We start from the raw sequence: 72,089 nt of genomic DNA, 5'->3' as shown, positions 1-72,089 counted from the left end.
AAGAGTTCCAAATCATTTTTAAACTTCAGCGGAATTACGAGAACAAGGGAAGAGTTCCAAAGTATTTTTAAACTTCAGCAGAATTCTGAGAACAATGGAAGAGTTCCAAAGCATTTTTCATCTTCAGCGAAATTCCGTGAACAATGGAAGAGTTCCAAAGCATTGTTAGACATCAGTAGAATTCCGATAATATTGGATGAGATCCAAAGCATTTTTAAACATCAGCAGAATTCCAAGAACAATGGAAGATTTCCAAAGCATTTATAAACTTCAGCAGAATTCCGAGAAAAATGGAAGAGTTCCAAAGTATTTTTAAACAGCAGAATTCCAAAAACAATGGAAGAGTTGCAAAGCATTTTTAAACTTGAGCAGAATTCCGATAACAATGGAAGAGTTCCAAAGCATTTTTAAACTTCAGCAGAATTCCGAGAACAATGGAAGAGTTCCAAAGCATTTTTAAACTTTAGCAGAATTCTGAGAACAATGGAAGAGTTCCAAAGCATTGTTAAACAACAGCGGAATTCCGAGAACAATGGAAGATTTCCAAAGCATTTTTAAACTTCAGCAGAATTCTGAGAACAATTAAAAAGTTCCAAAGCATTTTTAAAAATCAGCGGAATTCCGAGAGCAATGGAAGAGATCCAAAGCATTGTTAAACATCAGCGGAATTCAGAGAACAATGGAAGAGTTCCAAAGCATTTTTAAACTTCAGAAGAATTACGAGAACAATGGAAGAGTTCCAAAGCATTTTTAAACTTCTGCACAATTCCGAGAACAAGTGAAGAGTTCCAAAGCATTGTTAAACATCAGCGGAATTCAGAGAACAATGGAAGAGTTCCAAAGCATTGTTAAACATCAACGGAATTCCGAGAACAATGGAAGAGTTCCAAAGCTTTTTTAAACTTCAGCGGAATTCTGATAACAATGGAAGATTTCCAAAGCATTTTTAAACTTCAGCAGAATTCCAAGAACAATGGAAGAGTTCCAAAGCATTGTTAAACATCAGCGAAATTCCGTGAACAATGGTAGAGTTCCACAGCATTTTTAAACTTCAGCAGAATTTAGAGAACAATGGAAGAGTTCCAAAGCACTGTTAAACATCAGCGGAATTCTGTGAACAATGGAAGAGTTCCAAAGCATTTTTAAACTTCAGTGGAAATCCGAGAACAATGGAAGAGTTCCACAGCATTTTTAAACTTCAGCAGAATTTAGAGAACAATAGAAGAGGTCCAAAGCACTGTTAAACATCAGCGGAATTCTGTGAACAATGGAAGAGTTCCAAAGCATTTTTAAACTTCAGCAGAATCCTGACAACAATGGAAGAGTTCCACAGCATTGTTAAACTTCAGCGGAATTCCGAGAACAATGGAAGAGTTCCAAAGCATTTTTAAACTTCAGCGGAATTCCGAGAACAATGGAAGAGTTCCAAAGCATTTTTAAACTTCTGCAGAATTTTGAGAACAATGGCATAGTTCCAAACCATTGTTAAACCTCAGCGGAATTCCGAGAACAAAGGAAGAGTTCCAAAGCATTTTTAAACTTCAGCAGAATTCTCAGAACAATGGAAGAGTTCCAAAGCATTGTTAAACATCAGCGAAATTCTGTGAACAATAGCAGAGTTCCAAAGCATTTTTAAACTTCAGCGGAATTCCGAGAACAATGGAAGAGTTCCAAAGCATTGTTAAACATCAGCGGAATTCCGAGGACAATGGAAGAATTCCAAAGCTTTTTTAAACTTCAGCAGAATTCCGAGAACAAAGGACGAGTTCCAAAGCATTTTTAAACTTCAGCAGAATTCTCAGAACAATGGAAGAGTTCCAAAGCATTGTTAAACATCAGCGAAATTCTGTGAACAATAGCAGAGTTCCAAAGCATTTTTAAACTTCAGCGGAATTCCGAGAACAATGGAAGAGTTCCAAAGCATTGTTAAACATCAGCGGAATTCCGAGGACAATGGAAGAATTCCAAAGCTTTTTTAAACTTCAGCAGAATTCCGAGAACAAAGGAAGAGTTCCAAAGCATTTTTAAACTTCAGCAGAATTCTCAGAACAATGGAAGAGTTCCAAAGCATTGTTAAACATCAGCGAAATTCCGAGAACAATGGAAATGTTCCAAAGCATTGTTAAACATCAGCGGAATTCCGAGAACTAAGGAAGAGTTCCATAGCATTTTTAAACTTCAGCGGAATTCTGAGAACAATGGAAGAGTTCCAAAGCATTTTTAAACTTCAGCAGAATTCTGTGAACAATGGAATAGTTCCAAAGCATTGTTAAACTTCAGCGGAATTCCGAGAACAATGGAATAGTTGCAAAGTATTGCTAAACTTCAGCGGAATTCCGAGAACAATGGAAGAGTTCCAAAGCATTTTTAAACTTCAGCAGAATTCCAAGAACAATGGAAGAGTTCCAAAGCATTTTTAAACTTTAGCGGAATTCCGAGAACAATGGAAGAGTTCCAAAGCATTTTTAAACTTCAGCAGAATTCTGAGAACAATGGAATTGTTCCAAAGCATTGTTAAACTTCAGCGGAATTCTGAGAACAATGGAAGAGTTCCAAAGCATTTTTAAACTTCAGCAGAATTCCGAGAACAATGGAAGAGTTCCAAAGCATTTTTAAACTTCAGCAGAATTCTGAGAACAATGGAATAGTTCCAAAGCATTGTTAAACTTCAGTGGAATTCTGAGAACAATGGAAGAGTTCCAAAGCATTTTTAAACTTCAGCAGAATTGCGAGAGCAATGGAAAAGTTCCATTGCATTGTTAAACATCAGCGGAATTCCAAAAACAATGGAAGAGTTCAAAAGCATTTTTAAACTTCAGGGGAATTCTGTGAACAAAAAGAAAGTTCCAAAGGATTGTTAAACATCAGCAGAATTCCGAGAACAATGGAAGAGTTCCAAAGCATTTTTAAACTTCAACAGAATTCCGAGAACAATGGAAGAGTTCCAAAGCATTTTTAAACTTCAGAGGAATCCCGAGAATAATGTAAGAGTTCCAAATCATTTTTAAACTTCAGCGGAATTCCGAGAACAATGGAAGAGTTCCAAAGCATTTTTAAACTTCAGCAGAATTCCAAGAACAATGGAAGAGTTCCAAAGCATTTTTCAACTTCAGCGGAATTCCGTGAACAATGGAAGAGTTCCAAAGCATTGTTAAACATCAGCGGAATTCCGATAACAATGGATGAGATCCAAAGCATTTTTAAACATCAGCAGAATTCCAAGAACAATGGAAGAGTTCCAAAGCATTGTTAAACAACAGCGGAATTCCGAGAACAATGGAAGATTTCCAAAGCATTTTTAAACTTCAGCAGTATTCTAAGAACAATTAAAAAGTTCCAAAGCATTTTTAAAAATCAGCAGAATTCCGAGAGCAATGGAAGAGATCCAAAGCATTGTTAAACATCAGCGGAATTCAGAGAACAATGGAAGAGTTCCAAAGCATTTTTAAACTTCAGAAGAATTACGAGAACAATGGAAGAGTTCCAAAGCATTTTTAAACTTCTGCACAATTCCGAGAACAAGTGAAGAGTTCCAAAGCATTGTTAAACATCAACGGAATTCAGAGAACAATGGAAGAGTTCCAAAGCATTGGTAAACATCAACGGAATTCCGAGAACAATGGAAGAGTTCCAAAGCTTTTTTAAACTTCAGCGGAATTCTGATAACAATGGAAGATTTCCAAAGCATTGTTAAACATCAGCGAAATTCCGTGAACAATGGTAGAGTTCCACAGCATTTTTAAACTTCAGCAGAATTTAGAGAACAATGGAAGAGTTCCAAAGCACTGTTAAACATCAGCGGAATTCTGTGAACAATGGAAGAGTTCCAAAGCATTTTTAAACTTCAGTGGAAATCCGAGAACAATGGAAGAGTTCCACAGCATTTTTAAACTTCAGCAGAATTTAGACAACAATAGAAGAGGTCCAAAGCATTGTTAAACATCAGCGGAATTCCGAGGACAATGGAAGAATTCCAAAGCTTTTTTAAACTTCAGCAGAATTCCGAGAACAAAGGACGAGTTCCAAAGCATTTTTAAACTTCAGCAGAATTCTCAGAACAATGGAAGAGTTCCAAAGCATTGTTAAACATCAGCGAAATTCTGTGAACAATAGCAGAGTTCCAAAGCATTTTTAAACTTCAGCGGAATTCCGAGAACAATGGAAGAATTCCAAAGCATTGTTAAACATCAGCGGAATTCCGAGGACAATGGAAGAATTCCAAAGCTTTTTTAAACTTCAGCAGAATTCCGAGAACAAAGGAAGAGTTCCAAAGCATTTTTAAACTTCAGCAGAATTCTCAGAACAATGGAAGAGTTCCAAAGCATTGTTAAACATCAGCGAAATTCCGAGAACAATGGAAGTGTTCCAAAGCATTTTTAAACATCAGCGGAATTCCGAGAACTAAGGAAGAGTTCCATAGCATTTTTAAACTTCAGCGGAATTCCGAGAACAATGGAAGAGTTCCAAAGCATTTTTAAACTTCAGCAGAATTCTGTGAACAATGGAATAGTTCCAAAGCATTGTTAAACTTCAGCGGAATTCCGAGAACAATGGAATAGTTGCAAAGTATTGCTAAACTTCAGCGGAATTCCGAGAACAATGGAAGAGTTCCAAGGCATTTTTAAACTTCAGCAGAATTCCGAGAACAATGGAAGAGTTCCAAAGCATTTTTAAACTTCAGCAGAATTCTGAGAGCAATGGAATAGTTCCAAAGCATTGTTAAACTTCAGCGGAGTCCTGATAACAATGGAAGAGTTCCAAAGCGTTTTTAAACTTCAGCAGAATTCCGAGAACAATGGATGAGTTCCAAAGCATTTTTAAACTTCAGCAGAATACCAAGAACAATGGTAGAGTTCCAAAGCATTTTTAAACTTCAGCAGAACTCCGAGAACAATGGAAGAGTTCCAAAGTATTGATAAACATCAGTGGAATTCCGAGAACAATGGAAGAGTTCCAAAGCATTATTAAACATCAGCGGAATTCCGAGAACAATGGAAGACTTCCAAAGCATTGTTAAACATCAGCGGAATTCCGAGAACAATGGAAGAATTCCAAAGCTTTTTTAAACTTCAGCGGAATTCCGAGAACAATGGAAAAGTTCCAAAGCATTGTTAAACATCAGCGGAATTCCAAAAACAATGGAAGAGTTCCAAAGCATTTTTAAACTATAGCAGAATTCCATGAACAAAATAGAGTTCAAAAGCATTCTTAAACAACAGCGGAATTCCGCGAACAATGGAAGAGTTCCAAAGCATTGTTAAACTTCAGCGGAATTCCGAGAACAATGGAATAGTTGCAAAGTATTGCTAAACTTCAGCGGAATTCCGAGAACAATGGAAGAGTTCCAAAGCATTTTTAAACTTCAGCAGAATTCCAAGAACAATGGAAGAGTTCCAAAGCATTTTTAAACTTCAGCGGAATTCCGAGAACAATGGAAGAGTTCCAAAGCATTTTTAAACTTCAGCAGAATTCTGAGAGCAATGGAATAGTTCCAAAGCATTGTTAAAGTTCAGCGGAATCCTGATAACAATGGAAGAGTTCCAAAGCGTTTTTAAACTTCAGCAGAATTCCGAGAACAATGGATGAGTTCCAAAGCATTTTTAAACTTCAGCAGAATACCAAGAACAATGGTAGAGTTCCATAGCATTTTTAAACTTCAGCAGAACTCCGAGAACAATGGAAGAGTTCCAAAGTATTGATAAACATCAGTGGAATTCCGAGAACAATGGAAGAGTTCCAAAGCATTATTAAACATCAGCGGAATTCCGAGAACAATGGAAGACTTCCAAAGCATTGTTAAACATCAGCGGAATTCCGAGAACAATGGAAGAATTCCAAAGCTTTTTTTAAACTTCAGCGGAATTCCGAGAACAATGGAAAAGTTCCAAAGCATTGTTAAACATCAGCGGAATTCCAAAAACAATGGAAGAGTTCCAAAGCATTTTTAAACTACAGCAGAATTCCATGAACAAAATAGAGTTCAAAAGCATTCTTAAACAACAGCGGAATTCCGCGAACAATGGAAGAGTTCCAAAGCATTTTTAAACTTCAGCGGAATTCCGAGAACAATGGAAGAGTTCCAAAGCATTGTTAAATATCAGCGTAATTCCGAGAACAATGGAAGAGTTCCAAAGCATTTTTAAACTTCAGAAGAATTCTGAGAACAATGGAATAGTTCCAAAGCATTGTTAAACTTCAGCGGAATTCCAAGAACAATGGAAGAGTTCCAAAGCATTTTTAAACTTCAGCAGAATTCCGAGAACAATGGAAGACTTCCAAAGCATTTTTAAACTTTAGCGGAATTCCGAGAACAATGGAAGAGTTCCAATGCATTTTTAAACTTCAGAATTCAGAGAACAATGGAATAGTTCCAAAGCATTGTTAAACTTCAGCGGAATTCCGAGAACAATGGAAGAGTTCCAAAGCATTCTTAAACTTCTGCAGAATTGCGAGAGCAATGGAAAAGTTCCAATGCATTGTTAAACATCAGCGGAATTCCAAAATCAATGGAAGAGTTCCAAAGCATTTTTAAACTTCAGGGGAATTTTGTGAACAAAAAAAGAGTTCCAAAAGATTGTTAAACATCAGCAGAATTCCGAGAACAATGGAAGAGTTCCAAAGCATTTTTAAACTTCAGAAGAATTGCGAGAACAATGGAAAAGTTCCAAAGCATTTTTAAACTTCTGCACAATTCCGAGAACAAGTGAAGAGTTCCAAAGCATTGTTAAACATCAGCGGAATTCAGAGAACAATGGAAGAGTTCCAAAGCATTGTTAAACATCAGCGGAATTCCGAGAACAATGGAAGAGTTTCAAAGCTTTTTTAAACTTCAGCGGAATTCTGATAACAATGGAAGATTTCCAAAGCATTTTTAAACTTAAGCAGAATTCCGAGAACAATGGAAGAGTTCCAAAGCATTTTTAAACTTCAGCAGAATTTAGAGAACAATGGAAGAGTTCCAAAGCACTGTTAAACATCAGCGGAATTCTGTGAACAATGGAAGAGTTCCAAAGCATTTTTAAGCTTGATCAGAATTCCGAGAACAATGGAAGAGTTCCAAAGCGTTTTTAAACTTCAGCAGAATTCCGAGAACAATGGAAGATTTCCAAAGCATTTCTAAACATCAGCGGAATTCCAAGAACAATGGAAGAGTTCCAAAGCATTGTTAAACATCAGCAGAATTCCGAGAACAATGGAAGCGTTCCAAAGCTTTTTCAAACTTCAGCGGAATTGCGAGAACAATGGAATAGTTCCAAAGCATTTTTAAACTTCAACAGAATTCCGAGAACAATGAAAGAGTTCCAAAGCATTGTTAAACATCATCGGAACTCCGTGAACAATGGATGAGTTCCAAAGCATTATTAAACATCAGTGGAATTCCGAGAACAATGGAAGAGTTCCAAAGCATTATTAAACATCAGTGGAATTCCGAGAACAATGGAAGAGTTCCAAAGCATTATTAAACATCAGCGGAATTCCGAGAACAATGGAAGAGTTCCAAGGCATTGTTAAACATCAGCAGAATTCCGAGAACAATGGAAGAGTTCCAAAGCTTTTTTGAACTTCAGCGGAATTCTGAGAACAATATAAGAGTTCCAAAGCATTTTTAACTTCAGCGGAATTACGTGAACAATGGAAAATTTCCAAAGCATTTTTAAACAGTGGAATTCCGAAAACAATGGAAGAGTTCCAAAGCATTTTTAAACTTCAGCGGAATTCCGTGAACAATGGAAGAGTTCCCAAGCATTGATAAACATTAGAGGAATTCCGATAACAATAGATGAGATCCAAAGCATTTTTAAACATCAGCAGAATTCCAAGAACAATGGAAGAGTTCCAAAGCATTTCTAAACTTCACATAAACTCCGAGAAAAATGTAACAGTTCCAAAGCATTCTTAAACAGCAGTAGAATTCCAAAAACAATGGAAGAGTTCCAAAGCATTTTTAAACTTCACCAGAATTCCCAGAACAATGGAAGAGTTCCGAAGCATTTTTAAACTTCAGCAGAATTTCGAGAACAATTGAAAAGTTCAAAAGCATTTTTAAACATCAGCGTAATTCCAAAAACAATGGAAAAGTTCCAAAGCATTTTTAAATTTCAGCAGAATTCCAAAAACATTGGAAGAGTTCCAAAGCATTTTTAAACTTTAGCAGAATTCCAAGAACAATGGAAGAGTTCCAAAGCATTTTTAAACTTCAGCAAAATTCCGAGAAGAATGGAAGAGTTCCAAAGCGTTTTTAAACTTCATCAGAATTCCCAGAACAAAGGTAAGAATTCCAAAGCATTTTTAAACTTCAGCAGAATTCTGAGAACAATGGAAGAGTTCCAAAGCGTTTTTAAACTTCAGCAGAATTCCTAGAACAATGGAAGATTTCCAAAGCATTGTTAAACATCAGAGGAATTCTGAGAACAATGGAAGAGTTCCAAAACATTGTTAAACATCAGCGGAATTCAGAGAACAATGGAAGACTTCCAAAGCATTTTGAATCTTCAGCGGAATTCCAAGAACAATGGAAGAGTTCCAAAGCATTTTTAAACTTCAGCAGAACTCTGAGAACAATGGAAGAGTTCCAAAGCATTTTTAAACTTCAGCGGAGTTCCAAGAATAATGGAAGAGTCCCAAATCATTTTTAAACATCAGAAAAATTCCGTGAACAATGGAAGAGTTCCAAAGCATTTTTAAACTTCAGCAGAATTCGGAGAAAAATGGAAGAGTTCCAAATGATTTTTAAACAGCAGAAGAATTCCAAAAACAATGGAAGAGTTCCAAAGCATTATTAAACTTCAGCAGAATTCTGAGAACAATGGAAGAGTTCCAAAGCATTTTTAAACTTTATCAGAATTCCGAGAACAATGGAAGAGTTCCAAAGCATTGTTAAACATCAGCGGAATTCCATGAACAAAGGAAGAGTTCCATAGCATTTTTAAACTTCAGCAGAATTCCGAGAACAATTGAAAAGTTCAAAAGCATTTTTAAACATCAGCGGAATTCCGAAAACAATGGAAGAGTTCCAAAGCATTTTTAAACTTCAGCAGAATTCCGAGAACAATGGAAGAGTTCCGAAGCATTTTTAAACTTCATCAGAATTCCGAGAACAATGGAAGAGTTCCAAAGCGTTTTTAAACTTCAGCAGAATTCCGAGAACAATGGAAGAGTTCCAAAGCATTTCTAAACATCAGCGAATTCCAAGAACAATGGAAGAGTTCGAAAGCATTGTTAAACATCAGCAGAATTCCGAGAACAATTTAAGAGTTCCAAAGCTTTTTCAAACTTCAGCGGAATAGCGAGAACAATGGAATAGTTCCAAAGCATTTTTAAACTTCAACAGAATTCCGAGAACAATGAAAGAGTTCCAAAGCATTGTTAAACATCAACGGAACTCCGTGAACAATGGATGAGTTCCAAAGCATTTTTAAACATCAGCAGAATTCCGAGAACAATTGAAAAGTTCCAAAGAATTTTTAAACTTCAGCAAAATTCCGAGAACAATGGAAGAGTTCCAAAGCATTATTAAACATCAGTGGAATTCCGAGAACAATGGAAGAGTTCCAAAGCATTATTAAACATCAGCAGAATTCCAAGAACAATGGAAGAGTTCCAAGGCATTGTTAAACATCAGCAGAATTCTGAAAACAATGGAAGAGTTCCAAAGCTTTTTTGAACTTCAGCGGAATTCCGAGAACAATGGAAGAGTTCCAAAGCATTTTTAATTTCAGCGGAATTCCGAGTACAATGGAAGAGTTCCAAAGCATTGTTATATATCAGCGGAATTCCAAGAACAATGGAAGAGTTCCAAAGTATTTTTAAACTTCAGCAGAGCTCCGAGAAAAATGGAAGAGTTCCAAAGCATTTTTAAACAGCAGTAGAATTCCAAAAACAATGGAAGAGTTACAAAGCATTTTTAAATTTCAGCACAATTCCCAGAACAATAGAAGAGTTCCAAAGCATTTTTAAACTTTAGAATTCCGAAAACAATGGAAGAGTTTCAAAGCATTGTTAAACATCAGCGAAATTCCGTGAACAATGGAAGAGTTCCAAAGCATTTTTAAACTTCAGCAGAATTCCGATAACAATTGAAAAGTTCCAAAGCATTTTTAAACATCAGCGGAATTCCGAAAAAAATGGAAGAGTTCCAAAGCATTTTTAAACTTCAGCAGTAGTCTGAGAACAATGGAAGAGTTCCAAAGCATTTTTAAACTTCAGCAGAATACCATAAACAATGGTAGAGTTCCAAAGCATTTTTAAACTTCAGCAGTACTGCGAGAACATCGGAAGATTTTCAAAGCATTGTTAAACATCAGCGGAATTCCGAGTACAATGGAAGAGTTCCAAAGCATTATTAAACATCAGAAGAATTCCGAGAACAATGGAAGAGTTCCAAAGCATTTTTAAACTTCAGCAAAATTCCGAGAACAACGGAAGAGTTCCAAAGCATTTTTAAACGTCAGCAGAATTCCAAGAGCAATGGAAGTGTTCAAAAGCATTGTTAAACATCAGCGAAATTCCATGAACAAAGGAAGAGTTCCATTGCATTTTTAATCTTCAGCAGAATTCGGAGAAAAATGGAAGAGTTCCAAATCATTTTTAAACAGCAGAAGAATTCCAAAAACAATGGAATAGTTCCAAAGCATTATTAAACTTCAGCAGAATTCTGAGAACAATGGAAGAGTTCCAAAGCAGTTTTAAACTTTATCAGAATTCCGAGAACAATGGAAGAGTTCCAAAGCATTGTTAAACATCAGCGAAATTCCATGAACAAAGGAAGAGTTCCATTGCATTTTTAAACTTCAGCAGAATTCCGAGAACAATTGAAAAGTTCAAAAGCATTTTTAAACATCAGAGGAATTCTGAAAACAATGGAAGAGTTCCAAAGCATTTTAAAACTTCATCAGAATTCCGAGAACAATGGAAGAGTTCCAAAGCGTTTTTAAACTTCAGCAGAATTCCGAGAACAATGGAAGAATTCCAAAGCATTTCTAAACATCAGTGAATTCCAAGAACAATGGAAGAGTTCCAAAGCATTGTTAAGCATCAGCAGAATTCCGAGAACAATGGAAGATTTCCAAAGCTTTTTCAAACTTTAGCGGAATTGCGAGAACAATGGAATAGTTCCAAAGCATTTTTAAACTTCAACAGTATTCCGAGAACAATGAAAGAGTTCCAAAGCATTGTTAAACATCAACGGAACTCCGTGAACAATGAATGAGTTTCAAAGCATTTTTAAACATCAGCAGAATTCCGAGAACAATTGAAAAGTTCCAAAGAATTTTTAAACTTCAGCAGAATTCCGAGAACAATGGAAGAGGTCCAAAGCATTACTAAACATCAGTGGAATTCCGAGAACAATGGAAGAGTTCCAAAGCATTATTAAACATCAGCGGATTTCCGAGAATAATGGAAGAGTTCCAAGGCATTGTTAAACATCAGCAGAATTCCGAGAACAATGGAAGAGTTCCAAAGCTTTTTTGAACTTCAGCGGACTTCCGAGAACAATGGAAGAGCTCCAATGCATTTTTAAACTTCAGCAGAATTCCGAGAACAATAGAAGTTTTCCAAACCATTGCTAAACATCAGCGATATTCCGAGAACAATGGTAGAGTTCCAAAGCATTTTTAAACTTCAGCGGAATTACGTGAACAATGGAAAATTTCCAAAGCATTTTTAAACATCAGTGGAACTCCGAAAACAATGGAAGAGTTCCAAAGCATTTTTAAACTTCAGCGGAATTCCGTGAACAATGGAAGAGTTCCAAAGCATTGTTAAACATCAGAGGAATTCCTATAACAATGGATGAGATCCAAAGCATTTTTAAACATCAGCAGAATTCCAAGAACAATGGAAGAGTTCCAAAGTATTTTTAAACTTCAGCAGAATTCTGAGAACAATGGAAGAGTTCCAAAGCATTTTTAAACTTCAGCGGAGTTCCAAGAATAATGGAAGAGTTCCAAATCATTTTTAAACTTCAGCGGAATTCCGAGAACAATTGAAGAGTTCCAAAGCATTTTTAAACTTCAACAGAATTCCGAGTACAATGGAAGAGTTCCAAAGCATTTTTCAACTTCAGCGGAATTCCGAGAACAATGGAAAATTTCAAAAGCATTTTTAAACATCAGTGGAATTACGAAAACAATGGAAGAGTTCCAAAGCATTTTTAAACTTCAGCGGAATTCCGTGAACAATGGAAGAGTTCCAAAGCATTGTTAAACATCAGCGGAATTCTGATAACAATGGATGAGATCCAAAGCATTTTTAAACATCAGCAGAATTCCAAGAACAGTGGAAGAGTTCCAAAGCATTTTTAAACTTCAGCAGAGCTCCGAGAAAAATGGAAGAGTTCCAAAGCATTTTTAAACAGCAGTAGAATTCCAAAAACAATGGAAGAGTTACAAATCATTTTTAAATTTCAGCACAATTCCCAGAACAATGGAAGAGTTCCAAAGCATTTTTAAACTTTAGAATTCCGAGAACAATGGAAGAGTTTCAAAGCCTTGTTAAACATCAGCGAAATTCCGTGAACATTGGAAGAGTTCCAAAGCATTTTTAAACATAAGCGTAATTCCGAAAAAAATGGAAGAGTTCCAAAGCATTTGTAAACTTCAGCAGAATACCATAAACAATGGTAGAGTTCCAAAGCATTTTTAAACTTCAGCAGTACTCCGGGAACAATGGAAGATTTCCAAAGCATTGTTAAACATCAGCGGAATTCCGAGAACAATGAATGACATCCAAAGCATTTTTAAACATCAGAAAAATTCCGTGAACAATGGAAGAGTTCCAAAGCATTTTTAAACTTCAGCAGAATTTGGAGAAAAATGGAAGAGTTCCAAATCATTTTTAAACAGCAGAAGAATTCCAAAAACAATGGAAGAGTTCCAAAGCATTATTAAACTTCAGCAGAATTCTGAGAACAAAGGAAGAGTTCCAAAGCATTTTTAAACTTTATCAGAATTCCGAGAACAATGGAAGAGTTCCAAAGCATTGTTAAACATCAGCGGAATTCCATGAACAAAGGAAGAGTTCCAAAGCATTTTTAAACTTCAGCAGAATTCTGAGAACAATTGAAAAGTTCAAAAGCATTTTTAAACATCAGCGGAATTCCGAAAACTATGGAAGAGTTCCAAAGCATTTTTAAACTTCAGCAGAATTCCGAGAACAATGGAAGAGTTCCGAAGCATTTTTAAACTTTAGCAGAATTCCGAGAACAATGGAAGAGTTCCAAAGCATTTTTAAACTTCATCAGAATTCCGAGAACAATGGAAGAGTTCCAAAGCGTTTTTAAACTTCAGCAGAATTCCCAGAACATTGGAAGAGTTCCAAAGCATTGTTAAACATCAGCAGAATTCCGAGAACAATGGAAGATTTCCAAAGCTTTTTCAAACTTTAGCGGAATTGCGAGAACAATGGAATAGTTCCAAAGCATTTTTAAACTTCAACAGAATTCCGAGAACAATGAAAGCGTTCCAAAGCATTGTTAAACATCAACGGAACTCCGTGAACAATGGATGAGTTCCAAAGCATTTTTAAACATCAGCAGAATTCCGAGAACAATTGAAAAGTTCCAAAGAATTTTTAAACTTCAGCAGAATTCCGAGAACAATGGAAGAGGTCCAAAGCATTACTAAACATCTGTGGAATTCCGAGAACAATGGAAGAGTTCCAAAGCATTATTCAACATCAGCGGAATTCCGAGAACAATGGAAGAGTTCCAAGGCATTGTTAAACATCAGCAGAATTCCGAGAGCAATGGAAGAGTTCCAAAGCTTTTTTGAACTTCAGCAGAATTCCGAGAACAATAGAAGTTTTTCAAAGAATTGCTAAACATCAGCGATATTCCGGGAACAATGGTAGAGTTCCAAAGCATTTTTAAACTTCAGCGGAATTACGTGAACAATGGAAAATTTCCAAAGCATTTTTAAACATCAGTGGAACTCCGAAAACAATGGAAGAGTTCCAAAGCATTTTTAAACTTCAGCGGAATTCCGTGAACAATGGAATTGTTCCAAAGCATTGTTAAGCATCAGAGGAATTCCGATAACAATGGATGAGATCCAAAGCATTTTTAAACATCAGCAGAATTCCAAGAACAATGGAAGAGTTCCAAAGTATTTTTAAACTTCAGCAGAATTCCGAGAACAATGGAAGAGTTCCAAAGCATTTTTAAACTTCAGCGGAGTTCCAAGAATAATGGAAGAGTTCCAAATCATTTTTAAACTTCAGCGGAATTCCGAGAACAATTGAAGAGTTCCAAAGCATGTTTAAACTTCAGCAGAATTCCGAGAACAATGGAAGAGTTCCAAAGCATTTTTCAACTTCAGCGGAATTCCGAGAACAATGGAAAATTTCCAAAGTATTTTTAAACATCAGTGGAATTACGAAAAGAATGGAAGAGTTCCAAAGCATTTTTAAACTTCAGCGGAATTCCGTGAACAATGGAAGAGTTCCAAAGCATTGTTAAACATCAGCGGAATTCTGATAACAATGGATGAGATCCAAAGCATTTTTAAACATCAGCAGAATTCCACGAACAGTGGAAGAGTTCCAAAGCATTTTTAAACTTCAGCAGAGCTCCGAGAAAAATGGAAGAGTTCCAAAGCATTTTTAAACAGCAGTAGAATTCCAAAAACAATGGAAGAGTTACAAACCATTTTTAAATTTCAGCACAATTTCCAGAACAATGGAAGAGTTCCAAAGCATTTTTAAACTTTAGAATTCCGAGAACAATGGAAGAGTTTCAAAGCATTGTTAAACATCAGCGAAATTCCGTGAACAATGGAAGAGTTCCAAAGCATTTTTAAACATCAGCGGAATTCCAAAAAAAATGGAAGCGTTCCAAAGCATTTTTAAACTTCAGCAGTAGTCCGAGAACAGTGGAAGAGTTCCAAAGCATTTTTAAACTTCAGCAGAATACCATAAACAATGGTAGAGTTCCAAAGCATTTTTAAACTTCAGCAGTAGTCCGGGAACAATGGAAGATTTCCAAAGCATTATTCAACATCAGCGGAATTCCGAGAACAATGGAAGAGTTCCAAGGCATTGTTAAACATCAGCAGAATTCCGAGAACAATGGAAGAGTTCCAAAGCTTTTTTGAACTTCAGCAGAATTCCGAGAACAATAGAAGTTTTTCAAAGAATTGCTAAACATCAGCGATATTCCCGGAACAATGGTAGAGTTCCAAAGCATTTTTAAACTTCAGCGGAATTACGTGAACAATGGAAAATTTCCAAAGCATTTTTAAACATCAGTGGAACTCCGAAAACAATGGAAGAGTTCCAAAGCATTTTTAAACTTCAGCGGAATTCCGTGAACAATGGAATTGTTCCAAAGCATTGTTAAGCATCAGAGGAATTCCGATAACAATGGATGAGATCCAAAGCATTTTTAAACATCAGCAGAATTCCAAGAACAATGGAAGAGTTCCAAAGTATTTTTAAACTTCAGCAGAATTCCGAGAACAATGGAAGAGTTCCAAAGCATTTTTAAACTTCAGCGGAGTTCCAAGAATAATGGAAGAGTTCCAAATCATTTTTAAACTTCAGCGGAATTCTGAGAACAATTGAAGAGTTCCAAAGCATTTTTAAACTTCAGCAGAATTCCGAGAACAATTGAAAAGTTCAAAAGCATTTTTAAACATCAGCGGAATTCCGAAAACAATGGAAGAGTTCCAAAGCATTTTTAAACTTCAGCAGAATTCCGAGAACAATGGAAGAGTTCCGAAGCATTTTTAAACTTTAGCAGAATTCCGAGAACAATGGAAGAGTTCCAAAGCATTTCTAAACTTCACATAAACTCCGAGAAAAATGTAAGAGTTCCAAAGCATTTTTAAAGAGCAGTAGAATTCCAAAAACAATGGAAGAGTTCCAAAGCATTTTTAAACTTCAGCAGAATTCCCAGAACAATGGAATAGTTCCGAAGCATTTTTAAACTTCAGCAGAATTCCGAGAACAATGGAAGAGCTGAAAAGCATTGTTAAACATCAGCGGAATTCCGTGAACAATGGAAGAGTTCCAAAGCATTTTTAAACTTCAGCAGAATTTCGAGAACAATTGAAAATTTCAAAAGCATTTTTAAACTTCAGCAGAATTCCGAGAACAATGGAAGAGTTCCAAAGCATTTTTCAACTTCAGCGGAATTCCGAGAACAATGGAAAATTTCCAAAGTATTTTTAAACATCAGTGGAATTACGAAAACAATGGAAGAGTTCCAAAGCATTTTTAAACTTCAGCGGAATTCCGTGAACAATGGAAGAGTTCCAAAGCATTGTTAAACATCAGCGGAATTCTGATAACAATGGATGAGATCCAAAGCATTTTTAAACATCAGCAGAATTCCACGAACAGTGGAAGAGTTCCAAAGCATTTTTAAACTTCAGCAGAGCTCCGAGAAAAATGGAAGAGTTCCAAAGCATTTTTAAACAGCAGTAGAATTCCAAAAACAATGGAAGAGTTACAAACCATTTTTAAATTTCAGCACAATTTCCAGAACAATGGAAGAGTTCCAAAGCATTTTTAAACTTTAGAATTCCGAGAACAATGGAAGAGTTTCAAAGCATTGTTAAACATCAGCGAAATTCCGTGAACAATGGAACAGTTCCAAAGCATTTTTAAACATCAGCGGAATTCCAAAAAAATGGAAGCGTTCCAAAGCATTTTTAAACTTCAGCAGTAGTCCGAGAACAGTGGAAGAGTTCCAAAGCATTTTTAAACTTCAGCAGAATACCATAAACAATGGTAGAGTTCCAAAGCATTTTTAAACTTCAGCAGTAGTCCGGGAACAATGGAAGATTTCCAAAGCATTGTTAAACATCAGCGGAATTCCGAGAACAATGGAAGAGTTCCAAAGCATTATTAAACATCAGAGGAATTCCGAGAACAATGGAAGAGTTCCAAAGCATTTTTAAACTTCAGCAAAATTCTGAGAACAATGGAAGAGTTCCAAAGCATTTTTAAACTTCAGCAGAATTCCGAGAGCAATGGAAGTGTTCAAAAGCATTGTTAAACATCAGCGGAATTCCGATAACAATGGATGACATCCAAAGCATTTTTAAACATCAGAAAAATTCCGTGAACAATGGAAGAGTTCCAAAGCATTTTTAAACTTCAGCAGAATTCGGAGAAAAATGGAAGAGTTCCAAATAATTTTTAAACATCAGAAGAATTCCAAAAACAATGGAAGAGTTCCAAAGCATTATTAAACTTCAGCAGAATTCTGAGAACAATGGAAGAGTTCCAAAGCATTTTTAAACTTTATCAGAATTCCGAGAACAATGGAAGAGTTCCAAAGCATTGTTAAACATCAGCTTAATTCCATGAACAAAGGAAGAGTTCCATAGCATTTTTAAACTTCAGCAGAATTCCGAGAACAATTGAAAAGTTCAAAAGCATTTTTAAACATCAGCGGAATTCCGAAAACAATGGAAGAGTTCCAAAGCATTTTTAAACTTCAGCAGAATTCCGAGAACAATGGAAGAGTCCCGAAGCATTTTTAAACTTTAGCAGAATTCCGAGAACAATGGAAGAGTTCCAAAGCATTTTTAAACTTCAGCGGAGTTCCAAGAATAATGGAAGAGTTCCAAATCATTTTTAAACTTCAGCGGAATTCCGAGAACAATTGAAGAGTTCCAAAGCATTTTTAAACTTCAGAAGAATTCCGTGAACAATGGAAGAGTTCCAAAGCATTGTTAAACATCAGCGGAATTCTGATAACAATGGATGAGATCCAAAGCATTTTTAAACATCAGCAGAATTCCAGGAACAGTGGAAGAGTTCCAAAGCATTTTTAAACTTCAGCAGAGCTCTGAGAAAAATGGAAGAGTTCCAAAGCATTTTTAAACAGCAGTAGAATTCCAAAAACAATGGAAGAGTTACTAACCATTTTTAAATTTCAGCACAATTTCCAGAACAATGGAAAAGTTCCAAATCATTTTTAAACTTTAGAATTCCGAGAACAATGGAAGAGTTTCAAAGCATTGTTAAACATCAGCGAAATTCCGTGAACAATGGAAGAGTTCCAAAGCATTTTTAAACATCAGCGGAATTCCAAAAAAAATGGAAGCGTTCCAAAGCATTTTTAAACTTCAGCAGTAGTCCGAGAACAGTGGAAGAGTTCCAAAGCATTTTTAAACTTCAGCAGAATACCATAAACAATGGTAGAGTTCCAAAGCATTTTTAAACTTCAGCAGTAGTCCGGGAACAATGGAAGATTTCCAAAGCATTGTTAAACATCAGCGGAATTCCGAGAACAATGGAAGAGTTCCAAAGCATTATTAAACATCAGAGGAATTCCGAGAACAATGGAAGAGTTCCAAAGCATTTTTAAACTTCAGCAAAATTCTGAGAACAATGGAAGAGTTCCAAAGCATTTTTAAACTTCAGCAGAATTCCGAGAGCAATGGAAGTGTTCAAAAGCATTGTTAAACATCAGCGGAATTCCGATAACAATGGATGACATCCAAAGCATTTTTAAACATCAGAAAAATTCCGTGAACAATGGAAGAGTTCCAAAGCATTTTTAAACTTCAGCAGAATTCGGAGAAAAATGGAAGAGTTCCAAATCATTTTTAAACTTCAGCAGAATTCCGAGAACAATTGAAAAGTTCAAAAGCATTTTTAAACATCAGCGGAATTCCGAAAACAATGGAAGAGTTCCAAAGCATTTTTAAACTTCAGCAGAATTCCGAGAACAATGGAAGAGTTCCGAAGCATTTTTAAACTTTAGCAGAATTCCGAGAACAATGGAAGAGTTCCAAAGCATTTTTAAACTTCATCAGAATTCCGAGAACAATGGAAGAGTTCCAAAGCGTTTTTAAACTTCAGCAGAATTCCAAGAACAATGGAAGAGTTCCAAAGCATTTCTAAACATCAGCGAATTCCAAGAACAATGGAAGAGTTCCAAAGCATTGTTAAACATCAGCAGCAGTCCGAGAACAATGGAAGAGTTCCAAAGCTTTTTCAAACTTCAGCGGAATTGCGAGAACAATGGAAGAGTTCCAAGGCATTGTTAAACATCAGCAGAATTCCAAAAACAATGGAAGAGTTCCAAAGCATTTTTAACTTCAGCGGAATTACGTGAACAATGGAAAATTTCCAAAGCATTTTTAAACATCAGTGGAATTCCGAAAACAATGGAAGAGTTCCAAAGCATTTTTAAACTTCAGCGGAATTCCGTGAACAATGGAAGAGTTCCAAAGCATTGTTAAACATCAGAGGAATTCCGATAACAATGGATGAGATCCAAAGCATTTTTAAACATCAGCAGAATTCCCAGAACAATGGAAGAGTTCCAAAGCATTTCTAAACTTCACATAAACTCCGAGAAAAATGTAAGAGTTCCAAAGCATTTTTAAAGAGCAGTAGAATTCCAAAAACAATGGAAGAGTTCCAAAGCATTTTTAAACTTCAGCAGAATTCCCAGAACAATGGAATAGTTCCGAAGCATTTTTAAACTTCAGCAGAATTCCGAGAACAATGGAAGAGCTGAAAAGCATTGTTAAACATCAGCGGAATTCCGTGAACAATGGAAGAGTTCCAAAGCATTTTTAAACTTCAGCAGAATTTCGAGAACAATTGAAAATTTCAAAAGCATTTTTAAACATCAGCGTAATTCCAAAAACAATGGAAAAGTTCCAAAGCATTTTTAAATTTCAGCAGAATTCCAAAAACAATGGAAGAGTTCCAAAGCATTTTTAAACTTTATCAGAATTCCGAGAACAATGGAAGAGTTCCAAAGCATTTTTAAACTTCAGCAAAATTCCGAGAAGAAAGGAAGAGTTCCAAAGCGTTTTTAAACTTCAGCAGAATTCCCAGAACAATGGTAGAGTTCCAAAGCATTTTTAAACTTCAGCAGAATACCATGAACAATGGTAAGAATTCCAAAGCATTTTTAAACTTCAGCAGAATTCTGAGAACAATGGAAGAGTTCCAAAGCATTGTTAAACATCAGCGAAATTCCGTGAACAATGGTAGAGTCCCAAAGCATTTTTAAACTTCAGCAGAATTCCTAGAACAATGGAAGATTTCCAAAGCATTGTTAAACATCAGAGGAATTCTGAGAACAATGGAAGAGTTCCAAACCATTGTTAAACATCAGCGGAATTCAGAGAACAATGGAAGACTTCCAAAGCATTTTGAATCTTCAGCGGAATTCCGAGAACAATGGAAGAGTTCCAAAGCATTTTTAAACTTCAGCAGAACTCTGAGAACAATGGAAGAGTTCAAAAGCATTGTTAAACTTCTGCGGAATTCCGAGAACAACGGCAGAGTTCCAAAGCATTTTTAAACTTCAGCGGAATTCCGAGAGCAATGGAAAAGTTCCAAAGCATTGCTAAACTTCAGCGGAATTCCGAGAACAATGGAAGAGTTCCAAAGCATTGTTAAACTTCAGTGGAATTCCGAGAACAATGGAAGATTTCCAAAGCATTTTTAAACTTCAGCAGAACTCGGAGAACTATGGAAGACTTCCAAAGCATTGTTAAACATCAGCGAAATTCCAAGAACAATGGAAGAGTTCCAAAGCATTATTAAACATCAGCAGAATTCCGAGAACAATGGAAGAGTTCCAAAGCATTGTTAAACATCAGCTGAATTCCGAGAACAATGGAAGAGTTCCAAAGCATTATTAAACATCAGTGGAATTCCGAGAACAATGGAAGAGTTCCAAAGCATTATTAAACATCAGCGGAATTCCGAGAACAATGGAAGAGTTCCAAGGCATTGTTAAACATCAGCAGAATTCCGAGAACAATGGAAGAGTTCCAAAGCTTTTTTGAACTTCAGCGGAATTCCGAGAACAATGGAAGAGTTCCACAGCATTGTTAAACTTCAGCAGAATTCCGAGAACAATGGAAGTTTTCCAAAGCTTTGGTAAACATCAGCGATATTCCGGGAACAATGGTAGAGTTCCAAAGCATTTTTAAACTTCAGGGAATTCCGAGTACAATGGAAGAGTTCCAAAGCATTGTTATATATCAGCGGAATTCCAAGAACAATGGAAGAGTTCCAAAGCATTTTCAAACTTTAGCGGAATTACGTGAACAACGGAAAATTTCCAAAGCATTTTTAAACATCAGTGGAATTCCAAAAACAATGGAATAGTTCCAAACCATTTTTAAACTTCAGCGGAATTCCGTGAACAATGGAAGAGTTCCAAAGCATTGTTAAACATCAGAGGAATTCCGATAACAATGGATGAGATCCAAAGCATTTTTAAACATCAGCAGAATTCCAAGAACAATGGAAGAGTTCCAAAGCATTTTTAAACTTCACATAAACTCCGAGAAAAATGTAAGAGTTCCAAATCATTTTTAAACAGCAGTAGAATTCCAAAAACAATGGAAGAGTTCCAAAGCATTTTTAAACTTCAGCAGAATTCCCAGAACAATGGAAGATTTACGAAGCATTTTTAAACTTCAGCAGAATTTCGAGAACAATTGAAAAGTTCAAAAGCATTTTTAAACATCAGCGGAATTCCGAAAACAATGGAAAAGTTCCAAAGCATTTTTAAATTTCAGCAGAATTCCAAAAACAATGGAAGAGTTCCAAAGCATTTTTAAACTTTAGCAGAATTCCGAGAACAATGGAAGAGCTCCAAAGCATTTTTAAACTTCAGCAAAATTCCGAGAAGAATGGAAGAGTTCCAAAGCATTTTTAAACTTCACATAAACTCCGAGAAAAATGTAAGAGTTCCAAAGCATTTTTAAACAGCAGAATTCCAAAAACAATGGAAGAGTTCCAAAGCATTTTTAAACTTCAGCAGAATTCCCAGAACAATGGAAGATTTACGAAGCATTTTTAAACTTCAGCAGAATTTCGAGAACAATTGAAAAGTTCAAAAGCATTTTTAAACATCAGCGGAATTCCGAAAACAATGGAAAAGTTCCAAAGCATTTTTAAATTTCAGCAGAATTCCAAAAACAATGGAAGAGTTCCAAAGCATTTTTAAACTTTAGCAGAATTCCGAGAACAATGGAAGAGTTCCAAAGCATGTTTAAACTTCAGCAAAATTCCGAGAAGAATGGAAGAGTTCCATAGCATTTTTAAACTTCAGCAGAATTCCGAGAACAATGGTAGAGTTCCAAAGCATTTTTAAACTTCAGCAGAATACCATGAACAATGGTAAGAATTCCAAAGCATTTTTAAACTTCAGCAGAATTCCGAGAACAATGGAAGTGTTCCAAAGCGTTATTAAACATCAGCGGAATTCCGAGAAAAATGGAAGAGTTCCAAAGCGTTATTAAACATCAGCGGAATTCTGAGAACAATGGAAGAATTACAAAGCATTTTTAAACTTCAGCAGAATTCTGAGAACAATGGAAGAGTTCCAAAGCATTGTTAAACATCAGCGAAATTCCGTGAACAATGGTAGAGTCTCAAAGCATTTTTAAACTTCAGAAGAATTCCTAGAACAATGGAAGATTTCCAAAGCATTGTTAAACATCAGAGGAATTCTGAGAACAATGGAAGAGTTCCAAACCATTGTTAAACATCAGCGGAATTCAGAGAACATTGGAAGAGTTCCAAAGCATTTTGAATCTTTAGCGGAATTCCGAGAACAATGGAAGAGTTCCAAAGCATTTTTAAACTTCAACAGAACTCTGAGAACAATGGAAGAGTTCCAAAGCATTGTTAAACTTCTGCGGAATTCCGAGAACAACGGAAGAGTTCCAAAGCATTTTTAAACTTCAGCAGAATTCCGAGAACAATTGAAAAGTTCCAAAGCATTTTTAAACTTTAGGAGAATTCCGAGAACAATGGAAGAGTTCCAAAGCATTTTTAAACTTCATCTGAATTCCGAGAACAATGGAAGAGTTCCAAAGCGTTTTTAAACTTCAGCAGAATTCCGAGAACAATGGAAGAGTTCCAAAGCATTTCTAAACATCAGCGAATTCCAAGAACAATGGAAGAGTTCCAAAGCATTGTTAAACATCAGCAGAATTCCGAAAACAATGGAAGACTTCCAAAGCTTTTTCAAACTTCAACGGAATTGCGAGAACAATGGAATAGTTCCAAAGCATTTTTAAACTTTAGCAGAATTCCGAGAACAATGGAAGAGTTCCAAAGCATTTTTAAACTTCAGCAGAATTCCGAGAACAATGGTAGAGTTCCAAAGCATTTTTAAACTTCAGAAGAATACCATGAACAATGGTAAGAATTCCAAAGCATTTTTAAACTTCAGCAGAATTCCGAGAACAATGGAAGTGTTCCAAATCATTGTTAAACATCAGCGGAATTCCGTGAACAATGGTAGAGTCTCAAAGCATTTTTAAACTTCAGCAGAATTCCTAGAACAATGGAAGATTTCCAAAGCATTGTTAAACATCAGAGGAATTCTGAGAACAATGGAAGAGTTCCAAACCATTGTTAAACATCAGCGGAATTCAGAGAACAATGGAAGAGTTCCAAAGCATTTTGAATCTTCAGCGGAATTACGAGAACAATGGAAGAGTTCCAAAGCATTTTTAAACTTCAGCAGAACTCTGAGAACAATGGAATAGTTCCAAAGCATTGTTAAACTTCTGCGGAATTCCGAGAACAACGGAAGAGTTCCAAAGCATTTTTAAACTTCAGCAGAGCACCGAGAAAAATGGAAGTTTTCCAAAGCATTTTTAAACAGCAGAAGAATTCCGAAAAAAATGGAAGAGTTACAAAGCATTTTTAAATTTCAGCACAATTCCCAGAACAATGGAAGAGTTTCAAAGCATTGCTAAACATAAGCGAAATTCCGTGAACAATGGAAGAGTTCCAAAGCATTTTTAAACTTCAGCAGAATTCCGATAACAATTGAAAAGTTCCAAAGCATTTTTAAACATCAGCGGAATTCCGAAAAAAATGGAAGAGTTCCAAAGCATTTTTAAACTTCAGCAGTAGTCCGAGAACAGGGGAAGAGTTCCAAAGCATTTTTAAACTTCAGCAGAATACCATAAACAATGGTAGAGTTCCAAAGCATTTTTAAACTTCAGCAGTACTCCGAGAACAATGAAAGATTTCCAAAGCATTGTTAAACATCAGCGGAATTCCGAGAACAATGGAAGAGTTCCAAAGCATTATTAAACATCAGAGGAATTCCAAGAACAATGGAAGAGTTCCAAAGCATTGTTAAACATCAGCGGAATTCCGAGAACAATGGAAGAGTTCCAAAGCATTTTTAAACTTCAGCAAAATTCCGAGAACAATGGAAGAGTTCCAAAGCATTTTTAAACTTCAGCAGAATTCCGAGAGCAATGGAAGTGTTCAAAAGCATTGTTAAACATCAGCGAAATTCCGATAACAATGGATGACATCCAAAGCATTTTTAAACATCAGAAAAATTCCGTGAACAATGGAAGAGTTCCAAAGCATTTTTAAACTTCAGCAGTATTCGGAGAAAAATGGAAGAGTTCCAAATAATTTTTAAACAGCAGAAGAATTCCAAAAACAATGGAAGAGTTCCAAAGCATTATTAAACTTCAGCAGAATTCTGAGAACAATGGAAGAGTTCCAAAGCATTTTTAAACTTTATCAGAATTCCGAGAACAATGGAAGAGTTCCAAAGCATTGTTAAACATCAGCGGAATTCCATGAACAAAGGAAGAGTTCCATAGCATTTTTAAACTTCAGCAGAATTCCGAGAACAATTGAAAAGTTCAAAAGCATTTTTAAACTTCATCAGAATTCCGAGAACAATGGAAGAGTTCCAAAGCAATTTTAAACTTCAGCAGAATTCCGAGAACAATGGAAGAGTTCCAAAGCATTTCTAAACATCAGCGAATTCCAAGAACAATGGAAGAGTTCCAAAGCATTGTTAAACATCAGCAGAATTCGGAGAACAATGGAAGAGTTCCAAAGCTTTTTCAAACTTCAGCGGAATTGCGAGAACAATGGAATAGTTCCAAAGCATTTTTAAACTTCAACAGAATTCCGAGAACAATGAAAGAGTTCCAAAGCATTGTTAAACATCAACGGAACTCCGTGAACAATGGATGAGTTCCAAAGCATTTTTAAACATCAGCAGAATTCCGAGAACAATTGAAAAGTTCCAAAGAATTTTTAAACTTCAGCAGAATTCTGAGAAAAATGGAAGAGTTCCAAAGCATTATTAAACATCAGTGGAATTTCGAGAACAATGGAAGAGTTCCAAAGCATTATTAAACATCAGCGGAATTCCGAGAACAATGGAAGAGTTCCAAGGCATTGTTAAACATCAGCAGAATTCCGAGAACAATGGAAGTTTTCCAAAGCATTGCTAAACATCAGAGATATTCCGGGAACAATGGTAGAGTTCCAAAGCATTTTTAAACTTCAGCGGAATTCCAAGAACAATGGAAGAGTTCCAAAGCATTTTTAACTTCAGCGGAATTACGTGAACAATGGAAAATTTCCAAAGCATTTTTAAACATCAGCGGAATTCCGAAAACAATGGAAAAGTTCCAAAGCATTTTTAAATTTCAGCAGAATTCCAAAAACAATGGAAGAGTTCCAAAGCATTTTTAAACTTTAGCAGAATTCCGAGTACAATGGAAGAGTTCCAAAGCATTTTTAAACTTCAGAAAAATTCCGAGAAGAATGGAAGAGTTCCAAAGTGTTTTTAAACTTCAGCAGAATTCCGAGAACAATGGTAGAGTTCCAAAGCATTTTTAAACTTCAGCAGAATACCATGAACAATGGTAAAAATTCCAAAGCATTTTTAAACTTCAGCAGAATTCCGAGAACAATGGAAGTGTTCCAAACATTGTTAAACATCAGCGGAATTCCGAGAACAATGGAAGAGTTCCAAAGCGTTATTAAACATCAGCAGAATTCCGAGAACAATGGAAGAGTTCCAAAGCATTGTTAAACATCAGCAAAATTCCGTGAACAATGGTAGAGTCTTAAAGCATTTTTAAACTTCAGCAGAATTCCTAGAACAATGGAAGATTTCCAAAGCATTGTTAAACATCAGAGGAATTCTGAGAACAATGGAAGAGTTCCAATCCATTGTTAAACATCAGCGGAATTCAGAGAACAATGGAAGAGTTCCAAAGCATTTTGAATGTTCAGCGGAATTCCGAGAACAATGGAAGAGTTCCAAAGCATTTTTAAACTTCAGCAGAACTCTGAGAACAATGGAAGAGTTCCAAACCATTGTTAAACATCAGCGGAATTCAGAGAACAATGGAAGAGTTCCAAAGCATTTTGAATCTTCAGCGGAATTCCGAGAACAATGGAAGAGTTCCAAAGCATTTTTAAACTTCAGCAGAACTCTGAAAACAATGGAAGAGTTCCAAAGCATTGTTAAACTTCTGCGGAATTCCGAGAACAACGGAAGAGTTCCAAAGCATTTTTAAACTTCAGCAGAATTCTGAGAACAATGGAAGAGTTCCAAAGCATTTTTAAACTTTAGCAGAATTCCGAGAACAATGGAAGAGTTCCAAAGCATTTTTAAACTTCATCAGAATTCCGAGAACAATGGAAGAGTTCCAAAGCGTTTTTAAACTTCAGCAGCATTCCGAGAACAATGGAAGAGTTCCAAAGCATTTCTAAACATCAGCGAATTCCAAGAACAATGGAAGAGTTCCAAAGCATTGTTAAACATCAGCAGAATTCCGAGAACAATGGAAGACTTCCAAAGCTTTTTCAAATTTCAGCGGAATTGCAAGAACAATTGAATAGTTCCAAAGCATTTTTAAACTTCAACAGAATTCAGAGAACAATGAAAGAGTTCCAAAGCATTGTTAAACATCAACAGAACTCCGTGAACAATGGATGAGTTCCAAAGCAATTTTAAACATCAGCAGAATTCCGAGAACAATTGAAAAGTTCCAAAGAATTTTTAAACTTCAGCAGAATTCCGAGAACAATGGAAGAGTTCCAAAGCATTATTAAACATCAGTGGAATTCCGAGAACAATGGAAGAGTTCCAAAGCATTATTAAACTTCAGCAGAATTCCGAGAACAATGGAAGTGTTCCAAATCATTGTTAAACATCAGCGGAATTCCAAGAACAATGAAAGAGTTCCAAAGCATTATTAAACATCAGCGGTATTCCGAGAACAATGGAAGTATTACAAAGCATTTTTAAACTTCAGCAGAATTCCGAGAACAATGGAAGTTTTCCAAAGCATTGCTAAACATCAGCGATATTCCGGGAACAATGGTAGAGTTCCAAAGCATTTTTAAACTTCAGCGGAATTCCGAGTACAATGGAAGAGTTCCAAAGCATTGTTATATATCAGCGGAATACCAAGAACAATGGAAGAGTTCCAAAGCATTTTTAACTTCAGCGGAATTACGTGAACAATGGAAAATTTCCAAAGCATTTTTAAACATCAGTGGAATTCCGAAAACAATGGAAGAGTTCCAAAGCATTTTTAAACTTCAGCGGAATTCCGTGAACAATGGAAGAGTTCCAAAGCATTGTTAAACATCAGAGGAATTCTGATAACAATGGATGAGATCCAAAGCATTTTTAAACATCAGCAGAATTCCAAGAACAATGGAAGAGTTCCAAAGCATTTTTAAACTTCACATAAACTCCGAGAGAAATGTAAGAGTTCCGAAGCATTTTTAAACTTCAGCAGAATTCCGAGAACAATGGAAGAGTTGAAAAGCATTGTTACACATCAGTGGAATTCCGATAACAATGGATGAGATCCAAAGCATTTTTAAACATCAGCAGAATTCCAAGAACAATGGAAGAGTTCCAAAGCATTTTTAAACTTCACATAAACTCCGAGAAAAATATAAGAGTTCCGAAGCATTTTTAAACTTCAGCGGAATTCCGTGAACAATGGAAGAGTTCCAAAGCATTTTTAAACTTCAGCAGAATTTCGAGAACAATTGAAAAGTTCAAAAGCATTTTTAAACATCAGCGGAATTCCAAAAACAATGGAAAAGTTCCAAAGCATTTTTAAATTTCAGCAGAATTCCAAAAACAATGGAAGAGTTCCAAAGCATTTTTAAACTTTAGCAGAATTCCGAGAACAATGGAAGAGTTCCAAAGCATTTTTAAACTTCAGCAAAATTCCGAGAAGAATGGAAGAGTTCCAAAGCGTTTTTAAACTTCAGCAGAATTCCGAGAACAATGGTAGAGTTCCAAAGCATTTTTAAACTTCAGCAGAATACCATGAACAATGGTAAGAATTCCAAAGCATTTTTAAATTTCAGCAGAATTCCAAGAACAATGGAAGTGTTCCAAATCATTGTTAAACATCAGCGGAATTCCGAGAACAATGGAAGAGTTCCAAAGCGTTATTAAACATCAGCTGAATTCTGAGAACAATGTAAGAATTACAAAGCATTTTTAAACTTCAGCAGAATTCTGAGAACAATGGAAGAGTTCCAAAGCATTGTTAAACATCACAAAATTCCGTGAACAATGGTAGAGTCTCAAAGCATTTTTAACTTTCAGCAGAATTCCTAGAACAATGGAAGATTTCCAAAGCATTGTTAAACATCAGAGGAATTCTGAGAACAATGGAAGAGTTCCAAACCATTGTTAAACATCAGCGGAATTCAGAGAACAATGGAAGAGTTCCAAAGCATTTTGAATCTTCAGCCGAATTCCGAGAACAATGGAAGAGTTCCAAAGCATTTTTAAACTTCAGCAGAACTCTGAGAACAATGGAAGAGTTCCAAACCATTGTTAAACATCAGCGGAATTCAGAGAACAATGGAAGAGTTCCAAAGCATTTTGAATCTTCAGCGGAATTCCGAGAACAATGGAAGAGTTCCAAAGCATTTTTAAACTTCAGCAGAACTCTGAGAACAATGGAAGAGTTCCAAAGCATTGTTAAACTTCTGCGGAATTCCGAGAACAACGGAAGAGTTCCAAAGCATTTTTAAACTTCAGCAGAATTCCGAGAACAATGGAAGAGTTCCAAAGCATTTTTAAGCTTTAGCAGAATTCCGAGAACAATGGAAGAGTTCCAAAGCATTTTGAATCTTCAGCGGAATTCCGAGAACAATGGAAGAGTTCCAAAGCATTTTTAAACTTCAGCAGAACTCTGAAAACAATGGAAGAGTTCCAAAGCATTGTTAAACTTCTGCGGAATTCCGAGAACAACGGAAGAGTTCCAAAGCATTTTTAAACTTCAGCAGAATTCCGAGAACAATGGAAGAGTTCCAAAGCATTTTTAAACTTTAGCAGAATTCCGAGAACAATGGAAGAGTTCCAAAGCATTTTTAAACTTCATCAGAATTCCGAGAACAATGGAAGAGTTCCAAAGCGTTTTTAAACTTCAGCAGCATTCCGAGAACAATGGAAGAGTTCCAAAGCATTTCTAAACATCAGCGAATTCCAAGAACAATGGAAGAGTTCCAAAGCATTGTTAAACATCAGCAGAATTCCGAGAACAATGGAAGACTTCCAAAGCTTTTTCAAATTTCAGCGGAATTGCGAGAACAATGGAATAGTTCCAAAGCATTTTTAAACTTCAACAGAATTCAGAGAACAATGAAAGAGTTCCAAAGCATTGTTAAACATCAACAGAACTCCGTGAACAATGGATGAGTTCCAAAGCATTTTTAAACATCAGCAGAATTTCGAGAACAATTGAAAAGTTCCAAAGAATTTTTAAACTTCAGCAGAATTCCGAGAACAATGGAAGAGTTTCAAAGCATTATTAAACATCAGTGGAATTCCGAGAACAATGGAAGAGTTCCAAAGCATTATTAAACTTCAGCAGAATTCCGAGAACAATGGAAGTGTTCCAAATCATTGTTAAACATCAGCGGAATTCCAAGAACAATGAAAGAGTTCCAAAGCATTATTAAACATCAGCGGTATTCCGAGAACAATGGAAGAATTACAAAGCATTTTTAAACTTCAGCAGAATTCCGAGAACAATGGAAGTTTTCCAAAGCATTGTTAAACATCAGCGATATTCCGGGAACAATGGTAGAGTTCCAAAGCATTTTTAAACTTCAGCGGAATTCCGAGTACAATGGAAGAGTTCCAAAGCATTGTTATATATCAGCGGAATACCAAGAACAATGGAAGAGTTCCAAAGCATTTTTAACTTCAGCGGAATTACGTGAACAATGGAAAATTTCCAAAGCATTTTTAAACATCAGTGGAATTCCGAAAACAATGGAAGAGTTCCAAAGCATTTTTAAACTTCAGCGGAATTCCGTGAACAATGGAAGAGTTCCAAAGCATTGTTAAACATCAGAGGAATTCCGATAACAATGGATGAGATCCAAAGCATTTTTAAACATCAGCAGAATTCCAAGAACAATGGAAGAGTTCCAAAGCATTTTTAAACTTCACATAAACTCCGAGAAAAATGTAAGAGTTCCGAAGCATTTTTAAACTTCAGCAGAACTCCGAGAACAATGGAAGAGTTGAAAAGCATTGTTACACATCAGAGGAATTCCGATAACAATGGATGAGATCCAAAGCATTTTTAAACATCAGCAGAATTCCAAGAACAATGGAAGAGTTCCAAAGCATTTTTAAACTTCACATAAACTCCGAGAAAAATATAAGAGTTCCGAAGCATTTTTAAACTTCAGCGGAATTCCGTGAACAATGGAAGAGTTCCAAAGCATTTTTAAACTTCAGAATTTCGAGAACAATTGAAAAGTTCAAAAGCATTTTTAAACATCAGCGGAATTCCGAAAACAATGGAAAAGTTCCAAAGAATTTTAACATTTCAGCAGAATTCCAAAAACAATGGAAGAGTTCCAAAGCATTTTTAAACTTTAGCAGAATTCCGAGAACAATGGAAGAGTTACAAAGCATTTTTAAACTTCAGCAAAATTCCGAGAAGAATGGAAGAGTTCCAAAGCGTTTTTAAACTTCAGCAGAATTCCGAGAACAATGGTAGAGTTCCAAAGCATTTTTAAACTTCAGCAGAATACCATGAACAATGGTAAGAATTCCAAAGCATTTTTAAACTTTAGCAGAATTCCAAGAACAATGGAAGTGTTCCAAACCATTGTTAAACATCAGCGGAATTCCGAGAACAATGGAAGAGTTCCAAAGCGTTATTAAACATCAGCTGAATTCTGAGAACAATGTAAGAATTACAAAGCATTTTTAAACTTCAGCAGAATTCCGAGAACAATGGAAGAGTTCCAAAGCATTGTTAAACATCACAAAATTCCGTGAACAATGGTAGAGTCTCAAAGCATTTTTAAACTTCAGCAGAATTCCTAGAACAATGGAAGATTTCCAAAGCATTGTTAAACATCAGAGGAATTCTGAGAACAATGGAAGAGTTCCAAAGCATTTTGAATCTTCAGCGGAATTCCGAGAACAATGGAAGAGTTCCAAAGCATTTTTAAACTTCAGCAGAACTCTGAAAACAATGGAAGCGTTCCAAAGCATTGTTAAACTTCTGCGGAATTCCGAGAACAACGGAAGAGTTCCAAAGCATTTTTAAACTTCAGCAGAATTCCGAGAACAATGGAAGAGTTCCAAAGCATTTTTAAACTTTAGCAGAATTCCGAGAACAATGGAAGAGTTACAAAGCATTTTTAAACTTCATCAGAATTCCGAGAACAATGGAAGAGTTCCAAAGCGTTTTTAAACTTCAGCAGCATTCCGAGAACAATGGAAGAGTTCCAAAGCATTTCTAAACATCAGCGAATTCCAAGAACAATGGAAGAGTTCCAAAGCATTGTTAAACATCAGCAGAATTCCGAGAACAATGGAAGACTTCCAAAGCTTTTTCAAATTTCAGCGGAATTGCAAGAACAATTGAATAGTTCCAAAGCATTTTTAAACTTCAACAGAATTCAGAGAACAATGAAAGAGTTCCAAAGCATTGTTAAACATCAACAGAACTCCCTGAACAATGGATGAGTTCCAAAGCAATTTTAAACATCAGCAGAATTCCGAGAACAATTGAAAAGTTCCAAAGAATTTTTAAACTTCAGCAGAATTCCGAGAACAATGGAAGAGTTCCAAAGCATTATTAAACATCAGTGGAATTCCGAGAACAATGGAAGAGTTCCAAAGCATTATTAAACTTCAGCAGAATTCCGAGAACAATGAAAGTGTTCCAAATCATTGTTAAACATCAGCGGAATTCCAAGAACAATGAAAGAGTTCCAAAGCATTATTAAACATCAGCGGTATTCCGAGAACAATGGAAGTATTACAAAGCATTTTTAAACTTCAGCAGAATTCCGAAAACAATGGAAGTTTTCCAAAGCATTGCTAAACATCAGCGATATTCCGGGAACAATGGTAGAGTTCCAAAGCATTTTTAAACTTCAGCGGAATTCCGAGTACAATGGAAGAGTTCCAAAGCATTGTTATATATCAGCGGAATACCAAGAACAATGGAAGAGTTCCAAAGCATTTTTAACTTCAGCGGAATTACGTGAACAATGGAAAATTTCCAAAGCATTTTTAAACATCAGTGGAATTCCGAAAACAATGGAAGAGTTCCAAAGCATTTTTAAACTTCAGCGGAATTCCGTGAACAATGGAAGAGTTCCAAAGCATTGTTAAACATCAGAGGAATTCCGATAACAATGGATGAGATCCAAAGCATTTTTAAACATCAGCAGAATTCCAAGAACAATGGAAGAGTTCCAAAGCATTTTTAAACTTCACATAAACTCCGAGAGAAATGTAAGAGTTCCGAAGCATTTTTAAACTTCAGCAGAATTCCGAGAACAATGGAAGAGTTGAAAAGCATTGTTACACATCAGTGGAATTCCGATAACAATGGATGAGATCCAAAGCATTTTTAAACATCAGCAGAATTCCAAGAACAATGGAAGAGTTCCAAAGCATTTTTAAACTTCACATAAACTCCGAGAAAAATATAAGAGTTCCGAAGCATTTTTAAACTTCAGCGGAATTCCGTGAACAATGGAAGAGTTCCAAAGCATTTTTAAACTTCAGCAGAATTTCGAGAACAATTGAAAAGTTCAAAAGCATTTTTAAACATCAGCGGAATTCCGAAAACAATGGAAAAGTTCCAAAGCATTTTTAAATTTCAGCAGAATTCCAAAAACAATGGAAGAGTTCCAAAGCATTTTTAAACTTTAGCAGAATTCCGAGAACAATGGAAGAGTTCCAAAGCATTTTTAAACTTCAGCAAAATTCCGAGAAGAATGGAAGAGTTCCAAAGCGTTTTTAAACTTCAGCAGAATTCCGAGAACAATGGTAGAGTTCCAAAGCATTTTTAAACTTCAGCAGAATACCATGAACAATGGTAAGAATTCCAAAGCATTTTTAAACTTCAGCAGAATTCCAAGAACAATGGAAGTGTTCCAAATCATTGTTAAACATCAGCGGAATTCCGAGAACAATGGAAGAGTTCCAAAGCGTTATTAAACATCAGCTGAATTCTGAGAACAATGTAAGAATTACAAAGCATTTTTAAACTTCAGCAGAATTCTGAGAACAATGGAAGAGTTCCAAAGCATTGTTAAACATCACAAAATTCCGTGAACAATGGTAGAGTCTCAAAGCATTTTTAACTTTCAGCAGAATTCCTAGAACAATGGAAGATTTCCAAAGCATTGTTAAACATCAGAGGAATTCTGAGAACAATGGAAGAGTTCCAAACCATTGTTAAACATCAGCGGAATTCAGAGAACAATGGAAGAGTTCCAAAGCATTTTGAATCTTCAGCCGAATTCCGAGAACAATGGAAGAGTTCCAAAGCATTTTTAAACTTCAGCAGAACTCTGAGAACAATGGAAGAGTTCCAAACCATTGTTAAACATCAGCGGAATTCAGAGAACAATGGAAGAGTTCCAAAGCATTTTGAATCTTCAGCGGAATTCCGAGAACAATGGAAGAGTTCCAAAGCATTTTTAAACTTCAGCAGAACTCTGAGAACAATGGAAGAGTTCCAAAGCATTGTTAAACTTCTGCGGAATTCCGAGAACAACGGAAGAGTTCCAAAGCATTTTTAAACTTCAGCAGAATTCCGAGAACAATGGAAGAGTTCCAAAGCATTTTTAAGCTTTAGCAGAATTCCGAGAACAATGGAAGAGTTCCAAAGCATTTTGAATCTTCAGCGGAATTCCGAGAACAATGGAAGAGTTCCAAAGCATTTTTAAACTTCAGCAGAACTCTGAAAACAATGGAAGAGTTCCAAAGCATTGTTAAACTTCTGCGGAATTCCGAGAACAACGGAAGAGTTCCAAAGCATTTTTAAACTTCAGCAGAATTCCGAGAACAATGGAAGAGTTCCAAAGCATTTTTAAACTTTAGCAGAATTCCGAGAACAATGGAAGAGTTCCAAAGCATTTTTAAACTTCATCAGAATTCCGAGAACAATGGAAGAGTTCCAAAGCGTTTTTAAATTTCAGCAGCATTCCGAGAACAATGGAAGAGTTCCAAAGCATTTCTAAACATCAGCGAATTCCAAGAACAATGGAAGAGTTCCAAAGCATTGTTAAACATCAGCAGAATTCCGAGAACAATGGAAGACTTCCTAAGCTTTTTCAAATTTCAGCGGAATTGCGAGAACAATGGAATAGTTCCAAAGCATTTTTAAACTTCAACAGAATTCAGAGAACAATGAAAGAGTTCCAAAGCATTGTTAAACATCAACAGAACTCCGTGAACAATGGATGAGTTCCAAAGCATTTTTAAACATCAGCAGAATTTCGAGAACAATTGAAAAGTTCCAAAGAATTTTTAAACTTCAGCAGAATTCCGAGAACAATGGAAGAGTTCCAAAGCATTATTAAACATCAGTGGAATTCCGAGAACAATGGAAGAGTTCCAAAGCATTATTAAACTTCAGCAGAATTCCGAGAACAATGGAAGTGTTCCAAATCATTGTTAAACATCAGCGGAATTCCAAGAACAATGAAAGAGTTCCAAAGCATTATTAAACATCAGCGGTATTCCGAGAACAATGGAAGAATTACAAAGCATTTTTAAACTTCAGCAGAATTCCGAGAACAATGGAAGTTTTCCAAAGCATTGTTAAACATCAGCGATATTCCGGGAACAATGGTAGAGTTCCAAAGCATTTTTAAACTTCAGCGGAATTCCGAGTACAATGGAAGAGTTCCAAAGCATTGTTATATATCAGCGGAATACCAAGAACAATGGAAGAGTTCCAAAGCATTTTTAACTTCAGCGGAATTACGTGAACAATGGAAAATTTCCAAAGCATTTTTAAACATCAGTGGAATTCCGAAAACAATGGAAGAGTTCCAAAGCATTTTTAAACATCAGCAGAATTCCAAGAACAATGGAAGAGTTCCAAAGCATTTTTAAACTTCACATAAACTCCGAGAAAAATGTAAGAGTTCCGAAGCATTTTTAAACTTCAGCAGAACTCCGAGAACAATGGAAGAGTTGAAAAGCATTGTTACACATCAGAGGAATTCCGATAACAATGGATGAGATCCAAAGCATTTTTAAACATCAGCAGAATTCCAAGAACAATGGAAGAGTTCCAAAGCATTTTTAAACTTCACATAAACTCCGAGAAAAATATAAGAGTTCCGAAGCATTTTTAAACTTCAGCGGAATTCCGTGAACAATGGAAGAGTTCCAAAGCATTTTTAAACTTCAGAATTTCGAGAACAATTGAAAAGTTCAAAAGCATTTTTAAACATCAGCGGAATTCCGAAAACAATGGAAAAGTTCCAAAGAATTTTAACATTTCAGCAGAATTCCAAAAACAATGGAAGAGTTCCAAAGCATTTTTAAACTTTAGCAGAATTCCGAGAACAATGGAAGAGTTCCAAAGCATTTTTAAACTTCAGCAAAATTCTGAGAAGAATGGAAGAGTTCCAAAGCGTTTTTAAACTTCAGCAGAATTCCGAGAACAATGGTAGAGTTCCAAAGCATTTTTAAACTTCAGCAGAATACCATGAACAATGGTAAGAATTCCAAAGCATTTTTAAACTTCAGCAGAATTCCAAGAACAATGGAAGTGTTCCAAACCATTGTTAAACATCAGCGGAATTCCGAGAACAATGGAAGAGTTCCAAAGCGTTATTAAACATCAGCTGAATTCTGAGAACAATGTAAGAATTACAAAGCATTTTTGAACTTCAGCAGAATTCCGAGAACAATGGAAGAGTTCCAAAGCATTGTTAAACATCACAAAATTCCGTGAACAATGGTAGAGTCTCAAAGCATTTTTAAACTTCAGCAGAATTCCTAGAACAATGGAAGATTTCCAAAGCATTGTTAAACATCAGAGGAATTCTGAGAACAATGGAAGAGTTCCATACCATTGTTAAACATCAGCGGAATTCAGAGAACAATGGAAGAGTTCCAAAGCATTTTGAATCTTCAGCGGAATTCCGAGAACAATGGAAGAGTTCCAAAGCATTTTTAAACTTCAGCAGAACTCTGAGAACAATGGAAGAGTTCCAATCCATTGTTAAACATCAGCGGAATTCAGAGAACAATGGAAGAGTTCCAAAGCATTTTGAATTTTCAGCGGAATTCCGAGAACAATGGAAGAGTTCCAAAGCATTTTTAAACTTCAGCAGAACTCTGAGAACAATGGAAGAGTTCCAAAGCATTGTTAAACTTCTGCGGAATTCCGAGAACAACGGAAGAGTTCCAAAGCATTTTTAAACTTCAGCAGAATTCCGAGAACAATGGAAGAGTTCCAAAGCATTTTTAAGCTTTAGCAGAATTCCGAGAACAATGGAAGAGTTCCAAAGCTTTTCTAAACATCAGCGAATTCCAAGAACAATGGAAGAGTTCCAAAGCATTGTTAAACATCAGCAGAATTCCGAGAACAATGGAAAACTTCCAAAGCTTTTTCAAACTTCAGCGGAATTGTGAGAACAATGGAATAGTTCCAAAGCATTTTTAAACTTCAACAGAATTCAGAGAACAATGAAAGAGTTCCAAAGCATTGTTAAACATCAACAGAACTCCGTGAACAATGCATGAGTTCCAAAGCATTTTTAAACATCAGCAGAATTCCGAGAACAATTGAAAAGTTCCAAAGAATTTTTAAACTTCAGCAGAATTCCGAGAACAATGGAAGAGTTCCAAAGCATTATTAAACATCAGTGGAATTCCGAGAACAATGGAAGAGTTCCAAATCATTATTAAACTTCAGCAGAATTCCGAGAACAATGGAAGTGTTCCAAATCATTGTTAAACATCAGCGGAATTCCGAGAACAATGAAAGAGTTCCAAAGCGTTATTAAACATCAGCTGTATTCCGAGAACAATGGAAGAATTACAAAGCATTTCTAAACTTCAGCAGAATTCCGAGAACAATGGAAGAGTTCCAAAGCATTGTTAAACAGCAGTAGAATTCCAAAAACAATGGAAGAGTTCCAAAGCATTTTTAAACTTCAGCAGAATTCCGAGAACAATGGAAGAGTTCCAAAGTATTTTTAAACAGCAGTAGAATTCCAAAAACAATGGAAGAGTTCCAAAGCATTTTTAAACTTCAGCAGAATTCCGAGAACAATGGAAGAGTTCCAAAGCATTTTTAAACTTTACAGAATTCCGAGAACAATGGAAGAGTTGCAAAGCATTGTTAAATATCAGGGAAAATCCATGAACAATGTAAGAGTTCCAAAGCATTTTTAAACTTCAGTAGAATTCCGAGAACAATTGAAAAGTGCCAAAGCATTTTTAAACATCAGCGGAATTCCGAAAACAATGGAAGAGTTCCAAAGCATTTTTAAACTTCAGCAGAATTCCGAGAACAATGGAAGAGTTCCAAAGCATTTTAAACTTCAGAAGAATCCCAAGAACAATGGAAGAGTTCCAAAGCATTTTTAAACTTCAGCAGAATACTATGAACTATGGTAGAACTCCAAAGCATTTTTAAACTTCAGCAGAATTCCGAGAACAATGGAAGAGTTCCAAAGCATTGTTAAACATCAGTGGATTTCCGAGAACAATGGAAGAGTTCCAAAGCATTATTAAACATTATCGGAATTCCGAGAACAATGGAAGAGTTCCAAAGCATTGTTAAACATCAGCGGAATTCGGAGAACAATCAAAGAGTTCCATATCAATTTTAAACTTCAGCGGAATTCCGAGAACAATGGAAGAGTTCCAAAGCATTGTTAAATTTCAGCAGAATTCTGAGAACAGTGGAATAGTTCCAAAGCATTGTTAAACTTCTGCGGAATTGCGAGAACAATGGAAGAGTTCCAAAGTATTTTTAAACTTCAGCAGAATTCCGAGAACAATGGAAAATTTCCAAAGCATTTTTAAACTTCAGCGGAATTACGTGAACAATGGAATATTTCCAAAGCATTTTTAAACATCAGTGGAATTCCGAAAACAATGGAAGAGTTCCAAAGCATTTTTAAACTTCAGCGGAATTCCGTGAACAATGGAAGAGTTCCAAAGCATTGTTAAACATCAGAGGAATTCCGATAACAATGGATGAGATCCAAAGCATTTTTAAACATCAGCAGAATTCCAAGAACAATGGAAGAGTTCCAAAGCATTTTTAAACTTCACATAAACTCTGAGAAAAATGCAAGAGTTCCAAAGCATTTTTAAACAGCAGTAGAATTCCAAAAACAATGGAAGAGTTCCAAAGCATTTTTAAACTTCAGCAGAATTCCCAGAAAAATGGAAGAGTTCCGAAGCATTTTTAAACTTCAGCAGAATTCTGAGAACAATGGAAGTGTTGAAAAGCATTGTTAAACATCAGCGGAATTCCATGAACAATGGAAGAGTTCCAAAGCATTTTTAAACTTCAGCAGAATTTCGAGAACAATTGAATAGTTCCGAAGCATTGTTAAACATCAGCGGAATTCTGAGAAAAATGGAAGAGTTCCATAGCATTTTTAAACTTCAGCAGAATTCCGAGAACAATGGAAGAGTTCCAAAGCATTGTTAAACATCAGCGGAATTCCGAGAACAATGGAAGATTTCCATAGCATTTTTAAACTTCAGCGGAATTCCGAGAACAATGGAAGAGTTCCAAAGCATTTTTAAACTTCAGCAGAATTCTGAGAACAATGGAACAGTTCCAAAGCATTGTTAAACTTCTGCGGAATTCCGAGAAAAATGGAAGAGTTCCAAAGCATATTTAAACTTCAGCAGAAATCTGTCTGAGAACAATGGAAGAGTTCCAAAGCATTTTTAAACTTCAGCAGAATTCTGAGAACAATGGAATAGTTCCAAAGCATTGTTAAATTTCAGCGGAATTCCGAGAACAATGGAAGAGTTCCAAAGCATTTTTAAACTTCAGCAGAATTCCGAGAACAATGGAAAATTTCCAAAGCATTGTTAAACTTCAGCGGAATTCCGAGAACAATGGAAGATTTCCAAAGCATTTTTAAACTTCAGCAGAACTCGGAGAACTATGGAAGACTTCCAAAGCATTGTTAAACATCAGCGAAATTCTAAGAACAATGGAAGAGTTCCAAAGCATTATTAAACATCAGCAGAATTCCGAGAACAATGGAAGAGTTCCAAAGCATTGTTAAACATCAGCGAAATTCCAAGAACAATGGAAGAGTTCCAAAGCATTATTAAACATCAGCAGAATTCCGAGAACAATGGAAGAGTTCCAAAGCATTGTTAAACATCAGCTGAATTCCGAGAACAATGGAAGAGTTCCAAAGCATTATTAAACATCAGTGGAATTCCGAGAACAATGGAAGAGTTCCAAAGCATTATTAAACATCAGCGGAATTCCGATAACAATGGAAGAGTTCCAAGGCATTGTTAAACATCAGCAGAATTCCGAGAACAATGGAAGAGTTCCAAAGCTTTTTTGAACTTCAGCGGAATTCCGAGAACAATGGAAGAGTTCCAAGGCATTGTTAAACATCAGCAGAATTCCGAGAACAATGGAAGAGTTCCAAAGCTTTTTTGAACTTCAGCGGAATTCCGAGAACAATGGAAGATTTCCAAACCATTTTTAAACTTCAGCAGAATTCCGAGAACAATGGAAGTTTTCCAAAGCATTGCTAAACATCAGCGATATTCCGGGAACAATGGTAGAGTTCCAAAGCATTTTTAAACTTCAGCGGAATTCCGAGTACAATGGAAGAGTTCCAAAGCATTGTTATATATCAGCGTTATTCCGTGAACAATGGAAGTTTACCAAAGCATTGTTAGACATCAGAGGAATTCCGATAACAATGGATGAGATCCAAAGCATTTTTAAACACCAGCAGAATTCCAAGAACAATGGAAGAGTTCCAAAGCATTTTTAAACTTCACATAAACTCCGAGAAAAATGGAAGAGTTCCAAAGCATTTTTAAACAGCAGTAGAATTCCAAAAACAATGGAAGAGTTCCAAAGCATTTTTAAACTTCAGCAGAATTCCCAGAAAAATGGAAGAGTTCCGAAGCATTTTTAAACTTCAGCAGAATTCTGAGAACAATGGAAGTGTTGAAAAGCATTGTTAAACATCAGCGGAATTCCGTGAACAATGGAAGAATTCCAAAGCATTTTTAAACTTCAGTAGAATTTCGAGAACAATTGAAAAGTTCAAAAGCAATTTTAAACATCAGCGGAATTCCGAAAACAATGGAAAAGTTCCAAAGCATTTTTAAATTTCAGCAGAATTCCAAAAACAATGGAAGAGTTCCAAAGCATTTTTAAACTTCAGCAGAATTCCGAGAACAATGGAAGACTTCCAAAGCATTGTTAAACATCAGCGGAATTCCTTGAACAATGGATGAGTTCCAAAGCATTTTTAAACATCAGCAGAATTCCGAGAACAATGGAAGTGTTCCAAAGCATTTTTAAACTTCAGCAGAATTCCGAGTACAATGGAAGAGTTCCAAAGTATTTTTAAACAGCAGTAGAATTCCAAAAACAATGGAAGAGTTCTAAAGCATTTTTAAACTTCAGCAGAATTCCGAGAACAATGGAAGAGTTCCAAAGTATTTTTAAACAGCAGTAGAATTCCAAAAACAATGGAAGAGTTCCAAAGCATTTTTAAACTTCAGCAGAATTCCGAGAACAATGGAAGAGTTCCAAAGCATTTTTAAACTTCATCGGAATTCCGAGAACAATGGAAGAGTTCCAAAGCATTTTTAAACTTCAGCAGAATTCTGAGAACAATGGAATACTTCCAAAGCATTGTTAAACTTCAGCGGAATTCTGAGAACAATGGAAGAGATCCAAAGCATTTTTAAACTTCAACAGAATTCCGAGAACAATGGAAGAGTTCCAAAGCATTTTTAAACTTCAGCAGAATTCTGAGTACAATGGAATAGTTCCAAAGCATTGTTAAACATCAGCGGAATTCCGAAAATAATGGAAGAGTTCCAAAGCATTTTTAAACTTCAGCAGAATTCCGAGAACAATGGAAGAGTTCCAAAGCATTTTTAAACTTCAGCGGAATTCTGAGAATAATGTAAGAGTTCGAAATCATTTTTAAATTTAGCGGAATTCCGAGAACAATGGAAGAGTTCCAAAGTATTTTTAAACTTCAGCAGAATTCTGAGAAAAATGGAAGAGTTCCAAAGCATTTTTCATCTTCAGAGGAATTCCGTGAACAATGGAAGAGTTCAAAAGCATTGTTAAACATCAGCAAAATTCCGTGATCAATGGTAGAGTTCCATAGCATTTTTAAACTTCAGCGGAATTCCGAGAACAATGGAAGAGTTCCAAAGCATTGTTAAACATTAGCGGAATTCCGAGAACAATGGAAGAATTCCACAGCATTTTTAAACTTTAGCGGAATTCCGAGAATAATGGAAGAGATCCAAAGCATTTTTAAACTTCAGCAGAATTCAGAGAACAATGGAATAGTTTCAAAGCATTGTTAAACTTCAGCGGAATTACGAGAACAATGGAAGAGTTCCAAAGCATTTTTAAACTTCAGCAGAATCCTGAGAACAATGGAATTGTTCCAAAGCATTGTTAAACTACAGCGGAATTCCGAGTACAATGGAAGAGTTCCAAAGCATTTTTAAACTTCAGCGGAATTCAGAGAACAATGGAAGAGTTCCAAAGGATTTTTAAACTTCCGAGGAAATTCCGAGAACAATGGAAGAGTTCCAAAGCATTGTTAAACATCAGCGGCATTCCAAGAACAATGGAAGAATTCCAAAGCTTTTTTAAACTTCAGCAGAATTCCGAGAACAATGGAAGAGTTCCAAAGCATTTTTAAACTTCAGCAGAATTCTCAGAACAATGGAAGAGTTCCAAAGCATTGTTAAACTTCAGCGGAATTCCGAGAACATTGGAATAGTTCCAAAGTATTGTTAAACTTCAGCGGAATTCCGAAAACAATGGTAGAGTTCCAAAGCATTTCGCTGAAGTTTAAAAATGCTTTGGAACTCTGCTATTGTTCACAGAATTTCGCTGATGTTTAACAATGCTTTGGATTCATTTTTATGCATTGGATTCATTTGGATGCATTTTTAAACTTCAGCAGAATTCTGAGAACAATGGAATAGTTCCAAAGCATTGTTAAACTTCAGAGAAATTCCGAGAACAATGGAAGAGTTCCAAAGCATTTTTAAACTTCAGCAGAATTCCAAGAACAATGGAAAAGTTCCAAAGCATTGTTAAACGTCAACGGAATTCCAAAAACAATGGAAGAGTTCCAAAGCATTTATAAACTTCAGCGGAATTCCGTGAACAGAAAAAGAGTTCAAAAGCTTTGTTAAACATCAGCGGAATTCCGAGAACAATGGAAGAGTTCCAAAGCATTTTTAAACTTTAGCAGAATTCCGAGAACAATGGAAGAGTTCCAAAGCATTTTTAAACTTCAGCGGAATTCCGATAATAATGGAAGAGTTCCAAATAATTTTTAAACTTCAGCGGAATTCCGAGAACAATGGAAGAGTTCCAAAGCATTTGTAAACTTCAGCAGAATTCTGAGAACAAAGGAAGAGTTCCAAAGCATTTTTCAACTTCAGCGGAATTCCGTGAACAATGGAAGAGTTTCAAAGCATTGTTAAACATCACCAGAATTCCGATAACAATGGATGAGATCCAAAGCATTTTTAAACATCAGCAGGATTCCAAGAACAATGGAAGAGTTCCAAAGCATTTTTAAACTTTAGCAGAATTCCGAGAAAAATGGAAGAGTTCCAAAGTATTTTTAAACAGCAGTAGAATTCCAAAAACAATGGAAGAGTTGGAAAGCATTTTTAAACTTCAGCAGAATTCCGAGAACAATGGAAGAGTTCCAAAGCATTTTTAAACTTCAGCGGAATTCCGAGAATAATGGAAGAGTTCCAAATCATTTTTAAGCTTCAGCGGAATTCCGAGAACAATGGAAGAGTTCGAAAGTATTTTTAATCTTCAGCAGAATTCTGAGAACAATGGAAGAGTTCCAAAGCATTTTTCATCTTCAGCGGAATTCCGTGAACAATGGAGAGTTCCAAAGCATTTTTAAACTTCAGCAGAATTCCGAGAAAAATGGAAGAGTTCCATCAGTAGAATTCCGATAACACTGGATGAGATCCAAAGCATTTTTAAACATCAGCAGAATTCCAAGAACAATGGAAGAGTTCCAAAGCATTTTTAAACTTCAGCAAAATTCCGAGAAGAATGGAAGAGTTCCAAAGCGTTTTTAAACTTCAGCAGAATTCCGAGAACAATGGTAGAGTTCCAAAGCATTTTTAAACTTCAGCAGAATACCATGAACAATGGTAAGAATTCCAAAGCATTTTTAAACTTCAGCAGAATTCCAAGAACAATGGAAGTGTTCCAAATCATTGTTAAACATCAGCGGAATTCCGAGAACAATGGAAGAGTTCCAAAGCGTTATTAAACATCAGCTGAATTCTGAGAACAATGTAAGAATTACAAAGCATTTTTAAACTTCAGCAGAATTCCGAGAACAATGGAAGAGTTCCAAAGCATTGTTAAACATCACAAAATTCCGTGAACAATGGTAGAGTCTCAAAGCATTTTTAAACTTCAGCAGAATTCCTAAAACAATGGAAGATTTCCAAAGCATTGTTAAACATCAGAGGAATTCTGAGAACAATGGAAGAGTTCCATACCATTGTTAAACATCAGCGGAATTCAGAGAACAATGGAAGAGTTCCAAAGCATTTTGAATCTTCAGCGGAATTCCGAGAACAATGGAAGAGTTCCAAAGCATTTTTAAACTTCAGCAGAACTCTGAGAACAATGGAAGAGTTCCAAACCATTGTTAAACATCAGCGGAATTCAGAGAACAATGGAAGAGTTCCAAAGCATTTTGAATTTTCAGCGGAATTCCGAGAACAATGGAAGAGTTCCAAAGCATTTTTAAACTTCAGCAGAACTCTGAGAACAATGGAAGAGTTCCAAAGCATTGTTAAACTTCTGCGGAATTCCGAGAACAACGGAAGAGTTCCAAAGCATTTTTAAACTTCAGCAGAATTCCGAGAACAATGGAAGAGTTCCAAAGCATTTTTAAGCTTTAGCAGAATTCCGAGAACAATGGAAGAGTTCCAAAGCTTTTCTAAACATCAGCGAATTCCAAGAACAATGGAAGAGTTCCAAAGCATTGTTAAACATCAGCAGAATTCCGAGAACAATGGAAAACTTCCAAAGCTTTTTCAAACTTCAGCGGAATTGTGAGAACAATGGAATAGTTCCAAAGCATTTTTAAACTTCAACAGAATTCAGAGAACAATGAAAGAGTTCCAAAGCATTGTTAAACATCAACAGAACTCCGTGAACAATGGATGAGTTCCAAAGCATTTTTAAACATCAGCAGAATTCCGAGAACAATTGAAAAGTTCCAAAGAATTTTTAAACTTCAGCAGAATTCCGAGAACAATGGAAGAGTTCCAAAGCATTATTAAACATCAGTGGAATTCCGAGAACAATGGAAGAGTTCCAAATCATTATTAAACTTCAGCAGAATTCCGAGAACAATGGAAGTGTTCCAAATCATTGTTAAACATCAGCGGAATTCCGAGAACAATGAAAGAGTTCCAAAGCGTTATTAAACATCAGCTGTATTCCGAGAACAATGGAAGAATTACAAAGCATTTTTAAACTTCAGCAGAATTCCGAGAACAATGGAAGAGTTCCAAAGCATTGTTAAACAGCAGTAGAATTCCAAAAACAATGGAAGAGTTCCAAAGCATTTTTAAACTTCAGCAGAATTCCGAGAACAATGGAAGAGTTCCAAAGTATTTTTAAACAGCAGTAGAATTCCAAAAACAATGGAAGAGTTCCAAAGCATTTTTAAACTTTACAGAATTCCGAGAACAATGGAAGAGTTGCAAAGCATTGTTAAATATCAGGGAAAATCCATGAACAATGTAAGAGTTCCAAAGCATTTTTAAACTTCAGCAGAATTCCGAGAACAATTGAAAAGTGCCAAAGCATTTTTAAACATCAGCGGAATTCCGAAAACAATGGAAGAGTTCCAAAGCATTTTTAAACTTCAGCAGAATTCCGAGAACAATGGAAGAGTTCCAAAGCATTTTAAACTTCAGAAGAATCCCAAGAACAATGGAAGAGTTCCAAAGCATTTTTAAACTTCAGCAGAATACTATGAACTATGGTAGAACTCCAAAGCATTTTTAAACTTCAGCAGAATTCCGAGAACAATGGAAGAGTTCCAAAGCATTGTTAAACATCAGTGGATTTCCGAGAACAATGGAAGAGTTCCAAAGCATTATTAAACATTATCGGAATTCCGAGAACAATGGAAGAGTTCCAAAGCATTGTTAAACATCAGCGGAATTCGGAGAACAATCAAAGAGTTCCATATCAATTTTAAACTTCAGCGGAATTCCGAGAACAATGGAAGAGTTCCAAAGCATTGTTAAATTTCAGCAGAATTCTGAGAACAGTGGAATAGTTCCAAAGCATTGTTAAACTTCTGCGGAATTGCGAGAACAATGGAAGAGTTCCAAAGTATTTTTAAACTTCAGCAGAATTCCGAGAACAATGGAAAATTTCCAAAGCATTTTTAAACTTCAGCGGAATTACGTGAACAATGGAATATTTCCAAAGCATTTTTAAACATCAGTGGAATTCCGAAAACAATGGAAGAGTTCCAAAGCATTTTTAAACTTCAGCGGAATTCTGTGAACAATGGAAGAGTTCCAAAGCATTGTTAAACATCAGAGGAATTCCGATAACAATGGATGAGATCCAAAGCATTTTTAAACATCAGCAGAATTCCAAGAACAATGGAAGAGTTCCAAAGCATTTTTAAACTTCACATAAACTCTGAGAAAAATGCAAGAGTTCCAAAGCATTTTTAAACAGCAGTAGAATTCCAAAAACAATGGAAGAGTTCCAAAGCATTTTTAAACTTCAGCAGAATTCCCAGAAAAATGGAAGAGTTCCGAAGCATTTTTAAACTTCAGCAGAATTCCGAGAACAATGGAAGTGTTGAAAAGCATTGTTAAACATCAGCGGAATTCCATGAACAATGGAAGAGTTCCAAAGCATTTTTAAACTTCAGCAGAATTTCGAGAACAATTGAAAAGTTCAAAAGCAATTTTAAACATCAGCGGAATTCCGAAAACAATGGAAAAGTTCCAAAGCATTTTTAAATTTCAGCAGAATTCTGAGAACAATGGAATAGTTCCGAAGCATTGTTAAACATCAGCGGAATTCTGAGAAAAATGGAAGAGTTCCATAGCATTTTTAAACTTCAGCAGAATTCCGAGAACAATGGAAGAGTTCCAAAGCATTGTTAAACATCAGCGGAATTCCGAGAACAATGGAAGTTTTCCATAGCATTTTTAAACTTCAGCAGAATTCCGAGAACAATGGAAGAGTTCCAAAGCATATTTAAACTTCAGCAGAAATCTGTCTGAGAACAATGGAAGAGTTCCAAAGCATTTTTAAACTTCAGCAGAATTCTGAGAACAATGGAATAGTTCCAAAGCATTGTTAAATTTCAGCGGAATTCCGAGAACAATGGAAGAGTTCCAAAGCATTTTTAAACTTCAGCAGAATTCCGAGAACAATGGAAAATTTCCAAAGCATTGTTAAACTTCAGCGGAATTCCGAGAACAATGGAAGATTTCCAAAGCATTTTTAAACTTCAGCAGAACTCGGAGAACTATGGAAGACTTCCAAAGCATTGTTAAACATCAGCGAAATTCTAAGAACAATGGAAGAGTTCCAAAGCATTATTAAACATCATCAGAATTCCGAGAACAATGGAAGAGTTCCAAAGCATTGTTAAACATCAGCGAAATTCCAAGAACAATGGAAGAGTTCCAAAGCATTATTAAACATCAGCAGAATTCCGAGAACAATGGAAGAGTTCCAAAGCATTGTTAAACATCAGCTGAATTCCGAGAACAATGGAAGAGTTCCAAAGCATTATTAAACATCAGTGGAATTCCGAGAACAATGGAAGAGTTCCAAAGCATTATTAAACATCAGCGGAATTCCGATAACAATGGAAGAGTTCCAAGGCATTGTTAAACATCAGCAGAATTCCGAGAACAATGGAAGAGTTCCAAAGCTTTTTTAAACTTCAGCGGAATTCCGAGAACAATGGAAGAGTTCCAAAGCATTTTTAAACTTCAGCAGAATTCTGAGAACAATGGAACAGTTCCAAAGCATTGTTAAACTTCTGCGGAATTCCGAGAAAAATGGAAGAGTTCCAAAGCATATTTAAACTTCAGCAGAAATCTGTCTGAGAACAATGGAAGAGTTCCAAAGCATTTTTAAACTTCAGCAGAATTCTGAGAGCAATGGAATAGTTCCAAATCATTGTTAAATTTCAGCGGAATTCCGAGAACAATGGAAGAGTTCCAAAGCATTTTTAAACTTCAGCAGAATTCCGAGAACAATGGAAAATTTCCAAAGCATTGTTAAACTTCAGCGGAATTCCGAGAACAATGGAAGATTTCCAAAGCATTTTTAAACTTCAGCAGAACTCGGAGAACTATGGAAGACTTCCAAAGCATTGTTAAACATCAGCGAAATTCTAAGAACAATGGAAGAGTTCCAAAGCATTATTAAACATCAGCAGAATTCCGAGAACAATGGAAGAGTTCCAAAGCATTGTTAAACATCAGCGAAATTCCAAGAACAATGGAAGAGTTCCAAAGCATTATTAAACATCAGCAGAATTCCGAGAACAATGGAAGAGTTCCAAAGCATTGTTAAACATCAGCTGAATTCCGAGAACAATGGAAGAGTTCCAAAGCATTATTAAACATCAGTGGAATTCCGAGAACAATGGAAGAGTTCCAAAGCATTATTAAACATCAGCGGAATTCCGATAACAATGGAAGAGTTCCAAGGCATTGTTAAACATCAGCAGAATTCCGAGAACAATGGAAGAGTTCCAAAGCTTTTTTGAACTTCAGCGGAATTCCGAGAACAATGGAAGAGTTCCAAGGCATTGTTAAACATCAGCAGAACTCCGAGAACAATGGAAGAGTTCCAAAGCTTTTTTGAACTTCAGCGGAATTCCGAGAACAATGGAAGAGTTCCAAACCATTTTTAAACTTCAGCAGAATTCCGAGAACAATGGAAGTTTTCCAAAGCATTGCTAAACATCAGCGATATTCCGGGAACAATGGTAGAGTTCCAAAGCATTTTTAAACTTCAGTGGAATTCCGAGTACAATGGAAGAGTTCCAAAGCATTGTTATATATCAGCGTTATTCCGTGAACAATGGAAGTTTACCAAAGCATTGTTAAACATCAGAGGAATACCGATAACAATGGATGAGATCCAAAGCATTTTTAAACATCAGCAGAATTCCAAGAACAATGGAAGAGTTCCAAAGCATTTTTAAACTTCACATAAACTCCGAGAAAAATGGAAGAGTTCCAAAGCATTTTTAAACAGCAGTAGAATTCCAAAAACAATGGAAGAGTTCCAAAGCATTTTTAAACTTCAGCAGAATTCCCAGAAAAATGGAAGAGTTCCGAAGCATTTTTAAACTTCAGCAGAATTCTGAGAACAATTGAAGTGTTGAAAAGCATTGTTAAACATCAGCGGAATTCCATGAACAATGGAAGAATTCCAAAGCATTTTTAAACTTCAGTAGAATTTCGAGAACAATTGAAAAGTTCAAAAGCAATTTTAAACATCAGCGGAATTCCGAAAACAATGGAAAAGTTCCAAAGCATTTTTAAATTTCAGCAGAATTCCAAAAACAATGGAAGAGTTCCAAAGCATTTTTAAACTTCAGCAGAATTCCGAGAACAATGGAAGACTTCCAAAGCATTGTTAAACATCAGCGGAATTCCTTGAACAATGGATGAGTTCCAAAGCATTTTTAAACATCAGCAGAATTCCGAGAACAATGGAAGTGTTCCAAAGCATTTTTAAACTTCAGCAGAATTCCGAGTACAATGGAAGAGTTCCAAAGTATTTTTAAACAGCAGTAGAATTCCAAAAACAATGGAAGAGTTCTAAAGCATTTTTAAACTTCAGCAGAATTCCGAGAACAATGGAAGAGTTCCAAAGTATTTTTTAACAGCAGTAGAATTCCAAAAACAATGGAAGAGTTCCAAAGCATTTTTAAACTTCAGCAGAATTCCGAGAACAATGGAAGAGTTCCAAAGCATTTTTAAACTTCATCGGAATTCCGAGAACAATGGAAGAGTTCCAAAGCATTTTTAAACTTCAGCAGAATACTATGAACTATGGTAGAACTCCAAAGCATTTTTAAACTTCAGCAGAATTCCGAGAACAATGGAAGAGTTCCAAAGCATTGTTAAACATCAGTGGATTTCCGAGAACAATGGAAGAGTTCCAAAGCATTATTAAACATTATCGGAATTCCGAGAACAATGGAAGAGTTCCAAAGCATTGTTAAACATCAGCGGAATTCGGAGAACAATCAAAGAGTTCCATATCAATTTTAAACTTCAGCGGAATTCCGAGAACAATGGAAGAGTTCCAAAGCATTGTTAAATTTCAGCAGAATTCTGAGAACAGTGGAATAGTTCCAAAGCATTGTTAAACTTCTGCGGAATTGCGAGAACAATGGAAGAGTTCCAAAGTATTTTTAAACTTCAGCAGAATTCCGAGAACAATGGAAAATTTCCAAAGCATTTTTAAACTTCAGCGGAATTACGTGAACAATGGAATATTTCCAAAGCATTTTTAAACATCAGTGGAATTCCGAAAACAATGGAAGAGTTCCAAAGCATTTTTAAACTTCAGCGGAATTCCGTGAACAATGGAAGAGTTCCAAAGCATTGTTAAACATCAGAGGAATTCCGATAACAATGGATGAGATCCAAAGCATTTTTAAACATCAGCAGAATTCCAAGAACAATGGAAGAGTTCCAAAGCATTTTTAAACTTCACATAAACTCTGAGAAAAATGCAAGAGTTCCAAAGCATTTTTAAACAGCAGTAGAATTCCAAAAACAATGGAAGAGTTCCAAAGCATTTTTAAACTTCAGCAGAATTCCCAGAAAAATGGAAGAGTTCCGAAGCATTTTTAAACTTCAGCAGAATTCTGAGAACAATGGAAGTGTTGAAAAGCATTGTTAAACATCAGCGGAATTCCATGAACAATGGAAGAGTTCCAAAGCATTTTTAAACTTCAGCAGAATTTCGAGAACAATTGAATAGTTCCGAAGCATTGTTAAACATCAGCGGAATTCTGAGAAAAATGGAAGAGTTCCATAGCATTTTTAAACTTCAGCAGAATTCCGAGAACAATGGAAGAGTTCCAAAGCATTGTTAAACATCAGCGGAATTCCGAGAACAATGGAAGATTTCCATAGCATTTTTAAACTTCAGCGGAATTCCGAGAACAATGGAAGAGTTCCAAAGCATTTTTAAACTTCAGCAGAATTCTGAGAACAATGGAACAGTTCCAAAGCATTGTTAAACTTCTGCGGAATTCCGAGAAAAATGGAAGAGTTCCAAAGCATATTTAAACTTCAGCAGAAATCTGTCTGAGAACAATGGAAGAGTTCCAAAGCATTTTTAAACTTCAGCAGAATTCTGAGAACAATGGAATAGTTCCAAAGCATTGTTAAATTTCAGCGGAATTCCGAGAACAATGGAAGAGTTCCAAAGCATTTTTAAACTTCAGCAGAATTCCGAGAACAATGGAAAATTTCCAAAGCATTGTTAAACTTCAGCGGAATTCCGAGAACAATGGAAGATTTCCAAAGCATTTTTAAACTTCAGCAGAACTCGGAGAACTATGGAAGACTTCCAAAGCATTGTTAAACATCAGCGAAATTCTAAGAACAATGGAAGAGTTCCAAAGCATTATTAAACATCAGCAGAATTCCGAGAACAATGGAAGAGTTCCAAAGCATTGTTAAACATCAGCGAAATTCCAAGAACAATGGAAGAGTTCCAAAGCATTATTAAACATCAGCAGAATTCCGAGAACAATGGAAGAGTTCCAAAGCATTGTTAAACATCAGCTGAATTCCGAGAACAATGGAAGAGTTCCAAAGCATTATTAAACATCAGTGGAATTCCGAGAACAATGGAAGAGTTCCAAAGCATTATTAAACATCAGCGGAATTCCGATAACAATGGAAGAGTTCCAAGGCATTGTTAAACATCAGCAGAATTCCGAGAACAATGGAAGAGTTCCAAAGCTTTTTTGAACTTCAGCGGAATTCCGAGAACAATGGAAGAGTTCCAAGGCATTGTTAAACATCAGCAGAATTCCGAGAACAATGGAAGAGTTCCAAAGCTTTTTTGAACTTCAGCGGAATTCCGAGAACAATGGAAGATTTCCAAACCATTTTTAAACTTCAGCAGAATTCCGAGAACAATGGAAGTTTTCCAAAGCATTGCTAAACATCAGCGATATTCCGGGAACAATGGTAGAGTTCCAAAGCATTTTTAAACTTCAGCGGAATTCCGAGTACAATGGAAGAGTTCCAAAGCATTGTTATATATCAGCGTTATTCCGTGAACAATGGAAGTTTACCAAAGCATTGTTAGACATCAGAGGAATTCCGATAACAATGGATGAGATCCAAAGCATTTTTAAACACCAGCAGAATTCCAAGAACAATGGAAGAGTTCCAAAGCATTTTTAAACTTCACATAAACTCCGAGAAAAATGGAAGAGTTCCAAAGCATTTTTAAACAGCAGTAGAATTCCAAAAACAATGGAAGAGTTCCAAAGCATTTTTAAACTTCAGCAGAATTCCCAGAAAAATGGAAGAGTTCCGAAGCATTTTTAAACTTCAGCAGAATTCTGAGAACAATGGAAGTGTTGAAAAGCATTGTTAAACATCAGCGGAATTCCGTGAACAATGGAAGAATTCCAAAGCATTTTTAAACTTCAGTAGAATTTCGAGAACAATTGAAAAGTTCAAAAGCAATTTTAAACATCAGCGGAATTCCGAAAACAATGGAAAAGTTCCAAAGCATTTTTAAATTTCAGCAGAATTCCAAAAACAATGGAAGAGTTCCAAAGCATTTTTAAACTTCAGCAGAATTCCGAGAACAATGGAAGACTTCCAAAGCATTGTTAAACATCAGCGGAATTCCTTGAACAATGGATGAGTTCCAAAGCATTTTTAAACATCAGCAGAATTCCGAGAACAATGGAAGTGTTCCAAAGCATTTTTAAACTTCAGCAGAATTCCGAGTACAATGGAAGAGTTCCAAAGTATTTTTAAACAGCAGTAGAATTCCAAAAACAATGGAAGAGTTCTAAAGCATTTTTAAACTTCAGCAGAATTCCGAGAACAATGGAAGAGTTCCAAAGTATTTTTAAACAGCAGTAGAATTCCAAAAACAATGGAAGAGTTCCAAAGCATTTTTAAACTTCAGCAGAATTCCGAGAACAATGGAAGAGTTCCAAAGCATTTTTAAACTTCATCGGAATTCCGAGAACAATGGAAGAGTTCCAAAGCATTTTTAAACTTCAGCAGAATTCTGAGAACAATGGAATACTTCCAAAGCATTGTTAAACTTCAGCGGAATTCTGAGAACAATGGAAGAGATCCAAAGCATTTTTAAACTTCAACAGAATTCCGAGAACAATGGAAGAGTTCCAAAGCATTTTTAAACTTCAGCAGAATTCTGAGTACAATGGAATAGTTCCAAAGCATTGTTAAACATCAGCGGAATTCCGAAAATAATGGAAGAGTTCCAAAGCATTTTTAAACTTCAGCAGAATTCCGAGAACAATGGAAGAGTTCCAAAGCATTTTTAAACTTCAGCGGAATTCTGAGAATAATGTAAGAGTTCGAAATCATTTTTAAATTTAGCGGAATTCCGAGAACAATGGAAGAGTTCCAAAGTATTTTTAAACTTCAGCAGAATTCTGAGAAAAATGGAAGAGTTCCAAAGCATTTTTCATCTTCAGAGGAATTCCGTGAACAATGGAAGAGTTCAAAAGCATTGTTAAACATCAGCAAAATTCCGTGATCAATGGTAGAGTTCCATAGCATTTTTAAACTTCAGCGGAATTCCGAGAACAATGGAAGAGTTCCAAAGCATTGTTAAACATTAGCGGAATTCCGAGAACAATGGAAGAATTCCACAGCATTTTTAAACTTTAGCGGAATTCCGAGAATAATGGAAGAGATCCAAAGCATTTTTAAACTTCAGCAGAATTCAGAGAACAATGGAATAGTTTCAAAGCATTGTTAAACTTCAGCGGAATTACGAGAACAATGGAAGAGTTCCAAAGCATTTTTAAACTTCAGCAGAATCCTGAGAACAATGGAATTGTTCCAAAGCATTGTTAAACTACAGCGGAATTCCGAGTACAATGGAAGAGTTCCAAAGCATTTTTAAACTTCAGCGGAATTCAGAGAACAATGGAAGAGTTCCAAAGGATTTTTAAACTTCCGAGGAAATTCCGAGAACAATGGAAGAGTTCCAAAGCATTGTTAAACATCAGCGGCATTCCAAGAACAATGGAAGAATTCCAAAGCTTTTTTAAACTTCAGCAGAATTCCGAGAACAATGGAAGAGTTCCAAAGCATTTTTAAACTTCAGCAGAATTCTCAGAACAATGGAAGAGTTCCAAAGCATTGTTAAACTTCAGCGGAATTCCGAGAACATTGGAATAGTTCCAAAGTATTGTTAAACTTCAGCGGAATTCCGAAAACAATGGTAGAGTTCCAAAGCATTTCGCTGAAGTTTAAAAATGCTTTGGAACTCTGCTATTGTTCACAGAATTTCGCTGATGTTTAACAATGCTTTGGATTCATTTTTATGCATTGGATTCATTTGGATGCATTTTTAAACTTCAGCAGAATTCTGAGAACAATGGAATAGTTCCAAAGCATTGTTAAACTTCAGAGAAATTCCGAGAACAATGGAAGAGTTCCAAAGCATTTTTAAACTTCAGCAGAATTCCAAGAACAATGGAAAAGTTCCAAAGCATTGTTAAACGTCAACGGAATTCCAAAAACAATGGAAGAGTTCCAAAGCATTTATAAACTTCAGCGGAATTCCGTGAACAGAAAAAGAGTTCAAAAGCTTTGTTAAACATCAGCGGAATTCCGAGAACAATGGAAGAGTTCCAAAGCATTTTTAAACTTTAGCAGAATTCCGAGAACAATGGAAGAGTTCCAAAGCATTTTTAAACTTCAGCGGAATTCCGATAATAATGGAAGAGTTCCAAATAATTTTTAAACTTCAGCGGAATTCCGAGAACAATGGAAGAGTTCCAAAGCATTTGTAAACTTCAGCAGAATTCTGAGAACAAAGGAAGAGTTCCAAAGCATTTTTCAACTTCAGCGGAATTCCGTGAACAATGGAAGAGTTTCAAAGCATTGTTAAACATCACCAGAATTCCGATAACAATGGATGAGATCCAAAGCATTTTTAAACATCAGCAGGATTCCAAGAACAATGGAAGAGTTCCAAAGCATTTTTAAACTTTAGCAGAATTCCGAGAAAAATGGAAGAGTTCCAAAGTATTTTTAAACAGCAGTAGAATTCCAAAAACAATGGAAGAGTTGGAAAGCATTTTTAAACTTCAGCAGAATTCCGAGAACAATGGAAGAGTTCCAAAGCATTTTTAAACTTCAGCGGAATTCCGAGAATAATGGAAGAGTTCCAAATCATTTTTAAGCTTCAGCGGAATTCCGAGAACAATGGAAGAGTTCGAAAGTATTTTTAATCTTCAGCAGAATTCTGAGAACAATGGAAGAGTTCCAAAGCATTTTTCATCTTCAGCGGAATTCCGTGAACAATGGAGAGTTCCAAAGCATTTTTAAACTTCAGCAGAATTCCGAGAAAAATGGAAGAGTTCCATCAGTAGAATTCCGATAACACTGGATGAGATCCAAAGCATTTTTAAACATCAGCAGAATTCCAAGAACAATGGAAGAGTTCCAAAGCATTTTTAAACTTCAGCAAAATTCCGAGAAGAATGGAAGAGTTCCAAAGCGTTTTTAAACTTCAGCAGAATTCCGAGAACAATGGTAGAGTTCCAAAGCATTTTTAAACTTCAGCAGAATACCATGAACAATGGTAAGAATTCCAAAGCATTTTTAAACTTCAGCAGAATTCCAAGAACAATGGAAGTGTTCCAAATCATTGTTAAACATCAGCGGAATTCCGAGAACAATGGAAGAGTTCCAAAGCGTTATTAAACATCAGCTGAATTCTGAGAACAATGTAAGAATTACAAAGCATTTTTAAACTTCAGCAGAATTCCGAGAACAATGGAAGAGTTCCAAAGCATTGTTAAACATCACAAAATTCCGTGAACAATGGTAGAGTCTCAAAGCATTTTTAAACTTCAGCAGAATTCCTAAAACAATGGAAGATTTCCAAAGCATTGTTAAACATCAGAGGAATTCTGAGAACAATGGAAGAGTTCCATACGATTGTTAAACATCAGCGGAATTCAGAGAACAATGGAAGAGTTCCAAAGCATTTTGAATCTTCAGCGGAATTCCGAGAACAATGGAAGAGTTCCAAAGCATTTTTAAACTTCAGCAGAACTCTGAGAACAATGGAAGAGTTCCAAACCATTGTTAAACATCAGCGGAATTCAGAGAACAATGGAAGAGTTCCAAAGCATTTTGAATTTTCAGCGGAATTCCGAGAACAATGGAAGAGTTCCAAAGCATTTTTAAACTTCAGCAGAACTCTGAGAACAATGGAAGAGTTCCAAAGCATTGTTAAACTTCTGCGGAATTCCGAGAACAACGGAAGAGTTCCAAAGCATTTTTAAACTTCAGCAGAATTCCGAGAACAATGGAAGAGTTCCAAAGCATTTTTAAGCTTTAGCAGAATTCCGAGAACAATGGAAGAGTTCCAAAGCTTTTCTAAACATCAGCGAATTCCAAGAACAATGGAAGAGTTCCAAAGCATTGTTAAACATCAGCAGAATTCCGAGAACAATGGAAAACTTCCAAAGCTTTTTCAAACTTCAGCGGAATTGTGAGAACAATGGAATAGTTCCAAAGCATTTTTAAACTTCAACAGAATTCAGAGAACAATGAAAGAGTTCCAAAGCATTGTTAAACATCAACAGAACTCCGTGAACAATGGATGAGTTCCAAAGCATTTTTAAACATCAGCAGAATTCCGAGAACAATTGAAAAGTTCCAAAGAATTTTTAAACTTCAGCAGAATTCCGAGAACAATGGAAGAGTTCCAAAGCATTATTAAACATCAGTGGAATTCCGAGAACAATGGAAGAGTTCCAAATCATTATTAAACTTCAGCAGAATTCCGAGAACAATGGAAGTGTTCCAAATCATTGTTAAACATCAGCGGAATTCCGAGAACAATGAAAGAGTTCCAAAGCGTTATTAAACATCAGCTGTATTCCGAGAACAATGGAAGAATTACAAAGCATTTTTAAACTTCAGCAGAATTCCGAGAACAATGGAAGAGTTCCAAAGCATTGTTAAACAGCAGTAGAATTCCAAAAACAATGGAAGAGTTCCAAAGCATTTTTAAACTTCAGCAGAATTCCGAGAACAATGGAAGAGTTCCAAAGTATTTTTAAACAGCAGTAGAATTCCAAAAACAATGGAAGAGTTCCAAAGCATTTTTAAACTTTACAGAATTCCGAGAACAATGGAAGAGTTGCAAAGCATTGTTAAATATCAGGGAAAATCCATGAACAATGTAAGAGTTCCAAAGCATTTTTAAACTTCAGCAGAATTCCGAGAACAATTGAAAAGTGCCAAAGCATTTTTAAACATCAGCGGAATTCCGAAAACAATGGAAGAGTTCCAAAGCATTTTTAAACTTCAGCAGAATTCCGAGAACAATGGAAGAGTTCCAAAGCATTTTAAACTTCAGAAGAATCCCAAGAACAATGGAAGAGTTCCAAAGCATTTTTAAACTTCAGCAGAATACTATGAACTATGGTAGAACTCCAAAGCATTTTTAAACTTCAGCAGAATTCCGAGAACAATGGAAGAGTTCCAAAGCATTGTTAAACATCAGTGGATTTCCGAGAACAATGGAAGAGTTCCAAAGCATTATTAAACATTATCGGAATTCCGAGAACAATGGAAGAGTTCCAAAGCATTGTTAAACATCAGCGGAATTCGGAGAACAATCAAAGAGTTCCATATCAATTTTAAACTTCAGCGGAATTCCGAGAACAATGGAAGAGTTCCAAAGCATTGTTAAATTTCAGCAGAATTCTGAGAACAGTGGAATAGTTCCAAAGCATTGTTAAACTTCTGCGGAATTGCGAGAACAATGGAAGAGTTCCAAAGTATTTTTAAACTTCAGCAGAATTCCGAGAACAATGGAAAATTTCCAAAGCATTTTTAAACTTCAGCGGAATTACGTGAACAATGGAATATTTCCAAAGCATTTTTAAACATCAGTGGAATTCCGAAAACAATGGAAGAGTTCCAAAGCATTTTTAAACTTCAGCGGAATTCTGTGAACAATGGAAGAGTTCCAAAGCATTGTTAAACATCAGAGGAATTCCGATAACAATGGATGAGATCCAAAGCATTTTTAAACATCAGCAGAATTCCAAGAACAATGGAAGAGTTCCAAAGCATTTTTAAACTTCACATAAACTCTGAGAAAAATGCAAGAGTTCCAAAGCATTTTTAAACAGCAGTAGAATTCCAAAAACAATGGAAGAGTTCCAAAGCATTTTTAAACTTCAGCAGAATTCCCAGAAAAATGGAAGAGTTCCGAAGCATTTTTAAACTTCAGCAGAATTCCGAGAACAATGGAAGTGTTGAAAAACATTGTTAAACATCAGCGGAATTCCATGAACAATGGAAGAGTTCCAAAGCATTTTTAAACTTCAGCAGAATTTCGAGAACAATTGAAAAGTTCAAAAGCAATTTTAAACATCAGCGGAATTCCGAAAACAATGGAAAAGTTCCAAAGCATTTTTAAATTTCAGCAGAATTCTGAGAACAATGGAATAGTTCCGAAGCATTGTTAAACATCAGCGGAATTCTGAGAAAAATGGAAGAGTTCCATAGCATTTTTAAACTTCAGCAGAATTCCGAGAACAATGGAAGAGTTCCAAAGCATTGTTAAACATCAGCGGAATTCCGAGAACAATGGAAGTTTTCCATAGCATTTTTAAACTTCAGCAGAATTCCGAGAACAATGGAAGAGTTCCAAAGCATATTTAAACTTCAGCAGAAATCTGTCTGAGAACAATGGAAGAGTTCCAAAGCATTTTTAAACTTCAGCAGAATTCTGAGAACAATGGAATAGTTCCAAAGCATTGTTAAATTTCAGCGGAATTCCGAGAACAATGGAAGAGTTCCAAAGCATTTTTAAACTTCAGCAGAATTCCGAGAACAATGGAAAATTTCCAAAGCATTGTTAAACTTCAGCGGAATTCCGAGAACAATGGAAGATTTCCAAAGCATTTTTAAACTTCAGCAGAACTCGGAGAACTATGGAAGACTTCCAAAGCATTGTTAAACATCAGCGAAATTCTAAGAACAATGGAAGAGTTCCAAAGCATTATTAAACATCATCAGAATTCCGAGAACAATGGAAGAGTTCCAAAGCATTGTTAAACATCAGCGAAATTCCAAGAACAATGGAAGAGTTCCAAAGCATTATTAAACATCAGCAGAATTCCGAGAACAATGGAAGAGTTCCAAAGCATTGTTAAACATCAGCTGAATTCCGAGAACAATGGAAGAGTTCCAAAGCATTATTAAACATCAGTGGAATTCCGAGAACAATGGAAGAGTTCCAAAGCATTATTAAACATCAGCGGAATTCCGATAACAATGGAAGAGTTCCAAGGCATTGTTAAACATCAGCAGAATTCCGAGAACAATGGAAGAGTTCCAAAGCTTTTTTAAACTTCAGCGGAATTCCGAGAACAATGGAAGAGTTCCAAAGCATTTTTAAACTTCAGCAGAATTCTGAGAACAATGGAACAGTTCCAAAGCATTGTTAAACTTCTGCGGAATTCCGAGAAAAATGGAAGAGTTCCAAAGCATATTTAAACTTCAGCAGAAATCTGTCTGAGAACAATGGAAGAGTTCCAAAGCATTTTTAAACTTCAGCAGAATTCTGAGAGCAATGGAATAGTTCCAAATCATTGTTAAATTTCAGCGGAATTCCGAGAACAATGGAAGAGTTCCAAAGCATTTTTAAACTTCAGCAGAATTCCGAGAACAATGGAAAATTTCCAAAGCATTGTTAAACTTCAGCGGAATTCCGAGAACAATGGAAGATTTCCAAAGCATTTTTAAACTTCAGCAGAACTCGGAGAACTATGGAAGACTTCCAAAGCATTGTTAAACATCAGCGAAATTCTAAGAACAATGGAAGAGTTCCAAAGCATTATTAAACATCAGCAGAATTCCGAGAACAATGGAAGAGTTCCAAAGCATTGTTAAACATCAGCGAAATTCCAAGAACAATGGAAGAGTTCCAAAGCATTATTAAACATCAGCAGAATTCCGAGAACAATGGAAGAGTTCCAAAGCATTGTTAAACATCAGCTGAATTCCGAGAACAATGGAAGAGTTCCAAAGCATTATTAAACATCAGTGGAATTCCGAGAACAATGGAAGAGTTCCAAAGCATTATTAAACATCAGCGGAATTCCGATAACAATGGAAGAGTTCCAAGGCATTGTTAAACATCAGCAGAATTCCGAGAACAATGGAAGAGTTCCAAAGCTTTTTTGAACTTCAGCGGAATTCCGAGAACAATGGAAGAGTTCCAAGGCATTGTTAAACATCAGCAGAACTCCGAGAACAATGGAAGAGTTCCAAAGCTTTTTTGAACTTCAGCGGAATTCCGAGAACAATGGAAGAGTTCCAAACCATTTTTAAACTTCAGCAGAATTCCGAGAACAATGGAAGTTTTCCAAAGCATTGCTAAACATCAGCGATATTCCGGGAACAATGGTAGAGTTCCAAAGCATTTTTAAACTTCAGTGGAATTCCGAGTACAATGGAAGAGTTCCAAAGCATTGTTATATATCAGCGTTATTCCGTGAACAATGGAAGTTTACCAAAGCATTGTTAAACATCAGAGGAATACCGATAACAATGGATGAGATCCAAAGCATTTTTAAACATCAGCAGAATTCCAAGAACAATGGAAGAGTTCCAAAGCATTTTTAAACTTCACATAAACTCCGAGAAAAATGGAAGAGTTCCAAAGCATTTTTAAACAGCAGTAGAATTCCAAAAACAATGGAAGAGTTCCAAAGCATTTTTAAACTTCAGCAGAATTCCCAGAAAAATGGAAGAGTTCCGAAGCATTTTTAAACTTCAGCAGAATTCTGAGAACAATTGAAGTGTTGAAAAGCATTGTTAAACATCAGCGGAATTCCATGAACAATGGAAGAATTCCAAAGCATTTTTAAACTTCAGTAGAATTTCGAGAACAATTGAAAAGTTCAAAAGCAATTTTAAACATCAGCGGAATTCCGAAAACAATGGAAAAGTTCCAAAGCATTTTTAAATTTCAGCAGAATTCCAAAAACAATGGAAGAGTTCCAAAGCATTTTTAAACTTCAGCAGAATTCCGAGAACAATGGAAGACTTCCAAAGCATTGTTAAACATCAGCGGAATTCCTTGAACAATGGATGAGTTCCAAAGCATTTTTAAACATCAGCAGAATTCCGAGAACAATGGAAGTGTTCCAAAGCATTTTTAAACTTCAGCAGAATTCCGAGTTCAATGGAAGAGTTCCAAAGTATTTTTAAACAGCAGTAGAATTCCAAAAACAATGGAAGAGTTCTAAAGCATTTTTAAACTTCAGCAGAATTCCGAGAACAATGGAAGAGTTCCAAAGTATTTTTAAACAGCAGTAGAATTCCAAAAACAATGGAAGAGTTCCAAAGCATTTTTAAACTTCAGCAGAATTCCGAGAACAATGGAAGAGTTCCAAAGCATTTTTAAACTTCATCGGAATTCCGAGAACAATGGAAGAGTTCCAAAGCATTTTTAAACTTCAGCAGAATTCTGAGAACAATGGAATACTTCCAAAGCATTGTTAAACTTCAGCGGAATTCTGAGAACAATGGAAGAGATCCAAAGCATTTTTAAACTTCAACAGAATTCCGAGAACAATGGAAGAGTTCCAAAGCATTTTTAAACTTCAGCAGAATTCTGAGTACAATGGAATAGTTCCAAAGCATTGTTAAACATCAGCGGAATTCCGAAAATAATGGAAGAGTTCCAAAGCATTTTTAAACTTCAGCAGAATTCCGAGAACAATGGAAGAGTTCCAAAGCATTTTTAAACTTCAGCGGAATTCTGAGAATAATGTAAGAGTTCGAAATCATTTTTAAATTTAGCGGAATTCCGAGAACAATGGAAGAGTTCCAAAGTATTTTTAAACTTCAGCAGAATTCTGAGAAAAATGGAAGAGTTCCAAAGCATTTTTCATCTTCAGAGGAATTCCGTGAACAATGGAAGAGTTCAAAAGCATTGTTAAACATCAGCAAAATTCCGTGATCAATGGTAGAGTTCCATAGCATTTTTAAACTTCAGCGGAATTCCGAGAACAATGGAAGAGTTCCAAAGCATTGTTAAACATTAGCAGAATTCCGAGAACAATGGAAGAATTCCACAGCATTTTTAAACTTTAGCGGAATTCCGAGAATAATGGAAGAGATCCAAAGCATTTTTAAACTTCAGCAGAATTCAGAGAACAATGGAATAGTTTCAAAGCATTGTTAAACTTCAGCGGAATTACGAGAACAATGGAAGAGTTCCAAAGCATTTTTAAACTTCAGCAGAATCCTGAGAACAATGGAATTGTTCCAAAGCATTGTTAAACTACAGCGGAATTCCGAGTACAATGGAAGAGTTCCAAAGCATTTTTAAACTTCAGCGGAATTCAGAGAACAATGGAAGAGTTCCAAAGGATTTTTAAACTTCCGAGGAAATTCCGAGAACAATGGAAGAGTTCCAAAGCATTGTTAAACATCAGCGGCATTCCGAGAACAATGGAAGAATTCCAAAGCTTTTTTAAACTTCAGCAGAATTCCGAGAACAATGGAAGAGTTCCAAAGCATTTTTAAACTTCAGCAGAATTCTCAGAACAATGGAAGAGTTCCAAAGCATTGTTAAACTTCAGCGGAATTCCGAGAACATTGGAATAGTTCCAAAGTATTGTTAAACTTCAGCGGAATTCCGAAAACAATGGTAGAGTTCCAAAGCATTTCACTGAAGTTTAAAAATGCTTTGGAACTCTGCTATTGTTCACAGAATTTCGCTGATGTTTAACAATGCTTTGGATTCATTTTTATGCATTGGATTCATTTGGATGCATTTTTAAACTTCAGCAGAATTCTGAGAACAATGGAATAGTTCCAAAGCATTGTTAAACTTCAGAGAAATTCCGAGAACAATGGAAGAGTTCCAAAGCATTTTTAAACTTCAGCAGAATTCCAAGAACAATGGAAAAGTTCCAAAGCATTGTTAAACATCAACGGAATTCCAAAAACAATGGAAGAGTTCCAAAGCATTTATAAACTTCAGCGGAATTCCGTGAACAGAAAAAGAGTTCAAAAGCTTTGTTAAACATCAGCGGAATTCCGAGAACAATGGAAGAGTTCCAAAGCATTTTTAAACTTTAGCAGAATTTTATGAACAATGGAAGAGTTCCAAAGCATTTTTAAACTTCAGCGGAATTCCGATAATAATGGAAGAGTTCCAAATAATATTTAAACTTCAGCGGAATTCCGAGAACAATGGAAGAGTTCCAAAGCATTTGTAAACTTCAGCAGAATTCTGAGAACAAACGAAGAGTTCCAAAGCATTTTTCAACTTCAGCGGAATTCCGTGAACAATGGAAGAGTTTCAAAGCATTGTTAAACATCACCAGAATTCCGATAACAATGGATGAGATCCAAAGCATTTTTAAACATCAGCAGGATTCCAAGAACAATGGAAGAGTTCCAAAGCATTTTTAAACTTTAGCAGAATTCCGAGAAAAATGGAAGAGTTCCAAAGTATTTTTAAACAGCAGTAGAATTCCAAAAACAATGGAAGAGTTGGAAAGTATTTTTAAACTTCAGCAGAATTCCGAGAACAATGGAAGAGTTCCAAAGCATTTTTAAACTTCAGCGGAATTCCGAGAATAATGGAAGAGTTCCAAATCATTTTTAAGCTTCAGCGGAATTCCGAGAACAATGGAAGAGTTCGAAAGTATTTTTAATCTTCAGCAGAATTCTGAGAACAATGGAAGAGTTCCAAAGCATTTTTCATCTTCAGCGGAATTCCGTGAAAAATGGAGAGTTCCAAAGCATTTTTAAACTTCAGCAGAATTCCGAGAAAAATGGAAGAGTTCCATCAGTAGAATTCCGATAACACTGGATGAGATCCAAAGCATTTTTAAACATCAGCAGAATTCCAAGAACAATGGAAGAGTTCCAAAGCATTTTTAAACTTCAGCAGAATTCCGAGAAAAATGGAAGAGTTCCAAAGTATTTTTAAACAGCAGTAGAATTCCAAAAACAATGGAAGAGTTGCAAAGCATTTTTAAACTTGAGCAGAATTCCGATAACAATGGAAGAGTTCCAAAGCATTGTTAAACATCAGCAAAATTCCGTGATCAATGGTAGAGTTCCATAGCATTTTTAAACTTCAGCGGAATTCCGAGAACAATGGAAGAGTTCCATAGCATTTTTAAACTTCAGCGGAATTGCGAGAACAATGGAAGAGTTCCAAAGCATTTTTAAACTTCAGCAGAATTCTGAGAACAATGGAATAGTTCCAAAGCATTGTTAAACTTCAGAGGAATTGCAAGAACAATGGAAGAGTTCCAAAGCATTTTTAAACTTCAGCAGAATTCTGAGGACAATAGAATAGTTACAAAGCATTGTTAAACTTCAGCAGAATTCTGAGAACAATGGAAGAGTTCCAAAGCATTTTTAAACTTTCGCGGAATTCCGAGAACAATGGAAGAGTTCCAAAGCATTTTTAAACTTCAGCAGAATTCAGAGAACAATGGAATAGTTCCAAAGCATTGTTAAACTTCAGTGGAATTACGAGAACAATGGAAGAGTTCCAAAGCATTTTTAAACTTCAGCAGAATTCCGAGAACAAAGGAAAAGTTCCAAAGCATTGTTAAACATCAGCGGAATTCCAAAAACAATGGAAGAGTTCCAAAGCATTTTTAAACTACAGCAGAATTCCATGAACAAAAAATAGTTCAAAAGCATTGTTAAACATCAGCGGAATTCCGAGAACAATGGAAGAGTTCCAAACCATTTTTAAACTTCAGCGGAATTCCGAGAACAATGGAAGAGTTCCAAAGCATTGTTAAACATCAGCGTAATTCCGAGAACAATGGAAGAGTTCCATAGCATTTTTAAACTTCAGCGGAATTGCGAGAACAATGGAAGAGTTCCAAAGCATTTTTAAACTTCAGCAGAATTCTGAGAACAATGGAATAGTTCCAAAGCATTGTTAAACTTCAGAGGAATTCCAAGAACAATGGAAGAGTTCCAAAGCATTTTTAAACTTCAGCAGAATTCTGAGGACAATAGAATAGTTACAAAGCATTGTTAAACTTCAGCAGAATTCTGAGAACAATGGAAGAGTTCCAAAGCATTTTTAAACTTCAGCAGAATTCTGAGGACAATAGAATAGTTACAAAGCATTGTTAAACTTCAGCAGAATTCTGAGAACAATGGAAGAGTTCCAAAGCATTTTTAAACTTTCGCGGAATTCCGAGAACAATGGAAGAGTTCCAAAGCATTTTTAAACTTCAGCAGAAATCAGAGAACAATGGAATAGTTCCAAAGCATTGTTAAACTTCAGTGGAATTACGAGAACAATGGAAGAGTTCCAAAGCATTTTTAAACTTCAGCAGAATTCCGAGAACAAAGGAAGAGTTCCAAAGCATTTTTAAACTTCAGCAGAATTCTGAGAACAATAGAATAGTTCCAAGGCATTTTTAAACTTCAGCGCAATTCCGAGAACAATGGAAGAGTTCCAAAGCATTTTTAAACTTCAGCAGAATTGCGAGAGCAATGGAAAAGTTCCATTGCATTGTTAAACATCAGCGGAAATCCAAAAACAATGGAAGAGTTCCAAAGCATTGTTAAACTTCAGCGGAATTACGAGAACAATGGAAGAGTTCCAAAGCATTTCTAAACTTCAGCAGAATTCCGCGAACAATGGAAGAGTTCCAAAGCATTTTTAAACTTCAGCAGAATTCTGAGAACAATGGAATAGTTCCAAAGCATTGTTAAACATCAGCAAAATTCCGTGATCAATGGTAGAGTTCCATAGCATTTTTAAACTTCAGCGGAATTCCGAGAACAATGGAAGAGTTCCAAAGCATTGTTAAACATCAGCGGAATTCCGAGAACAATGGAAGAATTCCACAGCATTTTTAAACTTTAGCGGAATTCCGAGAATAATGGAAGAGTTCCAAAGCATTTTTAAACTTCAGCAGAATTCAGAGAACAATGGAATAGTTCCAAAGCATTGTTAAACTTCAGCGGAATTCCGAGAACAATGGAAGAGTTCCAAAGCATTTTTAAACTTCAGCAGAATCCTGAGAACAATGGAATTGTTCCAAAGCATTGTTAAACTACAGCGGAATTCCGAGAACAATGGAAGAGATCCAAAGCATTGTTAAACATCAGAGGAATTCCGAGAACAATGGAAGAGTTACAAAGCATTTTTAAACTTCAGAAAAATTACGAGAACAATGGAAGAGTTCCAAAGCATTTTTAAACTTCTGCACAATTCCGAGAACAAGTGAAGATTTCCAAAGCATTTTTAAACTTCATCAGAATTCCGAGAACAATGGAAGAGTTCCAAAGCATTTTTAAACTTCAGCGGAATTCCGAGAATAATGGAAGAGTTCCAAATCATTTTTAAACTTCAGCGGAATTACGAGAACAAGGGAAGAGTTCCAAAGTATTTTTAAACTTCAGCAGAATTCTGAGAACAATGGAAGAGTTCCAAAGCATTTTTCATCTTCAGCGAAATTCCGTGAACAATGGAAGAGTTCCAAAGCATTGTTAGACATCAGTAGAATTCCGATAACATTGGATGAGAGCCAAAGCATTTTTAAACATCAGCAGAATTCCAAGAACAATGGAAGATTTCCAAAGCATTTATAAACTTCAGCAGAATTCCGAGAAAAATGAAAGAGTTCCAAAGTATTTTTAAACAGCAGTAGAATTCCAAAAACAATGGAAGAGTTGCAAAGCATTTTTAAACTTGAGCAGAATTCCGATAACAATGGAAGAGTTCCAAAGCATTGTTAAACATCAGCAAAATTCCGTGATCAATGGTAGAGTTACATAGCATTTTTAAACTTCAGCGGAATTCCGAGAATAATGGAAGAGTTCCAAAGCATTTTTAAACTTCAGCGGAATTCCGAGAACAATGGAAAAGTTCCAAAGCATTGTTAAACATCAGCGGAATTCCAAAAACAATGGAAGAGTTCCAAAGCATTTTTAAACTACAGCAGAATTCCATGAACAAAAAAGAGTTCAAAAGCATTGTTAAACATCAGCGGAATTCCGAGAACAATGGAAGAGTTCCAAACCATTTTTAAACTTCAGCGGAATTCCGAGAACAATGGAAGAGTTCCAAAGCATTGTTAAACATCAGCGTAATTCCGAGAACAATGGAAGAGTTCCATAGCATTTTTAAACTTCAGCGGAATTGCGAGAACAATGGAAGAGTTCCAAAGCATTTTTAAACTTCAGCAGAATTCTGAGAACAATGAAATAGTTCCAAAGCATTGTTAAACTTCAGAGGAATTCCAAGAACAATGGAAGAGTTCCAAAGCATTTTTAAACTTCAGCAGAATTCTGAAGACAATAGAATAGTTACAAAGCATTGTTAAACTTAAGCAGAATTCTGAGAACAATGGAAGAGTTCCAAAGCATTTTTAAACTTTCGCGGAATTCCGAGAACAATGGAAGAGTTCCAAAGCATTTTTAAACTTCAGCAGAATTCAGAGAACAATGGAATAGTTCCAAAGCATTGTTAAACTTCAGCGGAATTACGAGAATAATGGAAGCGTTCCAAAGCATTTTTAAACTTCAGCAGAATTCCGAGAACAAAGGAAGAGTTCCAAAGCATTTTTAAACTTCAGCAGAATTCTGAGAACAATAGAATAGTTCCAAGGCATTTTTAAACTTCAGCGCAATTCCGAGAACAATGGAAGAGTTCCAAAGCATTTTTAAACTTCAGCAGAATTGCGAGAGCAATGGAAAAGTTCCATTGCATTGTTAAACATCAGCGGAATTCCAAAAACAATGGAAGAGTTCCAAAGCATTGTTAAACTTCAGCGGAATTACGAGAACAATGGAAGAGTTCCAAAGCATTTCTAAACTTCAGCAGAATTCCGAGAACAATGGAAGAGTTCCAAAGCATTTTTAAACTTCAGCAGAATTCTGAGAACAATGGAATAGTTCCAAAGCATTGTTAAACTTCAGCGGAATTCTGAGAACAATGGAAGAGTTCCAAAGCATTTTTAAACTTCAGCAGAATTGCGAGAGCAATGGAAAAGTTCCAAAGCATTGTTACACATCAGCGGAATTCCAAAAACAGTGGAAGAGTTCCAAAGCATTTTTAAACTTCAGGGGAATTCTGTGAACAAAAAAAGAGTTCCAAAGGATTGTTAAACATCAGCAGAATTCCGAGAACAATGGAAGAGTTCCAAAGCATTTTTAAACTTCAACAGAATTCCGAGAACAATGGAAGAGGTCCAAAGCATTTTTAAACTTCAGAGGAATCCCGAGAATAATGTAAGAGTTCCAATTCATTTTTAAACTTCAGCGGAATTCCGAGAACAATGGAAGAGTTCCAAAGCATTTTTAAACTTCAGCAGAATTCCGAGAACAATGGAAGAGTTCCAAAGCATTTTTCAACTTCAGCGGAATTCCGTGAACAAGGGAAGAGTTCCAAAGCATTGTTAAACATCAGCGGAATTCCGATAACAATGGATGAGATCCAAAGCATTTTTAAACATCAGCAGAATTCCAAGAACAATGGAAGAGTTCCAAAGCATTTTTAAACTTCAGCAGAATTCCGAGAACAATGGAAGAGTTCCAAAGCATTTTTAAACATCAGCGGAATTCCCATAACAATGGATGAGTTCCAAAGCATTTTTAAACAGCATTAGAATTCCAAAAACAATGGAAGAGTTCCAAAGCATTTTTAAACTTCAGCAGAATTCCGAGAACAATGGAAGAGTTCCAAAGCATTTTTAAACTTTAGCAGAATTCTGAGAACAATGGAAGAGTTCCAAAGCATTGTTAAACCTCAGCGGAATTCCGAGAACAAAGGAAGAGTTCCAAAGCATTTTTAAACTTCAGCAGAATTCTCAGAACAATGGAAGAGTTCCAAAGCATTGTTAAACATCAGCGAAATTCTGTGAACAATAGCAGAGTTCCAAAGCATTTTTAAACTTCAGTGGAATTCCGAGAACAATGGAAGAGTTCCAAAGCATTGTTAAACATCAGCGAAATTCAGTGAACAATAGAAGAGTTCCAAAGCATTTTTAACTTCAGCGGAATTCCGAGAACAATGGAAGTGTTCCAAAGCATTGTTAAACATCAGCGGAATTTCGAGAACTAAGGAAGAGTTCCATAGCATTTTTAAACTTCAGCAGAATTCCGAGAACAATGGAAGAGTTCCAAAGCATTTTTAAACTTCAGCAGAATTCTGTGAACAATGGAATAGTTCCAACGCATTGTTAAACTTCAGCGGAATTCCGAGAACAATGGAATTGTTCCAAAGTATTGCTAAACTTCAGCGGAATTCCGAGAACAATGGAAGAGTTCCAAAGCATTTTTAAACTTCAGCAGAATTCCAAGAACAATGGAAGAGTTCCAAAGCATTTTTAAACTTCAGCGGAATTCCGAGAACAATGGAAGAGTTCCAAAGCATTTTTAAACTTCAGCAGAATTCTGAGAGCAATGGAATAGTTCCAAAGCATTGTTAAACTTCAGCGGAATTCTGAGAACAATGGAAGAGATCCAAAGCTTTTTTAAACTTCAACAGAATTCCGAGAACAATGGAAGAGTTCCAAAGCATTTTTAAACTTCAGCAGAATTCTGAGTACAATGGAATAGTTCCAAAGCATTGTTAAACATCAGCGGAATTCCGAAAATAATGGAAGAGTTCCAAAGCATTTTTAAACTTCAGCAGAATTCCGAGAACAATGGAAGAGTTCCAAAGCATTTTTAAACTTCAGCGGAATTCTGAGAATAATGTAAGAGTTCGAAATCATTTTTAAATTTAGCGGAATTCCGAGAACAATGGAAGAGTTCCAAAGTATTTTTAAACTTCAGCAGAATTCTGAGAAAAATGGAAGAGTTCCAAAGCATTTTTCATCTTCAGAGGAATTCCGTGAACAATGGAAGAGTTCAAAAGCATTGTTAAACATCAGCAAAATTCCGTGATCAATGGTAGAGTTCCATAGCATTTTTAAACTTCAGCGGAATTCCGAGAACAATGGAAGAGTTCCAAAGCATTGTTAAACATTAGCGGAATTCCGAGAACAATGGAAGAATTCCACAGCATTTTTAAACTTTAGCGGAATTCCGAGAATAATGGAAGAGATCCAAAGCATTTTTAAACTTCAGCAGAATTCAGAGAACAATGGAATAGTTTCAAAGCATTGTTAAACTTCAGCGGAATTATGAGAACAATGGAAGAGTTCCAAAGCATTTTTAAACTTCAGCAGAATCCTGAGAACAATGGAATTGTTCCAAAGCATTGTTAAACTACAGCGGAATTCCGAGTACAATGGAAGAGTTCCAAAGCATTTTTAAACTTCAGCGGAATTCAGAGAACAATGGAAGAGTTCCAAAGGATTTTTAAACTTCCGAGGAAATTCCGAGAACAATGGAAGAGTTCCAAAGCATTGTTAAACATCAGCGGCATTCCAAGAACAATGGAAGAATTCCAAAGCTTTTTTAAACTTCAGCAGAATTCCGAGAACAATGGAAGAGTTCCAAAGCATTTTTAAACTTCAGCAGAATTCTCAGAACAATGGAAGAGTTCCAAAGCATTGTTAAACTTCAGCGGAATTCCGAGAACATTGGAATAGTTCCAAAGTATTGTTAAACTTCAGCGGAATTCCGAAAACAATGGTAGAGTTCCAAAGCATTTCGCTGAAGTTTAAAAATGCTTTGGAACTCTGCTATTGTTCACAGAATTTCGCTGATGTTTAACAATGCTTTGGATTCATTTTTATGCATTGGATTCATTTGGATGCATTTTTAAACTTCAGCAGAATTCTGAGAACAATGGAATAGTTCCAAAGCATTGTTAAACTTCAGAGAAATTCCGAGAACAATGGAAGAGTTCCAAAGCATTTTTAAACTTCAGCAGAATTCCAAGAACAATGGAAAAGTTCCAAAGCATTGTTAAACGTCAACGGAATTCCAAAAACAATGGAAGAGTTCCAAAGCATTTATAAACTTCAGCGGAATTCCGTGAACAGAAAAAGAGTTCAAAAGCTTTGTTAAACATCAGCGGAATTCCGAGAACAATGGAAGAGTTCCAAAGCATTTTTAAACTTTAGCAGAATTCCGAGAACAATGGAAGAGTTCCAAAGCATTTTTAAACTTCAGCGGAATTCCGATAATAATGGAAGAGTTCCAAATAATTTTTAAACTTCAGCGGAATTCCGAGAACAATGGAAGAGTTCCAAAGCATTTGTAAACTTCAGCAGAATTCTGAGAACAAAGGAAGAGTTCCAAAGCATTTTTCAACTTCAGCGGAATTCCGTGAACAATGGAAGAGTTTCAAAGCATTGTTAAACATCACCAGAATTCCGATAACAATGGATGAGATCCAAAGCATTTTTAAACATCAGCAGGATTCCAAGAACAATGGAAGAGTTCCAAAGCATTTTTAAACTTTAGCAGAATTCCGAGAAAAATGGAAGAGTTCCAAAGTATTTTTAAACAGCAGTAGAATTCCAAAAACAATGGAAGAGTTGGAAAGCATTTTTAAACTTCAGCAGAATTCCGAGAACAATGGAAGAGTTCCAAAGCATTTTTAAACTTCAGCGGAATTCCGAGAATAATGGAAGAGTTCCAAATCATTTTTAAGCTTCAGCGGAATTCCGAGAACAATGGAAGAGTTCGAAAGTATTTTTAATCTTCAGCAGAATTCTGAGAACAATGGAAGAGTTCCAAAGCATTTTTCATCTTCAGCGGAATTCCGTGAACAATGGAGAGTTCCAAAGCATTTTTAAACTTCAGCAGAATTCCGAGAAAAATGGAAGAGTTCCATCAGTAGAATTCCGATAACACTGGATGAGATCCAAAGCATTTTTAAACATCAGCAGAATTCCAAGAACAATGGAAGAGTTCCAAAGCATTTTTAAACTTCAGCAAAATTCCGAGAAGAATGGAAGAGTTCCAAAGCGTTTTTAAACTTCAGCAGAATTCCGAGAACAATGGTAGAGTTCCAAAGCATTTTTAAACTTCAGCAGAATACCATGAACAATGGTAAGAATTCCAAAGCATTTTTAAACTTCAGCAGAATTCCAAGAACAATGGAAGTGTTCCAAATCATTGTTAAACATCAGCGGAATTCCGAGAACAATGGAAGAGTTCCAAAGCGTTATTAAACATCAGCTGAATTCTGAGAACAATGTAAGAATTACAAAGCATTTTTAAACTTCAGCAGAATTCCGAGAACAATGGAAGAGTTCCAAAGCATTGTTAAACATCACAAAATTCCGTGAACAATGGTAGAGTCTCAAAGCATTTTTAAACTTCAGCAGAATTCCTAAAACAATGGAAGATTTCCAAAGCATTGTTAAACATCAGAGGAATTCTGAGAACAATGGAAGAGTTCCATACCATTGTTAAACATCAGCGGAATTCAGAGAACAATGGAAGAGTTCCAAAGCATTTTGAATCTTCAGCGGAATTCCGAGAACAATGGAAGAGTTCCAAAGCATTTTTAAACTTCAGCAGAACTCTGAGAACAATGGAAGAGTTCCAAACC

Source organism: Phyllobates terribilis, unplaced genomic scaffold (assembly GCF_046119375.1).
Source record: "Phyllobates terribilis strain yellow unplaced genomic scaffold, ASM4611937v1 Scaffold_13__5_contigs__length_258822181, whole genome shotgun sequence".
Taxonomy (NCBI): Eukaryota; Metazoa; Chordata; class Amphibia; order Anura; family Dendrobatidae; genus Phyllobates; species Phyllobates terribilis.
This window is presented reverse-complemented; position numbering follows the sequence as displayed.